This window comes from Clupea harengus, unplaced genomic scaffold (assembly GCF_900700415.2).
Source record: "Clupea harengus unplaced genomic scaffold, Ch_v2.0.2, whole genome shotgun sequence".
In the NCBI taxonomy this organism is placed as follows: Eukaryota; Metazoa; Chordata; class Actinopteri; order Clupeiformes; family Clupeidae; genus Clupea; species Clupea harengus.
Genome location: NW_024879847.1, coordinates 1 through 61,912, shown reverse-complemented (window position 1 = coordinate 61,912; position 61,912 = coordinate 1). Strand labels below are relative to the sequence as shown.

The 61,912-nt window shown below is 41.3% G+C and overlaps 4 protein-coding genes across 6 annotated transcripts; 2 read left to right on the top strand and 2 right to left on the bottom strand.

The window, feature by feature from the left end:
* Positions 1-31,439: 31,439 nt before the first annotated feature.
* On the bottom strand, positions 31,440-34,625 carry LOC105910893 (CDK5 and ABL1 enzyme substrate 1-like). The gene is made up of 9 exons (XM_042705223.1): positions 34,204-34,625; positions 33,996-34,052; positions 33,774-33,863; positions 33,485-33,562; positions 33,149-33,342; positions 32,617-32,775; positions 32,089-32,195; positions 31,886-31,992; positions 31,440-31,782 (listed from the first exon to the last, which is right to left on the bottom strand). The coding sequence occupies exons 1-9, from the start codon at positions 34,623-34,625 to the stop codon at positions 31,491-31,493; spliced, it is 1,506 nt and encodes a 501-aa protein (XP_042561157.1). The 3' UTR covers positions 31,440-31,490.
* Positions 34,626-37,829: 3,204 nt separating this feature from the next.
* Positions 37,830-45,473, top strand: LOC105894502 (protein-glutamine gamma-glutamyltransferase 2-like). 3 transcript variants are annotated; one of them, XM_042705224.1, is made up of 13 exons: positions 37,830-38,133; positions 39,210-39,380; positions 39,729-39,968; positions 40,187-40,305; positions 40,406-40,534; positions 40,777-40,954; positions 41,254-41,389; positions 41,952-42,061; positions 42,160-42,402; positions 43,067-43,348; positions 43,661-43,824; positions 44,241-44,374; positions 44,865-45,473. In XM_042705224.1, exons 1-13 carry the CDS (start codon positions 38,124-38,126, stop codon positions 45,064-45,066), a joined length of 2,118 nt encoding a protein of 705 aa, XP_042561158.1. In that variant the 5' UTR covers positions 37,830-38,123; the 3' UTR covers positions 45,067-45,473. The 3 variants fall into 3 exon arrangements, with proteins under 3 accessions (XP_042561158.1, XP_042561159.1, XP_042561160.1); XM_042705225.1 differs by lacking the exon at positions 37,830-38,133 and adding an exon at positions 38,421-38,801; XM_042705226.1 differs by lacking the exon at positions 37,830-38,133 and adding an exon at positions 38,421-38,811.
* Positions 45,474-50,019: 4,546 nt separating this feature from the next.
* LOC122130508 (CDK5 and ABL1 enzyme substrate 1-like) lies at positions 50,020-56,310 on the bottom strand. The gene is made up of 10 exons (XM_042705222.1): positions 56,135-56,310; positions 55,801-55,857; positions 55,579-55,668; positions 55,290-55,367; positions 54,954-55,147; positions 54,450-54,580; positions 53,894-54,034; positions 53,691-53,797; positions 53,380-53,587; positions 50,020-50,271 (listed from the first exon to the last, which is right to left on the bottom strand). Exons 1-10 carry the CDS (start codon positions 56,308-56,310, stop codon positions 50,131-50,133), a joined length of 1,323 nt encoding a protein of 440 aa, XP_042561156.1. The 3' UTR covers positions 50,020-50,130.
* Positions 56,311-59,623: 3,313 nt separating this feature from the next.
* Positions 59,624-61,905, top strand: LOC122130509 (protein-glutamine gamma-glutamyltransferase 5-like; the record flags this gene model as incomplete). The annotated part of the gene is made up of 3 exons (XM_042705227.1): positions 59,624-59,939; positions 61,017-61,187; positions 61,537-61,905. Coding segments are annotated over exons 1-3 (550 nt in total), but the record flags the coding sequence as incomplete, so codon positions are not given.
* Between the last annotated feature and the right edge of the window lie 7 nt (positions 61,906-61,912).

Below are 61,912 nucleotides of genomic sequence, written 5' to 3'. Positions count from 1 at the left end.
CTGTGATTATGGGGCGTGTTTCAACCGAACCAGGAAAAAAAATGCCTCTTCGCTCAATTGGATATATCTAGAACCAATCAGAGCAACGTAGTATGACCATAACGTAGACCATGGGGCCAGCTGATACATTCAACTTTTACCGGATCCCGTAGGAAGGACGGCAAAAACATCTTTTCGATCGACAAATGCCTTGATCGCGTTTCTCTGTTCCTCTTTCAAAATTAATGTGCTGTCAATGTCTTCTAAAACAGACTCGAATTTCCACATTTCAGCTCTCCAACGGCAGCCATGTTTGTTGAAAACGAATTCACCCCAAAAGCTCTTTGGTGACGTGGTTGATTACGTTAGGGTTGATCATCTGTCCATCATCGTATAAAGCCCGCCCTGACAATTTGATTGGTCTATCTATCTCCTCACAGATTTTTTGTGAGGAGATAATTTCTCCCCAACTGACCCACCAGACCGAACTTCCCGACCAAAAAAATTGTGGGCGTGGCTAAATTCGTCTGGCATCCAGGCTACGTATTTTCCGTACTACACATGGTAAAGAAGTCTCGGTACACATATAACAGGTTTGCATTAAGTTTTAATATCTCTATGGCTTGCTAAATAATACATTATGTTAAATACCGAACATCGTCTGCCAGTGGGGGAAAGTACTGAAAGAACTGCGTTAAAAGCTTGTAATAATTCTGAATTACCTGCCCACGAAATTCTCCAACACAGAGCTTTTGCCAGCGGTCTGTCCACCGACCACAGCGATCTGTGGCAGGTCCAAGCTGCAACTCTGTCCAATTGAGCTGAAAGCATCTTGAAGTTTATTGACGAGGGGAATGAGATCCTCCATTCCCCGGTTCCCCATGGCTAGACCGAGGCGACACGGTGGCACACGTCGAAACGCTGACTGGGTGAGGCAGAGTAGCGCATAAGTAGTCCTTAGTTGATCGGGAAATGCAAAAATCACCCTGTAGAAACCTCGCGAGTGCCTCGTAGACTATTGTGAGAGTTTGGTCAAATAATAGAGTGACATAAATGCAAGACGAGCGAGCGAGACAAGACAACAAAAGCAGTTTGAGTTCCTCAAAACAGGGTCGAACTCGACTGAATAACAGAAAACTTATGCTATACAGTCGGGGCCGAAACACACCAAACGCGTTTTTAAAAACAGGACGCTAGCAAATGCATTGTTTCCTATGGTACGGCGCGCCTTGCGTGTGCGCCTTTTCTCCGCCACGCGTTGCGTCTTTCTAGCGTTTTTTAGATGCGCTTAAAAGTTGAACTATTCTCAACTTTCCAGCGCAAGGCGCGGAGGCTCATCAATGTCACACTCGGCCCAGGCAGGCTGCGCACGCAGGTCCGCTTCCTAGTCGCCGGGCAAAACAGCCTGGTGATCCTGCGAATGTTTTGCCCGCCGCACTTTGCCAAGGCGTTTTTGAAGCGTCTGCCGTTTTAAAAACACGTTTGGTGTGTTTCAGCCCTCAGAGGAACTCGAACCTCCGGCGTATGATAGTGATCACGCTCGTTTTTGTTGGACTCTTCTTCCCATTGGTCATATCCACTGCCTGTCAATACACTTTGTGTTATCATTGGAACGGAGTTTACAAAAAAGGAAGAGGGTGGTCCAAAGGTTCTGATAGAGCGTTTGAATAAACGAGTGCAAGGACTCCGCGTATAACGCGGAAGTGCCTCGGCATTCTTGGTCGAAAGTTTTTTTTCTATAGGCTACAAACTCTCACCAAAGCCTGGGACTGTGGTTCCTGCCCTAATTTGTGCTGTTGTTAGTGGTAGGACTAATTTTTATGTATTTCTCAGCTATTTCTATCATCTTTAGATTACACCGAAGTCCCTTTGTTGACTTACTAGCTTTGAAGGGCTGTCATTTATTTTACAATTTACAGTTTACCGCTTCAAAGTAAGGGCTTTGTGTTGTAAATACGCACATAACACAGAAAAACGCTTAATTACATCGGTCGTATACATTATGATCGCTCTTTGTTCTTTGATTTATTTATTTTGATTTCTGATGAGTTATGATTGCAGTTCTTCAACATGTTATGTGTGTGGGGATGTGTATGTCATTATTTGCTATTTATCCCATTGGTAAGTGTCGCCGTCAGCAGGTGGACTAGTTCACACGACTTGCAACAAATTACGACCAATCTCATAAATATTTCCCTCATGGTAAGAAGAAACGAATAAATAGATCACTACTAATTCAATTATTATCTTTTGTCAGATTCAAATTTCAGGGTTAAGGGTACGCCCACTTCTTACCCGAATACAAGTTGCAGCCGAGTAAAGGCTTAAAACGAAAGTAAAAAGACAGCAGGTAGGCTACGCGGAACTTTCTCAGGTGAGTCCACTGCTTTTATCATTGTCTCATATTTTAACTAAATATATATACAATTATATCTACAGTCATTGTGTCTTAATGGATTAATAATCGAACTGTGGTCTTGCACTGTGCAGTTGTTTACATCAAGACTGCGTTTCCCGAAAGCAACCACTGTGGGAACCCTGGAGAGAGAGTTCATTTAGATATGGTAGTTCTTCAACGACGCAACCCAGATCTGTTCTGTTGAGGTGCTGACGAAATTATATAACTTACCTAAAGATTTTGTGTTGAACTTCTCTAAGTTGCGTTAGAAGTTGCTTGGAGCCTATGTTCGCTTTAGGCAGCTGTGCAACCTGGCTACATAAGGGCTTGTTTTTGTGGTAACCTACATCACCCATTGGCAGTAGGATGATCGGATGAAGATTGGGCCGATGTATTTGTTATACAAATGAATGGTGTTTCTGCCTATGCAAATTAGGACGTATTCAATAAGTGTGGAGCTCATGTGCATATTCAAATCCATTTCAAAAGAAACTTGTAATACAAAAAAAGTTACTTTTCATGTATACTTTTACTCTGTAAAGTTTTATCGTGGTAAGAGTAAAGGAAAAAATTAAGCCTATTTGGGTGTATTTTGGGCATATTCGATTAGTGTATAGCTCATTTGCATATTAAAATTAATTTTCAAAGAAACTTGTAATACAAAATATTTTACTTTTCATGGGTAGTTTCATTGTGTAAAGTTTCATTTTGATAGGAGTAAAGGAAAAAAATAGCCCCATTGGGGTGTAATGTTGCCTGGCCTTATTGGCACACATCTCGGATTGATGAGAATTTAACATATTTCCTCAACTAGGATTTCTTAGGACTTTTAGTATGTTGTTCTGGACACCTCAGAGAAATGATCTAAGCTGCAAAAAATTCTTTTACAATTTGTCTGTCGAAAAACGCTACTTTGCCTGGCCTATACGCCTACACTACTGCACGACTAATTGTTCAGCCTATTGCGTCATGTGAGGTATAAAGTTTTCTTGATTTCACAAACTGGTTGGGTAGCCTTCATCTATTACTGTTTTAGAATATACCACATGACACCTGTTGTGGAACAGTCCTAGGCTCGTTAGCGTCGACACAGAGTAGACTCCAGGACTCGTCAATGTATCATTTAAACCTAACCATGTAATTTTAAATAATATGATAATATGTAGTGCAATTGTAAATGCAAAACTGCGTACAATATAATATACATATTTTATTGTAATTTCAATACTCTTATTTAGTAATGTACAGGAAGTCTCGCAATGTCTGTAAGGGGTGTGAGTAATAATGATACCGGTAAGCACGAGATTGGCTCTAATTTTGTTATATTTATGCTATATTTGTTTCTTTTCAGTTAAACTAGAAGAGGCATAGTTCCAGAAACATCTTAGTGTTGTCCTTAAAGAGAAGGTATTATGCTTTTTTGGGGGTAATAAATAGATTACAGTAACATGCTTCATATTATTTTTCTCATACTGTACATCTTCATCTTATTCACCCTCTGTCTGAAACTGGTGTTAAATGTATGTTTTGTTAATCTGAAGTCAGCCTTTGACCACTGGACAGTCAGTCCAAAACAAAAACCAGCCTCAGGAGTCATATTTTTTCATATTTTTTATTTATTTTGACAGACGCATCACACATCGCAATGGATTCAGTACCTAAATTGCTTCGAGACACATTGGACAATCTTTCTAAAAATAAGTTCAAAAGGTTCAAGCATGTTTTGAGGGAGGAAACTGCAATCCGGTGGAGGAACCTGGAGAATGCTGATACAGATGAAGTTGTGGACCAAATGGTGCAAACATGCGGAGCGGAAAAATGTGGGAAGGTCATGATGTCCATCCTAACGAGCATGGGACAGGAGCAGCTGACCACAGAACTGCAGAGGAACCTCATGAAAAGTAACGGAAAGTTTATGAAATATACAGTAAATAATAATTATGACCGTGATAGGTGTAACATGTTTTCTTCTGAAAGGTACATTGTGTAGTTTTTAGTGGCATCTATTAGTAGAAATGGAATGAATTGTTTGCTTAGAATGAGGCCTTCGTATCTGCATAGGGAGCGGGTCCTCTTCCATACAGTCTGCCACGTTGCGCTACCATGTTTATACAGTAGAAGAAACAAACCAAAACACTGGATCGAGATAGGCCTTCTTATGGCATTTGATGGCCACCGTAGGTACTCACACATGCTTATAAAGAGACGGGTATTCAGCTGGTTGCAATTCAGCAACTTCACCACTAGATGCCGTTATAAACTACACACTATCGTTAATGTAAGTAAACCACCAGCCTCTGAAATATTTAGTGAAGAATAAAAGAAAAAACTCCAAACCAATGCACTCCTTAGGTTACATTTTCTTTATTATATTGACATGTCCTAGTTGGGCTGTTGAAAATGCCCACAAGTAGTGGCTTGGTGCTTCTTCAGGGCATAGTCCAAATTAGTTGAGTAAGGTATGTATACAGTAAACAAGGTATGTATACAGGTGCGTATGATCAGATAGACACGAGCTGCACCAACAACACTAAACCCCATCTCCAAAACCTCGACTAGACATTCAAACCAGTTGATTTTACATGTAAATAGATATCTCCCAAAGTACATACCCGCTCAAAAACAACAGCAACATGAACTAGGAAAAAAAAAGCGAAACAAGAAAAACATAAATGCAAGAAATATAGCATTGCCTAATAAGTCAAGTCATAAACACAAAGAGGGCCCTACTTTGAGGGGGGAAATGGCTGGCAGAAACAGCAGCACATGCTCTCTGTTGCACATAGACTGCAGAGCGAGCGGCAAAGGTGTGGTCAAAGGCACTAAGTGGGCAGAGCCAGGCCAAAGTTAATTACTGAAATGTTTGGTTAAAGCCGACCCATAGCATTGTCGAGCAATTCTTTTAAACTGAATGCGTCAGACGAGATTACAATGGAAGAAGATCTTTAAACTGACAGTTATATTGTTAATCAGGGTATGTGATTTTTAGCCTGTTAAAACAGAAAGTGTTTTGCTCACTTAGATTGCATAACACGCTAGCGCTATTTTTTTCAATATAGCCAATATAGCCCATCTCACATGTGCCCAAACACACGTAAGGTGTGATACATATTCAGTTTAATAGGCTAAATCGGTCGAATGGAACAGATTTGCAACTGTGGAGCAAGGAAACGAAAGGAGAGGTCAGCCTATATTCTATGGGAATACAAGTATTCAGATGGACACTCAAGTTTTCTGAGTAGGCTACTTACATTCCTTTTTTCGACAGCCTACGTACGGTGTGGTGATGTGAGAGAATGATCTTGAGCTTTTTCCTGCTACAGCATATTAGATTTGTCTATAACTTAGTCCAATTAGACTACTATATGTGAATATAAATAACAAGAAATATCTTTATTGTGTACGTAGGTCCTGGATGACATTCGTTTAGTACTGACAGAGCATTTATTCAACATGGACAAATTAGACTAGTCTTTCAAGGGTTGTTACCTTTTAAATGGACGGTGCCTTTCTGATGATTGTCATTGGTAGATAAGGGAATATTTATTTTAATATCAGATCACCCTGCATTATTTCCCAGTTGAATTCAATAATTTGTTTCATTTCAAGGGCACGGTGACTATGTTGTGTTCTGAAAAGCAAGGTCTTGAGCTTTTTTTGGCAGCACAGTCCTTCTCCTAAAAAGGCCAGAGCATGTAAGTGAACGTGCTTTGGCTATCACACCCTCAATCAATGCTGGTGGATTTCATTTCTTGAGCCTGCTTCTCAAAGTCTGACTCATCACAAATGTACCGTGGCCGAGAGGCCACAACACTTCCAAATTAGGACAACACTCGCAAATGCAGAAAACACTTGCAAATACAGAAAGCACATGCACCAGTTTGGAAGTGTTGTGGCCCCTCTTAATTAGCTACCACACAAATGCATCTTAAATGCTTGAACTGTCCAAAAGGGATGTTGTTTTTAAGTCCCTTTGGATGAAAACTGGATGAAAGTGTTCCTGTCTGTGGTTCTGAGCTATGTTTTAGTGTGAAAAAGACCATTTCTAGTGTTTCCATTTCTGGCCAGTCCAATTGACTACTGTAAGATACGTAAGTGCATTACATACATACGTGTAATGAGAGTATTCAATTGATGATTTTATATTTGGGTTGATGGTGTTGATATAGCTATAGAATTCTAGTAGTTCATTGCCCGACCAAAATCATGAGGATGTCCTTAATGCATTGGCTGCAAAATTGATCTTTTTATTTTCACAATTTCTTTATTAGATTTGTATTAAATTAAATTAAATTAAATTAAATTAAATTACATTACATTACATTAAATTAAATTAAATTACTTAATGTACTATATTACTTAATGTACCTCTTATTTAGCTGATTATAGTTTCCCCAATGACTCAAGAAGAGGTTTGCACAGTTGGATGCATAGCAGGCACACATTGCTGTTCCCTTGTGCTACCTTTAGAGCAGCTTTTCTCAAAGTGTGGGGCGCGCCGAGAGAGGCCCGCAGAGACGTGACAGGTGGGGCCCGAATGGACGCGATGAACGACGATTTTCCCGTTGCAATGCCTTCCTTTATAGACAATAACGATCATACACCCCCATCGCACTAAATAACCACACTCAAACAAAGAAATATTGTATTGTTAGCCTATTAAGTATTGTATTGTATTAATTAGCCTGTTGTTAACCTTTCCTGCTAGTCGTAGTCTGAGATTACAGGGGAGACTTTTGTTTACTGCTCCAGAGCCGAAGTGTCTAAACTCGGGCGTTAACTCCCTTTCCCTTCTGTCTGCGGTTGATGAGCAAATTAATGGCATCTTGATTTGGCCCGAGGATTTATTCTCCACACTGTTTGTACAGAGTTCAACGTTACAGCAACACAACTTTGCTCTGGTCGCTACATCTGATCTATCCGTGTGCATCACCGTTCTCTCTCGCTCGCTCACTCTCTCTCTCCCTCGCTCTACCACACCCACCCTGTAGCCTACGTGTTGCTCCATTATAAATTATACATTATAGGAGCCGCACAATTATACAACACTGTATTAACATTAGATGGGGGACTGGGATGAAAATGTGAACTGGAAACATAGTGCAACATTTTGATTGACGTCAGCGTATTAATTGCAGCGGGACAATGGAAAAAAACTTTTACCGGAGCATGAAAGTGTAGTGGGCGAAAGGCTAGTATTGACGTTATGGATACATTTGTGACACGAAATACAAAGGTTGGCGATTCAGTACCAGTGGCGAAAAAGACAACTGATCCACCAAAAAATCAACCTAAAAGAAAATTGAAAATTTCAATAAATTTGACAAATGTAAGTTACATTAAATGTAGTCATTTAGCAGACGCTTTTATCCAAAGCGACATACAAGGGAGATATTGGCCTACCATTTTATTGGAGCGATGAGAATTTAGAATAATAATACTAAGAAGTTATTTATTAAATGATACAGATGTACAGTATATGATATTATATTTGAAGCAAAACGTGTGGTTAATGTCAGTGTTGTGAATAGAAACCAAAGATGTAATGTAAAATCAGTTCAAGGGTAATTCAAAACAAACGACGACGATGATAATCCAAAATCCAACGACAATCCCAAAATCCAATCACTATCCAAATCCAACGAGTATCCAACGACCAACGATAACCAAATGCCGGGAAGACCAAAGCTCTCCCGACTGCCGGCTGGCCAGGGCTTTTGTAGCCCATCCAATCAATGATACCCCTGTCCCCAATCACCTGCTGTAGAGACAGAACAGGCATGCAAATATCACAGGGCGGGGCCTAGGTCTAGGTCGTAACACCATTCTGTGAGAGAAACTAGAAAATGGCTAGGTGGAAGTACCAGACCTTAGTGACAGATAGTGTTGTAAGGCTATTAGGCCTTCATAGTGTTCTATGTTGGTGTATAAAGACACCACATTTAGAGTCACCATGTAACTGTAGTGTTCTATGTTGGTGTATAAAGACACCACATTTAGAGTCACCATGTAACTGTAGTGTTCTATGTTGGTGTATAAAGACACCACATTTAGAGTCTCCATGTAACTGTAGCGCAGCTAGTGCCCTAATTTGAAAGCGCACCAATCGCTGCGTACGGGCTTCCTGCATCAGCAACTTCGCAGTGAGATTAGGTGGGGATACCTACAACTGCTAATTTCATTGATACAAAGCATTTTCAACAGTTGGAGACATTGTAAACTAAGGGCATATCAATTTATATAAAGACGTTGTAAACTAAGGAGTGCCTTGGTTTTGAGAGTTTTCTTTCTCTCTGTTTTCTTCACTGATTCCCCCCACCCCCCTCAACACCAAAGAGCATCCAACTCAGACAGCATTTAAAATAAAGACTTTAAAAATATATATACAGCACGCCTCCAACTATATCGCTAGAACAAAATATTTCTTTTAGAGGCTACATTTATGCAGGTGGTTTTAGATACAATGTGAGAAGAATGTTGATATTTTGTCATTGGCCTGTTCCTACGATAGAACATTCACCTCATTGGCTCGTTCCTATAATAGAACATTCACCTCATTGTCTGTTCCTACGATAAAACATTCTTACCAGGTAGTAGGGCCTCTTCACTTCAACAGGCTTCTGGGGCCCAAAACAGTCAACTTAGTCTAATATATAGTCAACTTAGTCTAATGTGTCTCATGTTACTGTTTTAACTCATGTCATATTATTGGTCTGTTAGCCTATATTAAGTCATTGAACATAATATTTATTATCTTTTATTTATTATGTCTGTACAAGTTTCAACAATATCCCATGGGTCACATGAGCTAGAGGCCCCAGAAAACTCCATGCCCAGATCAGTCGCACTCCCAAAAGGTACATTTTTATTACATTAGGTCTAAGTTTAGGCATTTTGCAGACACTTTCATCCAAAGTAACTTACAAATCATGTAAAAAAGTTATTGAAACATATTTGACTGGGTAGTGTTTAAATGCGTTGTGTCGAATATGTGGTTTTATTGTTAAACATATTGAATAACCTAAAAATGAATTACATCTTTACATTTTAAACTGTAGATAAAGAAGTGATACAAAAACTGAAAGACAGGATGAAGGAAAAGTTTGAAAACATACTACAAGGTGTTGGACTACATGGAGAAGATAAACTTTTATGTGATATGTACACAAAGCTTCACATCGTGAAAAATTACACCGGAGGAGCTATACACGACCATGAAGTCCTCCTGACTCAGAACACAAACGCCCAGGGAGCTGGAAAAGAAGAGACGATTGAATTCACGGATATATTTCCCTCCAGGACAAAGGTGCTGACATTGGGGGTTGCAGGTGTGGGGAAGACCATTTCTGTGCAGAAGTTCATTCTTGACTGGGCTAAGGGAGAACACAATCAGCACTACGATTTTGTGTTTCCTCTGTCTTTCCGTGAGCTGAATAAAAAGACAAAAGACAAATACAGTCTCATGGAACTGCTCCAAAGCCAGTTCCCAGAGATAAAAGCCCTGAACGCTCAAGGCTTGAATCAACATGAGGTCTTGTTCATCTTCGATGGGCTTGATGAATGTGTGCTCCAGTTGGATTTTGACAAAGACAAAGAGAGTAATGTGGGAAACCCAGCTATCTTGGACACCCTCATTGTATCAATTATCTCCAGATCCATGCTCTCCTCTGCCTCTGTCTGGATAACATCGCGACCAGCCGCCGCCTCACGAATTCCTCGAGAGCCCAAAATGCAAGTGACAGAAATAAGAGGCTTCAGTGATGAACAGAAGCTTCAGTACTTTGAGAGAAACTGTGAAAAGAACATTACTGAGCATATCAAGAAAAGCATCACAAAATCAAGAACGCTAAATATCATGTGCCAGATACCACTCTTCTGCTGGATTTTGCTAACTGTCACCAAGCTGCACCTGCATACTGACAAGTGCGATTTCACAAATGAGGAAACCGTGACTCTCACCGTCTTGTACCTGCGCTTCCTTCACAACCAGATGAGAACAAAGGAGAACCAGAATGAGATGCAGAATAGGGGCCAGCAGAACACAGAAGTGAATACTCAAAACCTGCTGAAACTGGCCAAGCTTGCATTTCATCAACTTGAAAAAGGGCGGCTGATTTTCTATCAGGAGGACCTACAGAAGTACGGCATCAACAGCAGGAATGCTGAGTTTTTGACCGTATGTACACAGATCTTTAAAAGAGAGAGCACTGATTCGGGGATCGATGTGTATGAGTTCGTACACTTGAGCATTCAGGAATTTCTTGCAGCATTTTTTGCTTTTTACTCACTCCGAAATGACAGAAAGGATGTTCTCACAAAGAGAGGAATTCTTGAATGGCTTTACTGGCTTCTCTTTTCCGACAAAATGTTGGACCTCCACAAGACAGCAATAGACAGGGCTTTGCAAAGTACAGATGGACACTTAGACCTTTTTGTCCGTTTCCTCCTTGGCTTTACACTGGACACCAACCAGCAACTCATGAGAAGAATTGTTCCCGAACTGAAGTGCAAAGAAGAGAATGTACAAACAATTGTTGAGTACATACATCAAAAGATTGAAGCAAGTCCACCAGAAAAGACCATCAACCTCTTTTACTGTCTTAGTGAAATGAAGACAGAGTCCCTCGTGAAGGAAATTCAAAACAACCTGACTTCAGGAACGCTGTCTAGAAAGGATCTGTCTCCAGCACAGTGGTCCGCACTAGTGTTTGTGCTACTAACTTCAGACGAAACGAAAATCCACTTTGACCTGAAGAAATATCGGAAATCTCAAGGCCTAGATAAACTCCTTCCAGTAATCAGGAACACAAGAAAGGCTCTGTAAGTGTCACATGACTTTTCAGTAGTGTTTACCACAAACTTATTCTTTACCGTTGTGTGGGACAGTTACATTTTCATGACAGTGTCAGGAATTATATTTCACTGAATGTCAACATATTGAGAACTCACTCTGTCATGTAAAAAATTATACCCATTTTTTATTTTATTTTAGTTATACGAATATGAAAAGATGTTAAATTCCTTTTGCTAATAGCTAGGGACTTTCCACATTGGCCAATCCTCTCACTGTGTCATGCAACAGTGGTGTCTGACATCCTAGAGACATCCCCCTCATGCAACTACCAGAGACAACAACAGATATACCTCAAGACAGACCTTGACAAGATTTCACGTATCTTGGTTTTAGTTAATTTACATTTACATTACATTTACATTTAGTCATTTAGCAGACGCTTTTGTCCAAAGCGACGTACAAGGGAGAGAATATTCAAGCTACGAGCAATAGAATCTGGTGTAACAATAAATAAATACTACTTTACATAAGAAATATAACAAAATGAAATAAAAAGAAAGAAAGAAGTGCAGAAATGTAACTGCTGTAATTGCAAGTTACGCACTAGTCGAAGTGCCAGTTAGGACGGGAAGTGCTCTCTGAAGTTCAGGTTAATTCATTACCCCAAGTAGTCTGCATGTGCCTCAGCCACAACTACTAGCTTGCTGTTTCAGCAGCCTCAGACAACTCCTTTAAAGCTCCTTTGAGTGACCATCCTCGAAAAACCAAATCCAACAGAAGTGTTGTGGTTGATTTAGCAACAAAGCCTCTAACACCTATATCCACTGGCCTTGTGTGTGCTTGCCAACCTTGTTGCCTTGCTTCCGCTACCAATCCAACATACTTTAGCTTCTTCCTTTCAAGTCTTTCCTCAATCACATCTTCAAAGGGAATTGGTAACTCAATAAAATAAATAATGCCCTCACAAGGTACATTTGTTGTGATGTATTCAGAAAGCAAGACCTTTTTGCCAGAATTACAAAGGCACAATCATTGCAACATTACAACAAGCATAAACCACCATGTTCACCAAATATATTATTTATCCTATACATAGGTTGGACAATTGTCAGCTCAGTGCAAGAAGCTGGAGTCTTTTGGCTCCAGTAATCAAGTCATCACAGCTAAATGAATTGGACCTTAGCCGCAATGACTTGCAAGATTCAGGAGTTCAAGAGCTTTTTGGAGGGCCGCAAACCAAGTGTGGCCTGCAGACGCTGCGGTTAGTTCATATGTGGCAATATGTTGAGCCTATTCACTAATGTTCTGTATTTAAAGGCATTTTATTATTGCAGGTGAGCTGTGGGCTATTTGGCATGGCAACTGCTCTGCAGGGTCTCTATTGATGTAAAAGTTTTTCACTCTCATAATTGTATTTTGCCTTATTTAAAAGTGTTGCCTTATTTAAATGTTTTGCTTCGTTCTTGCAGCTGTTGTCAGCTTCTACGCCAGAGATGCTTTTTCCTACTAGTCAATAGTTATGCAAATAGCTCTGTCTTTAATCCAAAAATGGATCTACTCAGAATGCAAGAAAATATGCCTTCATTTCTGCTATAGGTTGGCCAGATGTCGACTCAGTAAAAACAGCTGTGATACGCTGTCCTCAGCACTGAGGGAAAATACTCTTCAACTCACAACACTTGACTTGAGCCACAATGGATTACAAGATGATGGAGTAGATCTGCTGTCCCGTGGGATTGGTAAATTGGAGACTCTGGTGTAAGTTTTGTATCATCACATCCATGCAAACAACTATATTGTGAAAGAAGTGTAACAATCAATGGGACACTTGAGGAGCTGTTTGCAGCTATATGCTTTAATGTTCTAGTATGCCATCTGTTGCAGCAAAATGGCATGTAGTTAAGGTGAGATTGTGAGATGGTGGAGGAGAAGGTACAAACAGTACAGTCACACTTTATTCGAATGGTCCCCTATAGGCTATCTACAGATGCTCTGATTATAAACAAACTATCCGTTAAAACTCTGGTAACAACAATTTATGGTTAAGGTTAGTCTTAGTTTATTCTTTGTGATGAATATATGCACTGCAAAACAGACAGTGTATGTAGGATGAAGATTATACCAGAACTATTTTCTCATGCAAAACATATCTCATAAAGGGTTGGTCTATCTGAGCAATTCAAACTGTTTCTCACGCAGGCTGCAGAAATGTCAGCTCACAGTGCAAAGCTGTAAGTTGCTGGCATCATCTTTAAAAACTTCAAACCTGAAAGACCTGGATATGAGCAACAACAATTTGAAAAGTGATCCCCGTGACCCAAATGATGGAATGGAGGTTTTCTTCAACGCCTTGATGAGTTCACATTGCAAACTGGAAGTATTGCGGTGATTTATATTTTTAATTTGTATTATATATATATATAATGTCATCTCTAATTATTCAGTATTATCTCATGTTTTAAAATAAAAAATAATTTTTCCTGACTTATTTCTGAAGTACTTTCCAGGCCAAACAGCAGGGAAACATTAGAAAAGACAATGGGACACTTATTTTTGAGGAATTGTCTTGCAGCTATTTGCTTTAATGTCTGTTCCAGCAAAATGGCTATAGTTATTGTAAGGCAGCAGTAAGGAGTTTTTGTTGTAAAATGAAAGGCATCCAAAAAACCTTACAAACACCAACAACAGTACAGCTGGGTCAACTGAGCTGGTATGGATAAAAAGGCTTGGTAGTATGATAATCTAATGCCCATAAAACTACATAGTCCACATCCCGGGCAGCAAGTGGGGCTGACGGTTTTCCATCTAAATTAATTTTGTAGATTATACCAAAAACTGTTTTGGTTGGTCTATCTGAGCATTTCAAACTGTTTCTCACACAGGCTGCAGGAATGTCACCTAACAGTGCAAAGCTGTAAGTTGCTGGCGTCATCAAACCTGAAAGAGTCTTCAAACCTGAAAGACCTGGATATGAGCAACAACAATTTTGAATATGATCCCCTTGACCCAAATGGTGGAATGAAGATTTTCTTCAAGGCCTTGATGAGTTCACATCGTAATCTGGAAGTGTTGCGGTGATAAGATTTTATATGTTTTATTATTTAGTATTATCTAATGTTCTAAAATAATTTTCCTGACTTAACCTTAGTACTTTCCAGGCTTGATATCAGGGGGAAATAAAAAAAAGATGTAAGGTAATGAAGTGATGGTTTATTTCTAGGCTACGAAAGTGTAACCTCAGCGCGATGAGCTGTAAGGGACTATCTGAAACCCTTATTTCATCACAACTGAAAAAGTTAGACCTGAGTAACAACGATTTGCAGAACAAAGGCATTATGGTTATCTGTTCCAAAATGCTGGAAATCCAGAGACAAATCCAGAAAAGGTAGGCAGTCGATTCATAACTGTAAAAGCATTTACATATTCTTATGACATTTTGTTTTGTATATATATTGTTATTTCATTTTTTTTTATATATATATTGTTATTTCATATGTAAATCAATATTACATATTACAAATACATCATATTTTACTTAATTTAATTTTCTTTATTTCATGTTGTCATTGTAGTCAACAATCATTTGTTGGACCCAAGACACCACACTGCAAACTGAAGACATTAGTGTTAGTAAATATGCTTAATCTTTTGGCATCTTTTGTGTTATCTCTCAGCACCTCAGTTTTAGCATAATTATATTTCGCAATGTCTTTTGTGTAGACTGAGTCAGTGCAATTTGACTGGAAAAAGCTGCAAAGTTCTGGTGGCATCTCTACTCAGAGGAAGCGCATGTCTAACAGAGCTGGACCTAAGCAGGAATGACTTGCAAATGGAAGGAGTGCACGAGCTGTCCACAGTACTCTCAGATCCTACCTGCAGTCTAAACACACTGAGGTTAGTCATATGCTACATTTTTCCCAATTGTAGGCAAAGCACTAAATCAGTATACGAAATACAGAGAACGTAATGTTGGTTCATCCAGTGTGAAAACCACACAGATTTTCAACAGTTTCCCTATTGATTGATTCAATCTCAATTGCAAATTGACATCCTTAAATTTGGTTTTCATATAGTAGTTTACATTTTTAGTCTTGACTGGCAATCTCACCCACCTTTCGGCTCAATTTCAATAACATTGAAATAGTTTTTCAGGTTTTTTTTATGTAAGGTTTTCAGTTTTAGAAATCAAATTTCTGCTGGTAACACAAAAAGGTGACATTTGTAACCACATTTTATCTACGTCTAATCAGTCATCCCTCTTTCTCCAGACTCTCAGGTTGCTTAATACCAAAAGGGGGTTTTTCAGATCTGTACTCAGCCATGCAGTCAAATAAAAACTTGAGAGATCTTGACCTTAGACTCAACCTCCCGGACTCACACAGGTAAGTCATCAGTGTTTTGATGAACCCCACCACATAGTTCTTTCTGCATGAAAATATGTGTATATATATGTATATATACACTGATAGATAGATACATTCACATTATAGTTATGGGGGATTTATTTTGGAGATCAGAGTTTGCTCATGGTGACAGATTACATTTAAATATTTGGTTGTGAATCTGTTTTGATGAAGCCATGTGATTACAACTGACTTGTTCATTTCACATAACCAGTGGAGACGTTGATCTGCTAAACACACCAAAACTGTCAGATCTCCACGATAAACTGGAAAGGCTACAGTAAGTTTTCAGACAGATCAGATTCAGTACATGAAATACTGTATACTGAAGGTCACTTTAATGCCCACATTATATAAACACATTGTTTGGACACAAGCAAAATCATCAATAACGAAAATGAATAACAATATCAAGAGATTCAAGTTCTCAACAATTATGTTCTAATGTGACTGTTGTCTGCTTTGGCAACGCACATTAGAGCATAATTGTTGAGAACTTGAATCTCCTGATATTGTTATTGATTTTAGTTATTGATGATTTGTGGACGAATGGACGAGTGATGAAAGATAAATATTTGCATCTTCACTTTTGCTATCAACACTAATGCTATTTAGAAACGATACATTCCTCTGACAAAATGAGTCTGCTTCTTGATACAGACATTTGATATACTTTGATTCAAACTTGAGACATGACACACTTAATACATACTGTACATTTGTGAACATGACACAAAGTTCCCTTTCGTTTTTAGAATATTTCCTGTGTTGGAATTGGAGCCTTCCCTTCTGACAGTGTTAGGGGAATTATCTAGAGAAGACATGGACATGTTCAAGAATTATCTAATTGAAAGACTCTCAGGTGACACTCCTGGCCTTCTGAAGGCTCAGCTGACAAATGCTAATGTTGAAGACACTGTGCGAATGGTGACACAGAGTTATGGTCCAGAAAGTGCTCTGCAGACATCTCAAGAGATCCTGAAAAGAATGAAGCAAGATGAACAGATCAGGTTGCAGCGTCTCTTTTTGTATTTGAAAGACTTGACAGGTATGCTTTACTGAAGTTGTTTACTTTTCTACAAGTGTTTTCCAAACCATCTCTTAAAGCAGCAATACGGAGTTCTGTTCCAAAACTAGTAAGCTAACTACTTAAAAGGCATACAAAAACCTGGCAAACACCACCAACAGCCCAGCTGACACTGATAGAAGCTTGCCAACACACTAACTGGTGTCTTTTGGCAGTATAGCTGCCAATGTCATCCGTGTGAAAGCTTTTCTTCCATTTTTGCAGGGTTTTCCAGCCCGGTACACAGAACTATATAGGGCATATCCTGAACTATATAGGGAATATCCTGGATGGCTAGTGGGGAAGACACAGGTCCTTCACATGACCATATGCTATTAAAACCATACCTCAAAAAGTGTCAAATTGTTGCAAAGTGTTACTTCAAAGTGGCATTATGCAGTAATTGTACTTCAGGGTTAGGGTTACCTTAAAATAACAGCTTAATGGGGCGCTACAATTACTTTTAATACGGAGAATCGCGTCCGTGCCGTTGCCATACCAGGGTCCGTAGGCATATTACTGGGTTATGTAGGTTTGGCTGAAGCCGCCCGGTTTCTACTGTCTGCCGAACTAGTAAGTAGCTTATTTGCCGTCTTGCTTTGTCTTGTGTTGCACTTGCTTGATGTTTGACTGTGTTAGGACAGTTGTTGACTAACTAGTTTGTCAAAGTAAGCACATTTCAAGAGGTTTCGCTAGTTTTAGCCGCTAGCATCTAGTTAGCGATTAGCAATTGTTGTGTTATGCTGCTTTAAGAGTTCTCCAAAGAGAAACTTTTCTAACTATACCGTAGACAAGATGGAGGTTCCTGGTGGTGTTTGCAATGCATGTTAGCTGTTAGCTAATTAACTTGATAGTTGTAGACAAACTACAGACCTACTAGCTATTTAAGCTACAACCGGTTAGCAAAATTAAAAGAAACTAGTCATTGCCACTAACTTCTTCCAAATGACTTCACAGATGCAAATACAAAAATCGAGGTGAGACTGGACCGAAGATACCCCAGTGATAAATTAGAGGAGTATCTCAAAGAAGGTAAGATCTATACAGATCTATAGATCTAAAGATTCTGCACATACTCTCAAAGTTAAATAAAATAATAATTAAAAAATATAATGAATATATAACAATAAATGTTAATTAATGTCAATATCACTTGACAGTCAAAACAACATTGTTGTACGCATTGAGAACAACAAGCATTTTTAGTGTTGAGAACATAATTAAATATAGTCTTTTTTTCCTTCCCTCCTCCCCCAAACATATTTATATTAATGTCATATCACATGTATGTCCCAAAAACATCATTGCAACATCAATCACGTACCCACCCATACCGACACTCACACCAAAAATGTCTCCTGTCAGTTCAGGTTCCAGTTCAAAGACACCCAACATTAACACAGAAGGTTTACACATAGACTGTTGCATGTGACAAGGCTAAGAAGGGTAAATACGTACATAATGACATATTCTGCAAATCCACGGTACTAGCATTCTGTTACACAAGCAGTTTCAGTTGCATATGCACAACCTAGAAATGTAGGTGTCTGAATGTAGAGGGTTGGCATTTGAATATATACAGTATGTCCCAAAAACTTCATAGCAACATCACCTACCCACCCATACCCACCCACACACACACACACCAAAACAGGCCCCTTTGGGTACACTGGTTACAGTTCTCTATGGTTGGACTTCAATAGCATGGTTTTGCTCTGCACATGTTGAAATGGATATCGAAATTTCTACTTCTGCTCAGCTGAAGTTGCTTGCTGTAACTCTCAAAGCAAATAGAATATGTGTATAATTGGCCATCATGATCATCTTTAGCTTATATTCCTTGTTTATCATTTGCAGTCATCTTCTTCTTATCCTATAGGTACAGAATTTCTTAACATGAACAGAGAACTGCTGTACACCAAACTTGGCAACCTGGAGAGTATTCTGAAAGAACTGGCGCAACGGGATATTTTGACAGTCAATGAGAAAATGGAAGTGGAAAGTAAAACCAAAGGATTTGAACAGAATCACACCTTGGTTGATATCTTACAGAAAAAGCAGGAATGGGCCCATTTGAAGTTCTATCAAGCTTTGCAGAGATGTAACCCAAACTTAGTGAATTATCTAAGAAGACGCGTAGACATTGACAGGAATACTGAAGAGTTCCAAAGAAGATATGGGTGCCGCCATCCAGAAATGTCTCTTGGACAGAGGCAAACAAGACTTCTACTTTTTAATGTTTGACGTTTAAGTCATTCTCAGGGGTAATTTTCACCCCCAGACAGGGTTCCTGTGATCAGGCAGGGCTCCTGTGGTTAGACAGGGTTCCTGTGATCAGAGAGGGCTTCTCTCACACATGGCAGAGGTGGGTTGGTATAAAAGGGGAGGTCGTGATGCACAAAAATTCCTTGCCTCCACTGTCAAGAACCGTTGATGTGATGGAGCCGTTTTTTCTCCAGAGATGACTTTATTACTTAACAGCCTTTTCACGGGGGCATTGGACTGGATGTTTTCTTGTTTGTGTGTTAGATTTCAAATTCACAATTCTTTTCACAAGCTGCATCTCGATAAAAGGTAATAAACAAAAGACTGTGCCAGTTTAGGATTCAGCACTTGCTTCTTTTCTGAAACCAAGTGTAACTATCTGTGTTGGAACTTAAAAATACATACTTTTGAAATAATCTCTTGTATTTCCTTTGATATAGTTTTTTTGACTGATCTGAATTGGAGATTTTTTTCAGTGAGTTATCAGTGTATAGCGAAGGCAGAGCGTGGTCACCCCACCGGGACTTGAACTCGGGTCTGCAGGGTGCCAAACCTGCACTCTGACCGTAACGCCAAAGAGCCAGGCTTGATGGCATGGCAGTCAGAGCACATACTCGTCTGTAGTGACGATCACATCGTCACACTGCCTTTACCCTCGGGAAGCACACCATTGCGCTTCACGCACACTGGCATTCCTCGCGCATTCACCAACTTTACTTCTTCCATCCAGAGCACCCCACACACAAGTGCTTCACCCATCTATGGGGTCCCTCACATAGGGGTCAACCTACCTGGGGGTCCCTCACACAGTTTTACAGGCACGCCTCCGATGACCTCACAACGAGCCATCCAACTTCTGACACCAGTTGTAGCGAAGGGAGAGTGTGGTCACCCCACTCAGACTTGAACCCGGGTCTACATGGTGCCAAACATGCACTCTGACTGCAACACCAAAGAGCCAGGCTCGAGGGCATGGCAGTCAGAGCACATACTCGTCTGTAGTGACGATCACATCACCACACTGTGATTTTATTATTAACTACAGTGCCTTGCATAAGTATTCACCCCATTGGATGTTTTAGCCTTTTATGAGTCAATATAAGTTGACAAAAAAATTACAAAAAAATCCTCTTTCATGTCAAAGTGAAAACAGATTTCTACACAGTAATGTCAATTAAATAAAAATATGTAATGTAAAAAAGTGATTGCATAAGTATTCACCCCCTTTAAAGTGAATGACCTAATTCAACAGGTCCAGCCAATTGCTGCTAGTACTCTCACTCGCTCTCCCTTCGCTACAAATTGTGTACAGGGTTGATTTTAAGGTGCTCCTGTTTGTTTTTAAAGCCATTAGTGGGCAGGCTCCATCTTATATCACAGACCTCTTAACCTCCTATTCTACCACCAGGCCCCTCAGATCGTCCAACTTAGGGCTCCTGGCAGTCCCCCAATCTAAACTTAAATCCAGGGGTGACCCCGCCTTGGCTGTTGCAGCCCCTAGACTGTGGAACATCATCCCCCTGTCTATAAGATCAGCCCCCTCCATTGACTCCTTCAAGTCCAGGCTCAAAACCTACTTTTATTCCTTAGCATTTGGATCCCCCTAATTTTAGTTGATCATTTGTATATTTGCTTTCTGCTAGAGGTGTTTCTGTTCTTTTGATGTGTATATAGATGCTTAGTTGAGTGTGTTGCTTCTGTTTTTCTATTTTATTTTTTACTAAATAATTTGTATTATGATAGCCGTATGTGTAGCCCCACACTTATATGTAGCTCTTTTTCTCTCTGTGTATGAAAATATGCACATGTATACAGACAGAGTTAGTGCACCAAAGATTTGAATTGAGAGTAATCACACCATCAAACACAACCATCTATCACCGTGGGATATTTATGTTATATGAATGTTGTCTGAATTGACTGAAATGTATGTGTTTCACTATATGTGCCTTATAAATTATTGAATTTGGAAACACTTTATATGAGAAATGTGTATTCCTCCAGAGAACTGTACCAGCTTTTATAATGGAATAAATGGATGAAATGGAATTACTTTTCGTGGCATTGTAATGTATTACTGTCAGCCTATGCATTTGAGTATCAAGAGCCTAAAATTAGAAATGTAAAAAGAAAACTACTGTTCTTAAGTAAGCAAGTAAGTAAGACTTTATTTATATAGGACATTTCGTACAAGAGTTGCAGTTCAAAGTGCTTTACATAAAATCAATAAAAGCAAGCTTCAGCCGCTGAGATGGGGGAGACTGCATACAACAACTGTTGCCCGGGTTCTTCACCAATCAAAGCTTTATGGAAGAGAGTGAAGGGACCGGCATAGGTCATAAGAATATGCCATAGTCAATAAGTTCAATGATATTATACCTAGTCATAATTGTTACTTTTATTTGGATTTAACTAGCCATGAGTGGACTTTGCTTGGTGAATATTCTTTGTCTCTGACCTGGGTAGGGAGGTGTGATACTAGAATCTCCCCCCCCCCCCCCAGGTCGAGACAAAGAACCCTGCATGCATGGCCCATTTGAATAGACGGTGACACCCCTTAGATATAGTGTATTTACCAGACTGTTCCCCAAGGAACAATCAGATATGCTGAGGTGAAGTTCTGTGAGGGAGGATGGATCTGATAGTCTCTGTCTCACAAATGGTCGGCCGTCATTCTTCAAGAATAAACCTGAATCCTGACTGATCAAACCTAAGACTGAATCTTCAATATATGGTATAAAACTAATTACCATCAATTGGAGGTCCACCACCGAGATATTAATTCTTGGAATTTTGCTGAGATTTCAGTTCTGCTGTAAAGATCCCCTGTACCCCGGCTGACACAAACGCTTTGGTAAGTACACTTACCTAAATCTTGGGAAATATAGGAAGTAGAGTCCTGTCTAAAAACAGAAATCTTATTTTATTTTACTTTTATTTTTATTGTGATGTCTTAGAAGTTGACACACACGGTGCTTGTCTTAGAAGTTGACACATCTAGTTTTTTCGGGTATTGGTCCGAGGCAGTCTGAGCTGTGCTTGTGACATACTCTATTGTTTTACTTACCGCTCAGATAGATTTCCCAAGAGGATAAAAAAGGTTGTGATCAATAAACGGGTGTTTGGAAAGGGATCTACAGCATTTTAATATTTTAATTTAGAAATTGTTCTAAGTTAATTTGTAAATTATTTACATTAGATTGTGGAGATTCAGTTCTTGGATTTGACCAGTCATGATTCAAGACATAAGATTCTTTTAAGTCCAGATTTCACAATGCTTTTGATAAAGTCAGATGTTAGACTGCTAAATGTTAAACTGTGTCTGTTCACACAATAGTTAGACAGCTCTCACGCATACCACTTAATTCACACTTTAGGCACAGCCGCTCTGTGACCCTGAATGGCCCATTACGCTGAAGTGATCAGACCCTAGCCTGGTAGCAGGAGTGGAGACTTTAAACATTTTTGTGTCTACACATTGATTTTCTTAACCCAAGTTAAAATCAGTGTATGAAGTGTTACAATTACGAATAATTGTAAGCATATATATATAACGGAACAAAGTCTTCATCCTTAGTGTATGGGTTTAAGGTACATGGAAAATAAGATGTTTTTTTTTTTTTTTTTTTTTTCCGGAAACCGTACGTGATCTTACAGCAGCAGACGACTGCTGTTAGATCAAAAGGGGGAGGTGTTGAGCTTCAGAGAGAATTGACCTTAATAAGATGATAACTGCAAAATGTGTTTTTTCTCAAAACAGGTTTAGCTGCTGAATTTCTGACTTCATCAAATGATCCAGGAGCAATTAATGAATTAAGGAATGCCTTAAATGGTTTGGCATTCAAGTGCCATTGGAATCTGGATAAAATGGATTTTATGAGATACTTTTGTAACTAACTAACTAACTGTAACTCTGTAAACAGATTGATTCATTTCTCTTAGGGATGGACACACCTGTCTCCTGAACAAGCGAATTAATGTGTGTGTATGCCTGTAGGCTGGCCAGCCGTCGTATGAATGAATGAATGAACTTACAGGACTGTTTAACCTACATTTGACCACTGACTTTGTCTTTAAGTGAAATTGTTTGAATTGAAGGAGATTTAAAAACGTTTTCTTTCTTTCAATCATTCCATTTCTTTCAAACATTCAACTTCTTTCAAAATCCCCACTCTCAGTTCTTTATTTGGTTAGTATGGGTCTGTGGTTTTTAAATGCCCCAAACCTTGCAGATAACAGGATGATGTGATGTCTCTTGTGAGATTAAAGGAAACCTGCTTTTGTCTGAGATTAAGCTGTCTGCCGTCTTTCACACCCAATACCAAATGTCTATTGTCTGATGTGTTGAGTATGCTAACAGGCTTCCTGCCTCATGGAGGTGTTGGCCGGTATTATCTTTTCTGAGATCTCGTTACAGACAGTTTTTAGGAATATGGAGAATAGCGATGACAAAAAAGGAAGCAGCTTCTCGCCAAGGTGTCGAAAGGGGGACCATTCCAGAAAATCAACAGATGAAGGAACAGCAGAATCGTTTGAACTTCAAACAAACGCCATGCAGCATCTGGCCAGGACGTCGAAATGAGGACAAACTCAGACCACAGCCATCAACCCAGATCAACACCTCTGGAATCCACAGGACCACGGCAACACCTGAACCGATGACCACCACTCCCCAAGAAGAGATGACGGGGACACCTCAAAGAAATGGCAATCTCCTGATATGCTAAGAGATGCATAGGTGGAATGACCCCATAAGGAGCAAAGACCACAGGAGGGGAACAACTGAGACAAGACAAGCGTCACAGACACACACACACACACTAACACGCACAAACACACACACATGTCCTACCCCCTCCCAAGGAAAGTCAACCCTTGCTTTTAAACAAAGGCAAGACACAATACACAGAGTGTCAAGACACACACACCTTCAACCATCATAGACGATCAACTCCAAGGGACCACGGAAAAATCGGAAACGATTACCATCACCATCAAAGACACACACATTCTGGAGTCACACACACGAACACACACACACAGAGACACACACTTAACCGTATTACCGTCAACCCACATTACAATAAAGTAATGCTCCATGTCATGTACCCCTCAGTAACCAGAAAGGAAATGTTTTAAAATGTTGTGACACTATAATGTATCTCCCATAATCCGTTATCTTCTGTACTATTGTTTAATCCTAACCTTTCATTTTAGCTTAGTTTACCTTAGAGTTAACATGTGTAATTAAGTTTGTTCTGTGTTCTCACCGCTTGTAAACTGCATTTTCCGAATGGGTACCATGTACATATATGTATTACTTCTGTTATATTTCTCTGCTCTCACGGCTAAAATAGGATGGTTATGTTGATATAACATCGGGAAGGAATTTGTCCCTAAATCAGAGGTCCACACAATTGGCGAAAAAGCGTGGGGCACTCTGTAACATGGGTTTCGCCTTCCCTTGTGAGAGAATGCCACATTTATGAGACAGAGACTGAACAAAGCCACTCACTCAAGAAAAAGAAAATAGTTAAATGATCTGATGTTTAAGACATACAGTCTTAAAAAGGGGGAATGAAGGGACCAGCATAGGTCATAAGAATATGCCATAGTCAATAAGTCAATGATATTATACCTAGTTCTAATTGTTACTTTTATTTGGACTTAACTAGCATGTAAACAGTTCCAGGGTGAATATACTTGATTTTGACCAGGGGAGTGAGGTGCGACATTGGTCTCACCTCCCCCCCCCCAGGTCGAGACAAAGAACCCTGCATGCATGGCCCATTTGAATAGACGGTAACACCCCTTAATGTCAGTGTATTTAACAGACTGTTCCCCAAGGAACAAGTCAGATATGCTGAGGTGAAGTTCTGTGAGGGAGGATGGATCTGAAAGTCTCTGTCTCACAAATGGTCGGCCGCCATTCTTCAAGAATAAACCTGAATCCTGACTGGTCAAACCTAAGACTGAATCTTCAATATATGGTATAAAACTAATTACCATCAAGTCTAGGTCAGTAATGATGGAAAAATATACAAGACCTAGAGCACAACATGAAAAACTTAACAGGTGTTCACCATGTTAGACTGTCAACTCTTGTTACGTCCAGTGTTGATTTGAAGGTACATTACGAAGTAAAGTAAGGCCGTTTCAGTGTAAATAATTGTTGCCCAATTTGTTATTTTAGTTGCTATAGTTTTAGCTATGAGGTAAACTACAGGCAACCTGGCACTATTGAACACTGATGCCGTCCTCAGTCGCTGCTGTCATTTTGTTGAAAAATAATTCACGGACTCATCTCCTTTTCTGCCCCCCATTAGATGATTTATCTTAGATTGGGCTGAATATATATTGAAAGATACAGTGCAGGTTAAAAAAAATATTGTAAGATACACCTTTATAATAAGTATTCAAAAAGTATCCATTCTATTCATTCTGATTGATTAAAAACAGACGAAGGTCAAAGCTTAATAACGCATATTTGTTGTTGCCTCAGCTGTTTGTATAACCGAGTGGTTCCCAAAGTTCGAGAAACCTTAACAACTAGGCCTACAGGTCAAATTCTGTGTCACGGTGCTCGTACAACATAGTAGTGTAATACAAACCACTTATAGAGCCTTATATGGTCAGTGCCTACCGTTTAGCCGATTTGCCAGAAGGGGATACCCTAGCTAGCTTAACAATGGACATGCGCCTAACATCAACGTTCTATGCTCACCCAGTGAGAAGTTAAAAATGTTTAAATGTTTTAAACACAGTTCTTATCAAATAATGTAAGGACGGATAACATGTTTTAGTTAACTGATTGATTAAATTAAAATTCCTGTAGACTTAATTGATCATAATGTCGGGGGCTAAGAAATATCCTGGTCACAAATGAAACACTAACTCTGTGACATTCACTGTAGATTATCTGAACTGCATCCTGGGAGGTGTCTCGTTTGTTTATTGATTTTTATTGAATGACCGCTAGACGGTGCGTATTAATTTAATTATTAATTTATTGTTCATTTTATAATTAGCGTGCATTCTGAAGTGGCTCATGCCGGTGAGGTAATGACGTGACACAAGGCAATTGTGCGGTCATGTTCTATGACGACGACAGCGTTTCACAAAGTCTATAAAAGTGTGGTTATTGTTTGTTTGTCATTTACTTTACCAAAATGGATCATCTGAGTGAGAGTGTGAGATCTGCGATGAGTCAGACAATAAGGGTGCAATTGGAAGCAGTTTTCAATGACATTGCAGCAGAAAATGAGCAGAATGAACAGACAAAGAGAGCAACTATGCAGTCCCTCCTGCAGGACATAGTAGAGATGGAGGCTGTATTGAATGCCGAACGGGAGGAATGGGGAAAAAAGAAAAAAACACTACTGAAAGGAATAGAAGTAGCAAGAAGGGACAAACAATTGAAATGCCAGCTTGAGAAAGACCTGAACTTCTTTTGCATCAATAACGAGAAGGAAGAGTTGGAGCAGGAGAAAGAAAAATGTAAAAAACTTGAATTCGAGAACAATACGCTTCAGGAACTCCTGGAAAAGCAGGACGATGACCATGATGATGCCATGGCTGAAAGGCTGAAAGAGCAAATGAATAAAGACTTGGAGAACTTTGAAAGGATGACGACTGAGAGGGTAGACTTGGTGTTATCAGGAGTCCTGGTTGTTGCCCCTCTGAAACATAAACTACTGACAGAGCTGAAGGTGCAGGCAGAAAAAGAGGTAAATAAATAATTTTGTTTTGCCGTTTGAGGTAAATAAACAAACATTTACACCATCTCTTCCCAGACATTCAGTCCCACTAGATGCTGCCTTCTCGTTCCCCACTTAATTGCTTCCATCTGTACGTGTTCTGTGTTTGTGTCCTTCAGGTGTCTTCTCTTCAGGCGGTCTGTGACACAGAGGTGATACTAAACCCAATCGCAGCCCTGATAGAGCAAGAGATTGAACAAAGTATGAAAGAACTTCGCACCAAAATGTATACGAAGGAGGAGAAACTAAGGGATACACAATTGACGGAGAGATGGAAACTGGACAAAAAGATGAGCAAACAACTGGAGAAAATCCAGGCAAAGGAGAGGAAGCTGGAAAAGGAAAGAGAGAAGAAAGCAAAGAAAGAGGAATTAGCCAGAGAAAAGAAGGAGCGCAAAGCCATGCAACCAGTGCCAGAGAGCAGAAGAACATGGTTCAATTTCTGTGGAATCATTTTCTGAAGGAAATATGAATTCCTCCTGAGTAGCCTAAAGAAAACGATCCTTGTGTTTGATGAGGATTAAATGGGGGAGACTGAAAGGGATTGAGAAACATACTGAAAACACTCCACTTCAATAAATAATAAGGAAGTGGAAGCATTGACTCTTTTAATCTCAGTCTCAATAACTTGAGGGCAATAAATGTCATTTTTATTCCCTCCACTACCAAGCCAATTGTTGTTTGTTATTTAAGTTATTTTGAAGTGTCTAACTTGGGTGAAGGATAGAAGAAGGTAGTTTATTGTATAACATTTAAACTACAAGGCCATCTCCAGTGTTCAGTCCATAGAGTGGCGGGTGGTCTGTAGTTGTTTCTGATGCCATCCAGTCTCTAAAGTCAAGCACCCCTGCCTATGTAGTGGTTGGTAGTGTGATGTTCCTTCCTGGGTCAGGTGGTCTGCAGCAGGCGTCTGCAGTGTGGCAGCAGCTCATGGTCGGGCAGGTGCAGGTTAAATTCCAGCGCCACCAGCACAGGAAACTCAAATGCCAGCAACTCCCTCCTGCTCAGCCTCAAACGCTCCTCTAGCCTCTAGGGCACATACAGTATGAGGGATACTCAGCATTATAAACACACAAACACACACACACACACACACACACACACACAAAGTCATACACACATACAAAACATACACATTCCGATTACTTTCAATCTTGATGAGTAAGAAATCAGAGAGGTTGCGAAGACTGTGTCTTCTACCATGCTCTTGAATGTTCTACCATGCTCTTGAAAGGAACCTCCTGATCAGAAATGCCTGAAGTGCGTGCTGAATTTGACCATCCAAATTGACAGCCCTTTTAATGGTTTGAATGTTTTATGTAATTACCTACAGATTTGCATTACACCCACACAAACATAACTGTTCATTATAATTATTCAATTCCCATGGCTCTTGACAAGGACTCTTCCTTCTACTGCTCAATTAAATCCACTATCACTACTGCCATCACAGTTTGTGCAATTCTTTGGGATTTGTCATTAGGGATTTTTATGGGATCTCTACAACAGGGGTTCTCAAACTTTTTGGGGCCAGGGACCCCTCAAAGGGTAGAACATTTTTCGAGGACCCCCTCATAATCGCATCCCAAATTAAACCATATAGGCTTATAGCTATTTGTAATGTTTTATGCTTTTGGACTCTTTTACTCTAAAATCATATAGTACTAATATTACAAGAGTTTTAGATTGTATTACCATTGTATTACAATTGGCATTACTTGACAGTATGTAGGATATATTTGTAAATATTTTTTTGGAAAATGTGCTGAGAAGCTAAATAATGTTTACCTTACATAAAAACCAAATATTGATGGAATACATTTTTTTATCAAAGCAGATTGTAGGGTTTTCCAATACAACTCAGATTGTAGGGTTTTCCAACGGAGATGATTCTGAAGATTTATTTTTAACAAAGACATTAACAAACATGAAATATTCACCTAATGTTATCAAAAACTGGTATCCCAGACTGACACTCCGTACAAATCTCTGTACAAAAAATATGATAAACTCTTTTCAGTGGTGGTGTTGTGTGTGTGTGTGTGTGTCATCAATGAGAAGGGTGTTCCTGTCTCTCAGCACATAGTTTGTCCAGTGCAGTTTATTTACCCGGTCTTGTTGTCACTGAACGATGGCAACCTTTGGAAACCAGAAATCTGCAGTTGTTTTATGGCTGATGTGATGGGCACTTGTCTGTATTAGCGTTGTCACGAACACTTAACAAATGGCATTTATATTAGTATTAGCCTCCAGCAAGATACTAATGAAAACAACATGGTGACATCACTGCATTGATTATACACGTATAGCGTTTTCTTTCTAGAGGTTAATTTTGACAATGAACTGGGCTACGTTCTTGCAGCCAAATTGAAAGCTAGATCAACGTCTCAGGGCTCTCAAGTGTCACGCATTGAGCGTGACAGTCACTCATTTCGGTCTTTACTCACGCACTCCCGCCACACATCGTATTTCTCACGCTGAAAAAAACCTCTAGGCTATTTAATGTGCCGCAGCGCGCAAACATGACCTGGTCGCGCTGCCCTCACCATGGAGGAATCAAGCACGTCTCCCCGAATCCCCTGGAGTTCTGCCGTGAGGTGCCACTTATCAGCCAATCAAAAAAAAAATGGCCTACACAATAGCCAATCCGAGAAAATACATCTGTTGTATCTGGGTAAGATTTAATCCAGCAACCAATGAAAATAAAGCATCCTGAAATTGCGCGCGATTGATCTTTCGAAAGTTTCGTTCGTTCACCTGAGGAAACCACTGGAGCTCCGAGCATCAGTCTTCTACAAAGAGTAAGTCGTCTCCTGTTTTAATGTTACAACAAATTCACAATGGTTTGACACAAGCAATGACAACTTGACTGCAGTTAGAGAATATTTCCCAGATGATTAGCATCAGTTTTTAATGAGTGTTTGTAGCCAACACAGTTTGCCTTTTCACTATAGCTTTGACTCCGAACTTCGTTAATAGGCTATAATAAATTCGAGCAGGCCTATTAAATATATATATATATAGCCTATAATTCGAACGAATATTAGGCAGCCCTTAATATTCAATTATGTTATGGGCATTATTTTTTGTAAATGTGTTTGCTTGAACATTCTATTCAGATTCCGAGGCTTTTTCACGCCTGGTGAAGTTGTGAATCGCGAGCTCATTAGGCATACTAGCATGTTATAAATATCCTGGCCATGGATGCATTAATCATTGCATCTGTCTTTCAAAGATGTCAGGTAAAAAACAAATAAGCATCCTGTCCTTCGCCCAACGGGAAAGTCCCCTAAAAAGGCCAGATAAGGCCCAGAGAAGGTTGTAAACACATTAGAGGAGGAGATGGTGGAAGTGGAAGAGACAGTGCAGGTGGAAGAGGAAGAGACAGTACAGGTAGAGGAGGGAGAGACAGTGCAGGTGGAGGAGGAGGAGACGGTGCAGGTGGAGGAGGAGGAGACGGTGGAAGAAACAGTGGAGGAGATGGCTAGAACAAAAGGGAGAAAAGTCCCAGGAGCAGCCACATACAAGACCTCTTTTAATAGTGAATGGACCTCTAAATGGCCATGTATTACTGTAGGAAGCACCAGCTCATATTACTGGTGCTCTATCTGCCGCCAAGAGACTTCCTGTGCCCATCCAGGTGTGCGGGATGTGACAAGGCACATAGTAAGGGGCATCAGGCCAAACAGCAGGCACTGAAGTCAACCAGCACAATTAATGCATCCAATTCTACGACTATGGCATATATAATGGGAACCAACACCAAAAATGATAAAAGAGTCCAAAAAGGCAACAAACACCTACAATAAACAACACAAGTCATAATTCTCTCTCTCTCTCTCCCAAATTGAATAAATACTTTGTAATTGGTTGAATTGTCAGTGCCATTTGTCAAATCTTTTCTGCAAGTCTGAGCAATTATTAACAACAACAAAACACTAATAATAATATGGGGGGGGGGGGGCTGGTCTGTGGGCATACGGCAGGGGCGGGGCGGGCGGAATGGGGGTGGGCCGGGGCGTCGCCGGGGGGGGGGGGGGGGGGGGGATATGTCACTCTTGCCTGTCTTCAAAACTTGAGAGCCCTGACGTCTTAAACGAGAATAGCTACATGCAATAGGGCTAACCTATCTTTAAAAAAGGGCCTTCTGCAACGATAAACACGACCCGTACTGATGGAAGATTAAATGCATCACTTGCAGATTATGGCAGTTAACATTACTAGCATGAAAAGTGCGGTTTAGTTACGTTAACCACACTGCATTATGATCATTGTACTACGCATAGTCAAAATTCTGTGATGGGGAAAATCGCTTGTCGCTAAACTACTACTACTACTAAGGCTACTCGTGTTAGGCTGTAGGCTATATGGGTGACCTTGGGGGTGTTCATGTTTTTAATCACATTTGCTAACCTGTCGTTCTTTGAACTCTCTAAAAAGTTCGGGGTGTCTGTCTGAGAGGTCCTTAGCCATATTTGACGTGTTACCTCCCTTTGCCTGAGTGGCTTTGAAGCATGTTTTACAGACGGGTCTCTGTGTCGATGGGCTTTCCTTCACAGTCTGCTTCGTTTCCGAAGTACTTCCAGATCTCACTTATTTTTTTAAAACAAGCCGAGGACGGTCGGCCAGAGCTCCTGCACATGAGGCCATGTCTCCCCTGAGATCACTCGCTGTGAGTGAAGGCTGTCTGTTGCATGTGTGAGAGTTGGGCAGCCCCGCCCTTGCAGTCAATGCGTGCAGGCAGCATGACAGGGAGCGGAACAGTGAGTGCGCTCTGATTGCGTGCTATTTTAATGAAGTAACTATACTTATACCTTTCAAAACTTGTCTAGTATCCGTACATAAGTACCGCGGACCCCAGTTTGAGAACCACTGCTCTACAACAGTCACACACTATCACATGGGTACTCACATCGAGCAGCTGTCTGACCTCGAACCTTTTGAGGTCACTGCCCATCTTGGCAGCCAGGAGGATGCAGGCACCTGCACAGAGTTTGCGGTTCTGCTTGTGCACCTTGCCTCTGAGGGCCAGCTTTTCAAAGTACACGAAGGCCATGGCCACTGTAGGCTCCTCATATCCACAGTCCTCTTGAGCCACCTTACGGATCTCTTTCTTCAGACTGTGAATGTTAGAAGGCAGAGAGAAAAACAATATTCTGACCGATCAGAAATGAGGCAGTTCAATTGTCAACATTCTAACAACATTATAGCAAATTCAAGCACCTCCGGATTTTGCTGAGGGTCAGTCGAATGTGTGGAAACTTCTCCCTGAAAGTCTTATTCATATCTCTCTTCAGATCACTGGGTTTGGTATACTCAATGACAGTAGTCTGAGAGAAGAGGGGGAAAGACAGATTGGCATTGTTTGATTGCTGTGCTTCCTTCATCATTTTCAGTCTAGGCTCATTGTACAACAAACAACATACCATGTCAGAACGGAAGACAAGCACACGTTTGTGTTTGCCACATGGCCAAAGGGGATCATCCAAGAGGTTTGGGTCATAGTTCCTGCAGTCTCTACTATCAGCTCCTGCTAAATGAATGAGCACAACATAAACAGAAGGCTCCTGGTCATTGGAGATGAGCACAAGAGTCATATGCATCTGCTTCCATTGTGTATTTTGATCCAGTTAATGGTGTACACACATTTAGAAAATAAAATGTTTGTCTCCATTTAAGACTAATATGCTAAAATATGCCAGAACGCTAGATAATATGCCAAAAGCCATGTCCTTAAAATCAGACTGCTCTTAACAGGACTTTGTAAGGCTCCTGAGGCCAGGTAATGCTTCTCTCACCTGTGTGTGTGAATACTCATGTCATTCTGACCGTACTGAGTAAGCTCCTCACCTGTGTGTGTGAATACTCATGTAATTCTGACCGTACTGAGTAAGCTCCTCACCTGTGTGTGTGAATACTCATGTAATTCTGACTGTACTGAGTAAGCTCCTCACCTGTCTTCCCCTTACGGTGGGCGCTGACACTCTTGATTGGGTGGAAACCATGGAAACCACAGGGAGCAGGAGGGTAGACGGGCCCTGAGGAGCTCTGCTGCTTGACGGGACAGTGTCTGCTCAGGGCATGAGTGGGATACAACAGCTGGGTGTATGAAACTGTCTGGAGGGATACATCAAACACAAGCACTCAGCATTCAGTAGTCAGGACTCTAATGGACTGGTCTGCTGATGATGCTGTTTGGTTTAAGAGTTTACGTCTGAAACTAGCAAGTTAACTTGAAAAAAAAGCCAACAAACTTACTCTGCAAACAAACATCTCAAGTGGAAATAATGAAAGATAGCCAACTTGCTAACTGATGTGTTTGTGATGTATTTGCTGTTACATTTTCACAGGGTTTCTGACCCAGCTCACAAAACTATATAGTGAATAACATAGGCAGCTAAATGTAACAAATGTGTTTATCTCTCCTTCACATGACCATATACAGTACAACCCAAATACAACCTACAACCTAACATAAAAACCTACCTACAAAAACATACCTTAAAATGGTACAAAAAACCCTACATAATGTGGCTTGAACTACAATGAACAGAGATGAACAGGTCTTTAGACTGACCTTTCCTTTAGTACCAAGCTCAACACCTTCCAGGCCGATCACCATCTCTTTTGTGGCCATAGCTCCAGATGGTTGCTGATGTCCACTCTCCAGTGTCACATCCCTGCACAGCACACAATGACTGATATCACATGTCACATGTAAACTGAATATAATGTCTGTATGTCTCTTTACCTACACATCGATTCACATTGGTATAAGATATACATTACAAAAAGCAGACAGTATAATGAAAGAAAACGTACCCAATATGGCTGTAGTCTCGGTAAGGTATGAGAGAAAACACCCGACAAAGAGCTCGTCTGACAGTTATCAGAATTATCCTGTGATGGAAAAACATCAGTTACAACCAAGATGTTACTATTATTGTACTGTCAATGGTATAAGACATAGATTACAAATCCTTCTTCCATCACAGCTCAGTATCCCACTGTGGATGGTAGGTGACACCTCCCTGCAAGTGCTCACATATTCTACCATCTTCACTTTGATTAGCTACTAAGAGAGTGTCCATGGTGTATGTGTGCAAAGTACCTGCCGTCACTTGTGTCATGCTGTCGCAGGTTTTTTATGAAATGGACCCTTTTACTGCTTTTTGGTCGAGGAAAGCTTGATGAATTAAATCTGAACAGAAAAAATGTTTATCTTGACATTACATTTCTCACCGCATACAAAATTCTAGCATGTGGCTTGACGGTAAGCATACAAAATATGATGAAAGTCTTTTATGTGTGTTAAATGCAGCGCCTGAATTACCTGCGGAGGGGAGCATTCTCCTCAATGTCCGGCAGGGTCTCAAACCGGATTTTGCGCCTGAGAAAGATGCTTTGATTAGTTCCATATTGGTGTCATTCAGACGACAAACACAATAAGTAATGATTCCTTTTTTAAGACTTAACTCTGATGATGAATTACATGAATTCTATAATCAGTTATGTATGATATGTGTCTATCTAAAGGTTACCTTGTCCGCTGTAACTCCTGGGAGGCGTTGCCCTGGCTGTCTGAGGAACTATGTGTTTGCTTTTTGGGGGAGCCAGAAAGTTCTCTCTGAGGTGCTGGGGTGAGTCTCCCTATGGCAGCATCAGACGGAGGATGACGATGAAGAAGACTGCTTATGTCAGATGCAGCCTGTGCTTCAGAGTCCATAGACTCCTGATCTACTGGCAGGCTTGTTGGTACACTATCACTCCAAGTCTGGTCCTCTGCTCCAGAACTGTGGACTATTGCAGTTGTAATGCTGCTGTACTGCTGGTGTGTCGTCATGGCAACTTCACTCCCCGCCTCAGCACCCAAAAAGCCCTCCCTAAAACCCTGTGGTGGTTGGCCATCCAGAGAGATGTTCCTCAGGAAGTAAAGAGCAGCCTGTCTTGTGCGCTGGTCCATAGCTGGTGCAAACGAGTCCCTTTATCTGTGTAGCGGGGTGTCTGGCAGGGCTGCTAGAGGGTATTTGTATAGCGGGGTGTCTAGTGTGCATGGCTGTGAATGGCAGGTCTTGAACGCCTCAAGTGGTCCTGATACACAGCTGACAGGACTAGGCTGTTTAAGCTCTCTGTTACTTTCTAGATCTAAGGGGCACCATCAATAGAGAGCTTGTCTGACTGTTCAACACTTTACTTAATGCTGTCCTATACTGGGACTTTATTCAATTACCTTAGCTGCTAAGATATTTCTAGGATTGTGAAATAAATCTCTAGTTTTGTCCAATGCACTTGGTGGAACTGTCATTGTCGTGAGTGTGTTGTGCATGTGTGTTTATGTGTTTGTGTGTGTGTGTGTGTGTGTGTGTGTGTGTGTGTGTGTGCGTGTGTGTGTGTTTGTGGGTGTGTGGAACTGTCATTGTCGTGACTCGTGAGTATGTTGTGCGTGTGTGTGTGTGTGTGTGTGTGTGTATGTGTGTGTGTTGATCGCCCACCAAGCAGTTCGACTCGCAGCTGCGCACGTGGTACTGCGAGAGTCACGCCCAGAGGTGCAACGCTGAGCTAGGAGGCCGGGAGGCACGCGTCAGGGCAAAGAGCGCCTTCAACACGAGGAGCAGTACCTCTCCACACCACACGGTGTCACCACCCACACATGACACCAGCACGGCACCACAAGCAGCGGTAACTACCAGCAACAGAGGGGGGAGAGCCAGGAGAAAAGTATGGGGAGATGAGTGATTAGGACCTCTGAGGAGAACAGGTATAGTCTGTAATAAGGATAATCTTCCTGAGACAAAAAAAGTCATACAAAAAATATTTAGATTTAATTATTAAATTCAGTGTCAGATTTAGGTTTGATTTGTGTAATTATGTGAATGAGAGTCCATATATCTGGTATAAAGATGTACTACTGCAGTTTGAATTGTGATGCTTTTTATTATTTTGTAATGTATGAGTTTCATACCACTACACACTACTGCCAGGTTATATGCTCCTGAGAATCAAACACAGGCCAACACCATGTTCTACCACACAAGCTGATTTACTGATGGGTTGATAAAGTGTCTCAAGGGGGTACCAAATACCATTTAAACTAACGATGAGAGGTTACCATGTATAAATGAACATAAACCTAGAAAAATTCCTCCCCAGTTTGATCCGTGTTGTGTCACTCTTTCGATGTTTGGGGCTATGGAAGGGGCTGAGACGTAGCTCTCCAAGCTTCCTATCACCCATTCCTCTCCTCACGGCCTCCTCAAACACCAGACGCTCCTTCTTAGACTCTAAGAGGAAGAACACCAATCAGCACACGGAGGAACTAATTCAGTTCGGCCGGAGTAAAACTGATCTTTAATTTCAAGATTTCAGAAGCTTCATACCTTTTTAGAAACCCTATAGGTTAATATATGAAAATGTCACGCCTGCTCCCCGCCCAATCCCCTTAACCAGAATTGATTCAATTGTTATTGCCCTGTTTAAAATCTGTGTTTATCGTAGTGTGTGTTGTGCCCCTCTCATCCTCTGGGTATCTGTAGCTGGCTGTGATGTTCTCCTGTCTGCCTCTGCCCACGGTCTCAGTGCTGATGTTCTGGCTAATCTGAGCCGTGTCAGTAGAGCCTCTGCTTTAAGCCGTCTTTCGTGAGCATCCAGAACACATGATCTGCATTCAGTGCAGCGATGACAAATGGCATTTCATTCTTCAGGTTGGTGTGTCCCTCCAGAACAGCCTTCAGAGAGTACGGTGGGTCACAGCATGTGTATCTATAACCAACATTTCTATTAAATTCTTTATGTTTATAATATAATACAGAACGGAAGTGCAGCAGTCCTCCAGCACAAACCCTTTCACCTTATCGTAACAATCTCATTCCGAGTGGTTGCTGAGATACTCATGAACTGTCAGTCATGAACACACAGGTCAAGTTGAGAGAGGTAGAGGAGAAGTTACTCAAGCAATTCACTTCACAGATTCAACAAATAAGAAAATTAAGCTGTCTGACATTATGATTATGACTATCAGTTTACTATCAGACTACTCATCTGTAACAGTCACTGACATTGACTGAAACTGTAAGTTGTTTATATATCTGTAGTGTGGGCAGGTCCTCCACAAGTTCAGATGTGCACAGTATCACAGTATGTCGATCAATTATTACATAATCGTCTGATAGCAACTATTTTGAGCTGACCGCAATTATTTTGCATAATTGTTAGAATATTTTCCATAAATCTGTATAAAAACATGGATTTCTTCAGGAGGGACTGCTGAGGATGAAGTGATGCAATGGTTGACTGGACAGTCACACAGGCACCTACTTCTGTCAGAGAGAGAAACTGTAATGATCACTATTCAGTTCGATCACACACGTGTGTGTAACGCATGCCAAACCAGCTATTTTCTTCGTAAGAAAAGTTGAAAAATAAAGTAGTGTTATATTTGGATGACATTTGATCGCTTTTATTGAATATATGTTTATTTTTTACACAAATCAGTAAACAGATGAGCTTAATGAGGTAATATTGACTTAATGATGAATTAACAATTACTATATGAAGAACTTTGTGTGACTTTACATACCGTACTTCAACTCATCAGGTACAGGTAACGATAATTAGCAAAGACTTTTACACTGGAAACAGGGAGTGATGTTTAAAACACTTATGTGGAAATGCCAAAGTTGACTTTCATCCAACCCTGTGTCAAAACTGAGAAAGTATTCATACTAACTGAGAAAAAAGGGCCCATCCCAACCCTGGGCTGCGCTCCTTCTAGAACGCACTGCCCTTAAGCAGGAACAGGATCAGCCTAATGAGGTCATAGTGATGATAGTGATGAATTAACAATTACTATATGAAGAACTTTGTGTGTACATATTTTTCTTGAAATCATCATTGATGAGCTCGATAATTAGCAAAGACTTGCATTTACACTGGACCATGGAGTAATGTTAAAACACTTTTATTGGCTTTCATCCAACCCTGAGTCAAAAGTGAGAAAGTACTGTATTCATACTATCTGAGAAAAAAGGGCCCATCCCAACCCTGGGCTGAGCTCCTCCTAGAATACACTGCCCTAAAGCAGATTAAGATCTATGGGAGGAGAGTTTGTGTGGGTTCTCACTCTCTCTTTCTCTCTATCTGTCTATCTCTGTCTTTCTCTCTGTCTGTCTGTCTGTCTCTCTCTCTCTCTCATAGTCTAGTGTGTGCTATGCAACAGGATGTCACAATAATGTGTATATGTAAATGATGAAATCATGTTTGATTTCCTCAGCAGGGCTGGGCGAGGGGTGTGTACTCTTGTCGGGAAGAAAACCCCTCTGGCATTCCTGGGAACTGAAATACAGGGCATGACAGGGTTTAAATAGGCGACACACACTCTCTCCCTGCAGATTCACACTTGCTGGGACGACTATCTAAACTCCATCACTAGGAGAAGAGAATACTCATCCTCTCAACAGCAACTATGGCGCTTGGTAAGTCCCTTACTTCAGTGGTTCTCAACCAGGGGGCCGGGGCCCACATGGGGGCGCCAGGGAGCTGCAAGGGGGCATTAAGGGGCAAGGGGGCATTAAGATGATGGGAAACTAATTAAAACAGTGAGCCTTAATTATCAAGTGAAATATGCTAACATTTGTATGGAGAACTTTCCTAAATATAAACTCAAAGTCATTTCTATTTAAAATTAGATTAGAATGAGTCTTAAAACATTTGGCATTCATATTTTGTGTTATAAGTGAATTGTGGCACCTATCAACTTTCAAACTCTAGGAAGTATGGAAGCCTGGAAGTATTGATACATTAGTCCTATTACAGAATGTCTCAATTATAAAGTGTTAAACTAACATAAATAATACAAACAAGTTAATATTATACAACAAGCCTTTTACTACCTGTGGATGTATGGGAAAGGGGAAATGGAAATGGAAATTAAGGATTCCGCTTATGATATTTCGGGAAAAGTTGTTTTTTAAAGTTTTTATGGGGTCAAATTAAATAAGCTTGACTAACTGCATTGGACTTTGGAGTGTCTAGGTATCAGTGAAAAATACGAGTTGAATAAAAGTTTATGCGTTAAGAGATGATAGCTTCCTGATTAACAGAAACTAGTGGGGCCGTAACGTTAGCCTATTACTACAGCTAAGTATGTGAAGGTAACTTCTTTATTTAGCCTAACATCAACATCTGAAGGTATTTTAAGATTAAATCTAGGTTAAAGAAGTTGTTCATTCTTGTAGGTTTTAATTTTTTTGATTGAGGTCCTTACTCGTAAATGTGTAACGCGAATGCACACATTTGACATGCCATTGCATCTTACATTGGAACCTGATGTTGTTTTCATTGGGCTAGATCTTAACTGTCGTTCGAAAGGTGGTGGCAGCGGGTAGACATGTACGGGTAAAGGTCTAGGACACCTAAACGGGTCCAGCAGCAGCACTGCTTTTCACCAAAGATTTCAAGGAACGTAGCGCGCTGTCTTTCGTTGTTGTCTAGACGCAAACTTGAATGGTTAAATTCACTTTGATGTATGTTTTGGTATGATTTCTGGTAGAGATAAGCAAGGTCCTGCTCCACGTCAAGGAAAACAATAAGGAGCACCGCACTGATGACGTAAGCGTAAAACGTTTGATGGTGCGCCGTGGCCAGAGCTTCAAAATCACTCTCCACACCAATCGGCAGTTCCAGCCTGATACCGACACGCTCCTTTTTACTGCGGAGACAGGTATGTTTATGTATCATCATTCTTTATGTATCATCATTCTGATCAGTATTGGTATCAGTCACACAAGGAATACAGTGCATTCAGCTTGATCTACATGTGTTGATAGCAATGCCAATTACAATTTCCTCATTCATGTTTTTATCAGTCTTTATGCATCAACATTCAAACTGCCATTGCATAATACAAGTCACACAAATGAGAAATGCAATGTGTATGACTGGACAAAGTGTGATCTTAAAGGCCAAGTCATCCTCTATTTAAAAACCCTACCTACATCATGAATAAACTCTGTCATGAACAGGCAGTAACATCACATTGGCGTTAACAGCAAATATGCTTTCCCTGCAGGACCCAAGCCATCAGAGGAAAAGGGCACGCGTTGCGTGTTTGGTTACCCGAAGTCGACGGGTGCAAAGAAAGCATGGACAGCACTGGTACAGGAGAGTGGCCGATCTTCCATGACCTTGGCCATAAGCAGCCCAGCTGATGCCAGTGTGGGCTCTTACAATCTGTATATGAGGGAAGGGTCACACGCCTCCCCTCAGTCCATCACAAACATGGTGCTCCTCTTTAACCCCTGGTGCACAGGTATGCAATTCCTGAAACACACAAGCACAAACAGACATGCAAGGCTCATATGTAAACAAATGTATGCTGATGTGAGGTGGCCTATACACACAGACAAATGTTACACTTATGCATGCCTACCATTCCCCTGTCGCATTTGTCTGAAAACTTACCGGCCTTGTCTGTATATGTTTGTGCTCTCTGTTTGTATGGATGTGTGTGTGTGTTGATGGATAAAGAGGACTGGGTGCACCTCCCAGAGGAAGCTAAGAGGCAGGAGTATGTGATGGCTGAGCAGGGCATCATCTACAGAGGATCTGCTGACCGCATCGGCCCCCTGGCCTGGAACTTTGGACAGGTACGCTAACAGCACATGTGTGTTTTATGATTTTTGCGAACTAGCCAGTGGGATGCGGTTGTTCATGTGTTTGTGGATGCTGTCTTTGCTGCTCTTTCAGTTTGAGGAGGATATGGTGGACATCTGCATGAAGCTGCTGGACATGAACCCCAAGTGTCTGAGGGACCCTGCTGAGGATTTCTCTGCCCGCTGCAACCCCATCTATGTAGGGAGGGTGGTCAGTGCTATGGTATGCCCTGTTGTTCTCTCCCTCTCTCTCACCCTCTCTCTCTCTCTCTTTGTGAGTTTGGGACATTGTTGTATTGTATTCGTAAAAACGTCTGTGTGGTATTTGTTTCCTTATTTCCTTTAATTCTTGTTTAGTTTGATCAATCTATTTAATTTGACCGGAAAGCACTTTGGTACAACTCCTGTTGTTTTAAAATTTCCTAGACAAAGTTGACTTAACTTGACTTGATTTATTCGCAACAGATCAACGCTAATGATGACCGTGGTATCCTGGCGGGCCGCTGGCAAACACCGTACTCCGGTGGCGTGGCCCCCACCCACTGGAGCAGCAGCGTGGACATCCTGCGGCGCTGGTACAAGAGCCATTACTCGCCCGTGAAGTACGGACAGTGCTGGGTGTTCGCTGGGGTCATGTGCACAGGTGAGAACTGGAACTGTTGTAAACATATTATTTCTATTGTCTAATTTCATGTCTGTGGTACCACTGATGCTGTAATGGTTTGGAAACATTTATTTATCTGCAAGAACTCTAGGGTCACCGTGTAATATCTGATTACTGTTCTTCCTGATGTAAAACAAAGGTTTCTGTATATCACAAGATGAAACAATCTCTTCAATCATAGATCAGTCAGGCTATGATTTAGGCTGTTTCATACTGCTTGGCTACACAGTCAACAGTAAAAATATCGAGGTCTCACTATGTTTCTGTGTGTGTGTCAGTTTTGAGGTGTCTGGGAATCCCATGTCGTGTAGTCAGCAACTTCCAGTCTGCTCACGACACTGATAAAAACCTGACCATCGATGAGTACTACACAGACCACGGGGTTCAGCCTAAGGAGAGCGATGACAGTGTGTGGTGAGTGTCTTACTAGAAATGAATCAGACGAGCTTGTTAATATGTATAGTATATGTAGGTGTTTATGGAGTCTCCTGTTAGTCCCTTTTCGACACTCGGTCGGCCTACCGCCTATTTCTGAAAGACTGCTGCTCAGTTAGATAAGACTGGTGTCCCTTTTACCACTGTTGTCAGACTTACAGAATTGTTCTATATTTCCATTCCATAGCATTAGGGAACATGGTGTTTGTCAGTGCAGAGGGTCAAATGAACGGTTGCTTAGTCGTTACGGGGGCAATAGGGCACTATCACAGGGCCTACCGTTACATGGAACACAGGACACCCCCCCTCCACCCCTCCACCCCCCCGCCTTACTCACAGGGCCCAATGGCCCCCTGTTGGCACACCTCCATGACATTAAAATGATTGACCATAATCCCCTTTTCTCGCAGTTTCTGTCTGTGCCAGTTAGTCACCCCGAGTGTCTGTGCCAGTTAGTATTACCTCAAACTCACTATGTGGAGGAAACCTTTTACTTGCCTGATACAGATGAACTTACTTATGTGTGTGTTTGTGTGTTCAGGAACTTCCACGTGTGGGTAGAGGGATGGATGAAGCGGCCAGACCTCTCTGGGGATTCAACATACGATGGCTGGCAGGTGCTGGACCCCACCCCACAGGAGCAGAGTTCAGGTAACACACACACACACACACACACACACACACACACACACACACACACACACACACACACACACGTACAAGTTACTGAAATCCCTCTTGTCTCTTAGGAGTGTTCTGCTGTGGTCCGTGCCCTGTGAAGGCTGTTCTGGAGGGACACAGCGACCTGAAGTACGACGTGCCGTTCGTCTTCGCTGAAGTCAACGCCGATCAAGTCACCTGGATGCTCATGAGAGACGGCTCAAAGCACAGGCTCCGCACTGTAACTAGTAATGTTGGCCAGAACATCAGCACTAAAGCTGTAGGCGCATACAGACGGGAGGACATCACAGCCAGTTACAAATACCCAGAGGGTGAGGGGAACATCACATACACTGGCTTACACACACCTCACCATCACACACACACTGGCTTACAAAGACCTCACCATCACACACACACTGGCTTACACACACCTCACCATCACACACACACTGGCTTACACAGACCTCACCATCACACACACTGGCTTACACAAGCCTCACCATCACACACACTGGCTTACACAGACCTCACTAGAGGCTGTGGGATATTTTCATATGAATAAGGAATGGATTTACCAGATAACTATGTTACTATATGTGTATTATATGTTATATGTATATATGTTAGTATTATATGTATAGGTTGTTATATGTTTAGCATATTGTATTGTATATTTATCTTGTATATTTAGTAAGGTTATTATATGTTATTACATGTAAATTATGTTCAGAGTACTTGTACAGAGTGTATGTCATGTTATGTTATGTTATATTATGTTTGCTATGTTATGCTATGGTAGGTTGTTGTGTGGTGCCTTGTCCTAAGAATTTCAGTGCCCAGTCTGACCCTGTGTCATTCTGTGCATCTGACAATAAAAGACTTGTAACTTGTAACTTGTAAGAGGCGATAGTGAGTCACTGTAGTGAAAACAGCAAGCAGTGGCCAAAATTATTCCCCTGCCCCGTGCGCTGATCCTGGTGCTCTTCCTCTTAGGTTCTAAGAAGGAGCGTCTGGTGTTTGAGGAAGCCGTGAGGAGAGGAAACGGACACAAGCCCCGCCCTGAGCTGCCACTGAAGCCTACCGTGGTGAAGCTGGAGATCACAGAGGAGAAGGAGCCAATCACGGGACAGGATCTGGAGCTGAGTCTGCTCCTCCATAGTGAGCACTTGCGGGAGTTCAGCGTGCAAATTAACGCTCAGGCCATGAGGTACACAGGTGTGCCCGACAGCCTGGTGTACAGGGCAGAGAAGGATGTCCTGCTGCAGCCCAAGCAGGGTGGGTGTACCGGTGCTCTGGAGAGACCCCAAACTGGAGTTTCTACTGTTTTTTGTTTTTTTTCAAATATAGTAATATATTGTTTACATTTCTGACTCTGAATTACATTTTCCACCTTGGTTTGATACTCATTTTACTTAGTCTTATCGACAGAAATGGCACCTCTTCAGTGTAATAATCTATAATTGAACTATCTATTTAATCTAATCTATTTTACTGTTTATATCTGTGTGTGTGTGTGTGTGTGTGTGTGTGTGTGTGTGTGTGTGTGTGTGTGTGTGTGTGTGTGTGTGTTTGTGCATGTGTGTACAGACCTCAAGATTTCCATCCGGATCCCATTCTCCTTATATGGGACCAAGATGCTGGACAACAGCAGTCTGAAGGTCTCGGCACTGGTGCACGACAAGCAGCACCCAGGAGATGGCTACCTAGCTGTGAAGAACATCGTACCGCAGGAGCCTACAATCACCATCCAGGTTTGTCCACAGTGGTGTTTGCATAGTTCATACTTGAACCAACATCATATTATTATATTTACATGTAATAGACACTAGACGTAATTGACACTTTAGTACTTCATACTGATATACATATATATATATATACAGACACACAGTTGATCTACAGGAACCATCAGTATTGGTGTTGGTAGAAGTATTCAGAGGCTAACTGAATGAGTCACCATCACACTTATACTGACACGATCATAGATCCAGTTCTTAGAGTAGTATACTGCTAGAGAGTATACTATTATATATTCTGTGGATTGTTTTTAATGAATCCTGTCAATGGCCAATAAAGACCTAAAGAGAGATTTGGGAACGTATTGACCCTGAATCCCTTGTATTGTAATGGTGAAAGTATTGATCTAATGAAGTTTGCTTGTTCTTAGGCACCCAGCACATGTCAGCAGTTTACAGAGGTGACGGCGGAGGTCATCTTTGAAAACCCCATATCCAGCACACTCAGAGATGGCGTCCTTACAATAACAGGCAGTGGGCTGTTGAGTCATACCGTGGTGGCCAGGTAACACACACACACACACCCACACACACACAAGTGGAGAAAGAAGTGTCCTTTGGGGAACTTATCCCATTTGAAAAGAGCTCTTGCATTTGAACTGACAGAGAGTGAATGTTCCCTGATGGCATATTTGACCTCTAAGACTGCTCTTTTGTGAGCTGTCTGTCTGTCTGTCTGTCTGTCTGTCTGTCTGTCTGTCTGTCTGTCTGTCTGTCTGTCTGTCTGTCTGTGTGTGTGTGTGTTGTGTGTGTGTGTGTGTGTGTGTGTGTGTGTGTGTGTGTGTGTGTGTGTGTGTGTGTGTGTGTGTGTGTGTGTGTGTGTGTGTGTGAGATGGAGTACAGTTTGTCTTCAGGAAAGCACAGCACAGCTTCTGACAGCTTCTGACATTTAATTTCAGTCATATATCCTTCCCAGTGAAATACTTCAACGAAAACACCTGCATCTCCCACCTTATTGATTGGACATTACAATGTTTGTATTTGTGTGTTCGTAGAATTCCGGTGCTTGAGGCTGATCAGCGCGTGCGTTTTCGGATCCCTTTCACGCCCTACCGAGCCGGTTGCAGGAAGCTGATGGCAGATTTTGACTGCGACACCTTCAGGGACATGAAGGGCAGCTGTAATGTGGAGGTCAAACCCAACCTGGTGGTTAGCCCACCCTACACAACCTTCAACGGGTCCATCTATGGAGCATAAATGGGCAATGGGGGGCTGATAGAACCACATATTGCCCTTTTCCTAAGTGCTTATATTATTTTGTATCGTCTGTATTTTGTATCATGTAACTCACACCCCTGGATTTGCACTCTGTGTTTGTCTCAGTAAGAGCATATAGCTGATTAGATTCTCATTAGCTCATTAGATTCTATCAGTTTACACTGTCCAACACACACACTTACACATACACACACACACACACACACACACACAAACACATACAAACACTCACACATACATTCACAGTGTTAAGTATTCTACAGATTAAAGTGTTAAATAACTTACAGATCTAAGTGTTCAATAGATTTTTCTACCTACGATAGTTTGTTTTGATTTCAAATGATTGTGTCATAAAATCCTGTTCTAATAAACTCGTTCAAACTGTGGCTCACCATGGCTCTGAGGTTTGATGTAAAAAATGTATGTTCTTGTTCTAATACATATATTTAATATCTTGACACCTCTTAGTGTATGAATCTTGGGTTGTTCTCAACACACACACACACACACACACACACACTAGTGTCTCTCAGACAACACACACATACCTGCACAAGTGTTTGGTCTACTACACATTTTTGGAACAGATGCCACTTTAGAAGCTTCTGATGACAACAGAGCTGGTATTACTAATGCAACACTGAAATACACAAACACACACACACACACAGACGTCCTCAAAACGATTCTAATATAAACTCTCCACGTACTACTGCCTTTCTTCAGTCACTCACACACACACTGTCACCATGAATAACCATTAGGTCAGAGAGTTACATTACATTACATTTGGTCATTTAGCAGACGCTTTTATCCAAAGCGACGCACAAAGGAGAAAACAATCAAGCTACGAGCAATAGAGAACTAGTGTAACAATAAATACTACTTTACATAAGTAATAAAAAGCGCAGGAATGTAACTACTGTAAGTGCGAGTGAAGTACTAGTTAGAGGAGATAGCATTAGAGGAAGGATAAGGAGAGGTAGAGGAAGGAAGAGGAAGGGGGAGGCAGTGCAAGTTAGGAAAGGAGGTGCTCTCTGAAGAGTTGGGCCATCAGCACTAAAACTGACTTAGACAGACTTACACACCAGCACACACACTGGCTAACACATACCTCACCAGCACACACACTGGCTAACACATACCTTACCAGCACACACACACTGGCTTACACAGACCTCACCATCACACACACTGGCTAACACAGACCTCACCAGCACACACACTGGTTTAAATAGACTACTGGTTTTAGCACACTTCACGCATACCATTTAATTCTGTTAACTTGATATAATCTAATTGTAAGTGTCCTGAGAAAAGTGTTTTTCTTTTTTTTTCACAAGGGAGAACAATGGCATTCACTCTTCCCCTATGAAGATACACTCTTAACCGCCTGCAATTTACCTAAACAAACAGCATCTTACCAAGTGACCCTTTCTGTGAAGGGCCAGCACTGCCTATGTCTCTAATGTCAATCCATCAGCCATTGCCACACATGCTGTTAGCAAGCTTGTTTGAGGGGTTGAGGAATAAACATACAGTAGTTTCAACTGGCAGATATTCTTGCTACACAAACTGATTGTAGTGCCTCTCCTCCTAGGCTCTCAAAAGGAGAGGCGTGTGTATGAGGAGGCTGTCAGGCGAGGCAAGATGACCATGTGGTGTGGTGTCCTCCTGGCATCGCAGATACCCCAAATGCCTCAGAAGCCTTGCGGGGTGACACTGCAGATCCCAGATACGGGCCTGGCCATCGACGGGAAGGACCTGGAGCTGCGCCTGTCCCTGTCCAGCAAACACTCGGCTCCGCGAGAGCTCAGCGTGCACCTGATCACCCAGGCCATGAGGTACACAGGTGTTCCTGACTGCCAGGTGTGGAGTGATGTGGAGAACGTCAGACTGCAGCCCAGGCAATGTGGGTCTTTACTTACGAGTTACAAAAGTTATGAAAATTGTATATTTTATACACTGGGGTTAAATAAACACACATATGATTCAAAGCACAAATGCCCTCTAATGCCCCAAATCCACTGCCTTCTATATTTGTGCCCACCGTGCCAACCCTACGCTTCCTCTTATTTTAATTTTATTTATTTTTTTACTCTGATCTTCATCATGATATAACGTGATATTAAGAGGTTAGATAAACTATATCTCTGCATAGTTTTATTTTCTATCTTATGTTATGCATTTTATGTATGCTATTTTTATCTTAAATCTTTATGCACTCTATCCCTGTTTTCGTGTTTTTATGTGTTATGTTTATTTGATGTCTATTGTTTTTGTGGATTACTGTGCATATCATTTCTTTGTGCACGTAATTTCTTAGCTGTTAAGCACTTTGAGCTGCATTGTTTTGTATGAAAGGTGCTATACACCAAAAGTCTGTCATCGTAAAAATATTTCTCTTTTAAAATGTTTAACAGTACAGTTTTAAAGGTTTTAAACCAACAAAAAGGATCACTCGTTGATGTTTTGGAACCTGAGATTCTAAAAGTAGTTGTGAGGGTTTCCTCTCTCGACCAGAAGGCGTCGCCCACAGCTAGCGTATCGAACCGTCGGTGCAAAGGCTCACGACTGAGCTTTGGAGAGAGGAAACCAGTTTGGGGTTGCTGATGTGCTTGGGGATAAATTACACCTTTGGGAGGTCCAAACGAAGTTCACGATCCACTCAAAAACTTGAACCTGAGCGAACATCCATCAGACTCGCTCACGGAGCAAGTGATAATATAACGTGAAATGCTCTTTGCTTGGTTCGCTCAGTTCAAACCAGTGACAGCGTCCCACATATGTGAGAGTTGCGTGTGCCGTGATTTGCTGTGCCGTAATTTATGGCACAAAATGGAACACTAAACAGGTGTTGTAATCACCACATTCGTTTATTCATCAATTAGGCCTAAGTAAGATACGTTTAATGTTTAGCCTAAACATCCACATCTGTCATGTTGATGTATTTGTAATGTTCTGTAACTCGCTTTGGACAAAAGTGACTTCCAAACCATAACCATACACAATTCATCATCATCATCATCATCATTATTGTTTAGTGTAGATGATCAGAACTGCATCCTTGGAGGTGTCTCGTTTGTTTAGAAAACTCAAACTGACATTAATGGAACGAGATTGTACGATTTTTATCAGATGACCGCTAGACAATGCGTATTTTATAATTCATTGAATTATTAATTTAGATTTAGTCATTTAGCAGACGCTTTTATCCAAAGCGACTTACATATGTGTGACTTACAATGTATACACATTTTACATTTACACTGATAGCACACTACACATCAGGAGCAATTAGGGGTTCAGTGTCTTGCTCAAGGACGCTTCGACAGGGAATTGAACTAGCGACCTTCTGATTACTAAACGACTTCTCTACCACTGTACCACTGTCGCCCATTTATTGTTCATTTTATAATTAGCGTGCATTCTGAAGTGTTTCATGCCGGTGAGGTAATGACGTGATACAAGGCAATTGTGCCGTCATGTTCTATGACGACGACATAGCGTTCCACAAAGTCTATAAAAGTGTGGTTATTGTTTGTTTGTCATTTACTTTACCAAAATGGATCATCTGAGTGAGAGTGTGAGATCTGAGATGAGTCAGACAATAAGGGTGCAATTGGAAGCAGTTTTCAATGACATGGCAGCAGAAAATGAGCAGAATGAACGGGCAAAGAGAGCAACTATGCAGTCCCTCCTGCAGGACATAGTAGAGATGGAGGCTGTATTGAATGCCGAACGGGAGGAATGGGGAAAAAAGAAAGAAACACTACTGAAAGGAATAGAAGTAGCAAGAAGGGACGAACAATGGAAATGCCAGCTTGAGAAAGACCTAAACTTCTATTGCATCAATAGCGAGAAGGAAGAGTTGGAGCAGGAGAAAGAAAAATGTAAAAAACTTGAATTCGAGAACAATACGCTTCAGGAACTCCTGGAAAAGCAGGACGATGACCATGATGATGCCATGGCTGAAAGGCTGAAAGAGCAAATGAATAAAGACTTGGAGAACTTTGAAAGGATGACGACTGAGAGGGTAGACTTGGTGTTATCAGGAGCCCTGGTTGTTGCCCCTCTGAAACACAAACTACTGACAGAGCTGAAGGTGCAGGCAGAAAAAGAGGTAAATAAATAATTTAGTTTTGCCGTTTGAGGTAAATAAATAAACAAACATTTACACCATCTCTACCCAGACATTCAGTCACACTAGATGCTGCCTACTCGTTCCCCACTTAATTGCTTCCATCTGTACATGTTCTGTGTTTGTGTCCTTCAGGTGTCTTCTCTTCAGGCGGTCTGTGACACAGAGGTGATACTAAACCCAATCACGGCCATGATAGAGCAAGAGATTGAACAAAGTATGAAAGAACTTCGCACCAAAATGTATACGAAGGAGGAGAAACTAAGGGATACACAATTGACGGAGAGATGGAAACTGGACAAAAAGATGAGCAAACAACTGGAGAAAATCCAGGCAAAGGAGAGAAAGCTGGAAAAGGAAAGAGAGAAGAAAGCAAATAAAGAGGAATTAGCCAGAGAAAAGAAGGAGCGCAAAGCCATGCAACCAGTGCCAGAAAGCAGAAGAACATGGTTCAATTTCTATGGAATCATTTTCTGAAGGAAATATGAATTCCTCCTGAGTAGCCTAAAGAAAACGATCCTTGTGTTTGATGAGGATTAAATGGGGGAGACTGAAAGGGATTGAGAAACATACTGAAAACACTCCACTTCAATAAATAATAAGGAAGTGGAAGCATTGACTTTTAATCTCAGTCTCAATAACTTGACGGCAATAAATGTAATTTTTATTCCCTCCACTACCAAGCCAATTGTTGTTTGTTATTTAAGTTATTTTGAAGTGTCTAACTTGTGTGAAGGATAGGAGAAGGTAGTTTATTGTATAACATTTAAACTACAAGGCCATCTCCAGTGTTAAGTCCATAGATTGCCGGGTGGTCTGTAGTGGTTTCTGATGCCATCCAGTCTCTAAAGTCAAGCACCCCTGCCTATGTAGTGGTTGGTAGTGTGATGTTCCTTCCTGGGTCAGGTGGTCTGCAGCAGGCGTCTGCAGTGTGGCAGCAGCTCATGGTCGGGCAGGTGCAGGTTAAATTCCAGCGCCACCAGCACAGGAAACTCAAATGCCAGCAACTCCCTCCTGCTCAGCCTCAAACGCTCCTCTAGCCTCTAGGGCACATACAGTGTGAGGGATACTCAGCATTATAAACACACACACACACACACACACACACAAACACACACACACACACACACACACACACACAAAGTCATACACACATACAAAACATACACATTCCGATTACTTTAAATCTTGATGAGTAAGAAATCAGAGAGGTTGCGAAGACTGTGTCTTCTACCATGCTCTTGAATGTTCTACCATGCTCTTGAAAGGAACCTCCTGATCAGAAATGCCTGAAGTGCGTGCTGAATTTGACCATCCAAATTGACAGCCCTTTTAATGGTTTGAATGTTTTATGTAATTACCTACAGATTTGCATTACACCCACACAAACATAACTGTTCATTATAATTATTCAATTCCCATGGCTCTTGACAAGGACTCTTCCTTCTACTGCTCAATTAAATCCACTATCACTACTGCCATCACAGTTGGTGCAATTCTTTGGGATTTGTCATTAGGGATTTTTATGGGATCTCTACAACAGGGGTTCTCAAACTTTTTGGGGCCAGGGACCCCTCAAAGGGTAGAACATTTTTCGAGGACCCCCTCATAATCGCATCCCAAATTAAACCATATAGGCTTATAGCTATTTGTAATGTTTTACTCTAAAATCATATAGTACTAATATTACAAGAGTTTTAGATTGTATTACCATTGTATTACAATTGGCATTACTTGACAGTATGTAGGATATATTTGTAAATATTTTTTTGGAAAATGTGCTGAGAAGCTAAATAATGTTTACCTTACATAAAAACCAAATATTGATGGAATACATTTTTTTATCAAAGCAGATTGTAGGGTTTTCCAATACAACTCAGATTGTAGGGTTTTCCAACGGAGATGATTCTGAAGATTTATTTTTAACAAAGACATTAACAAACATGAAATATTCACCTAATGTTATCAAAAACTGGTATCCCAGACTGACACTCCGTACAAATCTCTGTACAAAAAATATGATAAACTCTTTTCAGTGGTGGTGTTGTGTGTGTGTGTGTGTGTCATCAATGAGAAGGGTGTTCCTGTCTCTCAGCACATAGTTTGTCCAGTGCAGTTTATTTACCCGGTCTTGTTGTCACTGAACGATGGCAACCTTTGGAAACCAGAAATCTGCAGTTGTTTTATGGCTGATGTGATGGGCACTTGTCTGTATTAGCGTTGTCACGAACACTTAACAAATGGCATTTATATTAGTATTAGCCTCCAGCAAGATACTAATGAAAACAACATGGTGACATCACTGCATTGATTATACACGTATAGCGTTTTCTTTCTAGAGGTTAATTTTGACAATGAACTGGGCTACGTTCTTGCAGCCAAATTGAAAGCTAGATCAACGTCTCAGGGCTCTCAAGTGTCACGCATTGAGCGTGACAGTCACTCATTTCGGTCTTTACTCACGCACTCCCGCCACACATCGTATTTCTCACGCTGAAAAAAACCTCTAGGCTATTTAATGTGCCGCAGCGCGCAAACATGACCTGGTCGCGCTGCCCTCACCATGGAGGAATCAAGCACGTCTCCCCGAATCCCCTGGAGTTCTGCCGTGAGGTGCCACTTATCAGCCAATCAAAAAAAAAAATGGGCTACACAATAGCCAATCCGAGAAAATACATCTGTTGTATCTGGGTAAGATTTAATCCAGCAACCAATGAAAATAAAGCATCCTGAAATTGCGCGCGATTGATCTTTCGAAAGTTTCGTTCGTTCACCTGAGGAAACCACTGGAGCTCCGAGCATCAGTCTTCTACAAAGAGTAAGTCGTCTCCTGTTTTAATGTTACAACAAATTCACAATGGTTTGACACAAGCAATGACAACTTGACTGCAGTTAGAGAATATTTCCCAGATGATTAGCATCAGTTTTTAATGAGTGTTTGTAGCCAACACAGTTTGCCTTTTCACTATAGCTTTGACTCCGAACTTCGTTAATAGGCTATAATAAATTCGAGCAGGCCTATTAAATATATATATATAGCCTATAATTCGAACGAATATTAGGCAGCCCTTAATATTCAATTATGTTATGGGCATTATTTTTTGTAAATGTGTTTGCTTGCTTGAACATTCTATTCAGATTCCGAGGCTTTTTCACGCCTGGTGAAGTTGTGAATCGCGAGCTCATTAGACATACTAGCATGTTATAAATATCCTGGCCATGGATGCATTAATCATTGCATCTGTCTTTCAAAGATGTCAGGTAAAAAACAAATAAGCAAATAAGCATATGTCACTCTTGCCTGTCTTCAAAACTTGAGAGCCCTGACGTCTTAAACGAGAATAGCTACATGCAATAGGGCTAACCTATCTTTAAAAAAGGGCCTTCTGCAACGATAAACACGACCCGTACTGATGGAAGATTAAATGCATCACTTGCAGATTATGGCAGTTAACATTACTAGCATGAAAAGTGCGGTTTAGTTACGTTAACCACACTGCATTATGATCATTGTACTACGCATAGTCAAAATTCTGTGATGGGGAAAATCGCTTGTCGCTAAACTACTACTACTACTAAGGCTACTCGTGTTAGGCTGTAGGCTATATGGGTGACCTTGGGGGTGTTCATGTTTTTAATCACATTTGCTAACCTGTCGTTCTTTGAACTCTCTAAAAAGTTCGGGGTGTCTGTCTGAGAGGTCCTTAGCCATATTTGACGTGTTACCTCCCTTTGCCTGAGTGGCTTTGAAGCATGTTTTACAGACGGGTCTCTGTGTCGATGGGCTTTCCTTCACAGTCTGCTTCGTTTCCGAAGTACTTCCAGATCTCACTTATTTTTTTAAAACAAGCCGAGGACGGTCGGCCAGAGCTCCTGCACATGAGGCCATGTCTCCCCTGAGATCACTCGCTGTGAGTGAAGGCTGTCTGTTGCATGTGTGAGAGTTGGGCAGCCCCGCCCTTGCAGTCAATGCGTGCAGGCAGCATGACAGGGAGCGGAACAGTGAGTGCGCTCTGATTGCGTGCTATTTTAATGAAGTAACTATACTTATACCTTTCAAAACTTGTCTAGTATCCGTACATAAGTACCGCGGACCCCAGTTTGAGAACCACTGCTCTACAACAGTCACACACTATCACATGGGTACTCACATCGAGCAGCTGTCTGACCTCGAACCTTTTGAGGTCACTGCCCATCTTGGCAGCCAGGAGGATGCAGGCACCCGCACAGAGTTTGCGGTTCTGCTTGTCCACCTTGCCTCTGAGGGCCAGCTTTTCAAAGTACACGAAGGCCATGGCCACTGTAGGCTCCTCATATCCACAGTCCTCTTGAGCCACCTTACGGATCTCTTTCTTCAGACTGTGAATGTTAGAAGGCAGAGAGAAAAACAATATTCTGACCGATCAGAAATGAGGCAGTTCAATTGTCAACATTCTAACAACATTATAGCAAATTCAAGCACCTCCGGATTTTGCTGAGGGTCAGTCGAATGTGTGGAAACTTCTCCCTGAAAGTCTTATTCATATCTCTCTTCAGATCACTGGGTTTGGTATACTCAATGACAGTAGTCTGAGAGAAGAGGGGGAAAGACAGATTGGCATTGTTTGATTGCTGTGCTTCCTTCATCATTTTCAGTCTAGGCTCATTGTACAACAAACAACATACCATGTAAGAACGGAAGACAAGCACACGTTTGTGTTTGCCACATGGCCAAAGGGGATCATCCAAGAGGTTTGGGTCATAGTTCCTGCAGTCTCTACTATCAGCTCCTGCTAAATGAATGAGCACAACATAAACAGAAGGCTCCTGGTCATTGGAGATGAGCACAAGAGTCATATGCATCTGCTTCCATTGTGTATTTTGATCCAGTTAATGGTGTACACACATTTAGAAAATAAAATGTTTGTCTCCATTTAAGACTAATATGCTAAAATATGCCAGAACGCTAGATAATATGCCAAAAGCCATGTCCTTAAAATCAGACTGCTCTTAACAGGACTTTGTAAGACTCCTGAGGCCAGGTAATGCTTCTCTCACCTGTGTGTGTGAATACTCATGTCATTCTGACCGTACTGAGTAAGCTCCTCACCTGTGTGTGTGAATACTCATGTAATTCTGACCGTACTGAGTAAGCTCCTCACCTGTGTGTGTGAATACTCATGTAATTCTGACTGTACTGAGTAAGCTCCTCACCTGTCTTCCCCTTACGGTGGGCGCTGACACTCTTGATTGGGTGGAAACCATGGAAACCACAGGGAGCAGGAGGGTAGACGGGCCCTGAGGAGCTCTGCTGCTTGACGGGACAGTGTCTGCTCAGGGCATGAGTGGGATACAACAGCTGGGTGTATGAAACTGTCTGGAGGGATACATCAAACACAAGCACTCAGCATTCAGTAGTCAGGACTCTAATGGACTGGTCTGCTGATGATGCTGTTTGGTTTAAGAGTTTACGTCTGAAACTAGCAAGTTAACTTGAAAAAAAAGCCAACAAACTTACTCTGCAAACAAACATCTCAAGTGGAAATAATGAAAGATAGCCAACTTGCTAACTGATGTGTTTGTGATGTATTTGCTGTTACATTTTCACAGGGTTTCTGACCCAGCTCACAAAACTATATAGTGAATAACATAGGCAGCTAAATGTAACAAATGTGTTTATCTCTCCTTCACATGACCATATACAGTACAACCCAAATACAACCTACAACCTAACATAAAAACCTACCTACAAAAACATACCTTAAAATGGTACAAAAAACCCTACATAATGTGGCTTGAACTACAATGAACAGAGATGAACAGGTCTTTAGACTGACCTTTCCTTTAGTACCAAGCTCAACACCTTCCAGGCCGATCACCATCTCTTTTGTGGCCATAGCTCCAGATGGTTGCTGATGTCCACTCTCCAGTGTCACATCCCTGCACAGCACACAATGACTGATATCACATGTCACATGTAAACTGAATATAATGTCTGTATGTCTCTTTACCTACACATCGATTCACATTGGTATAAGATATACATTACAAAAAGCAGACAGTATAATGAAAGAAAACGTACCCAATATGGCTGTAGTCTCGGTAAGGTATGAGAGAAAACACCCGACAAAGAGCTCGTCTGACAGTTATCAGAATTATCCTGTGATGGAAAAACATCAGTTACAACCAAGATGTTACTATTATTGTACTGTCAATGGTATAAGACATAGATTACAAATCCTTCTTCCATCACAGCTCAGTATCCCACTGTGGATGGTAGGTGACACCTCCCTGCAAGTGCTCACATATTCTACCATCTTCACTTTGATTAGCTACTAAGAGAGTGTCCATGGTGTATGTGTGCAAAGTACCTGCCGTCACTTGTGTCATGCTGTCGCAGGTTTTTTATGAAATGGACCCTTTTACTGCTTTTTGGTCGAGGAAAGCTTGATGAATTAAATCTGAACAGAAAAAATGTTTATCTTGACATTACATTTCTCACCGCATACAAAATTCTAGCATGTGGCTTGACGGTAAGCATACAAAATATGATGAAAGTCTTTTATGTGTGTTAAATGCAGCGCCTGAATTACCTGCGGAGGGGAGCATTCTCCTCAATGTCCGGCAGGGTCTCAAACCGGATTTTGCGCCTGAGAAAGATGCTTTGATTAGTTCCATATTGGTGTCATTCAGACGACAAACACAATAAGTAATGATTCCTTTTTTAAAACTTAACTCTGATGATGAATTACATGAATTCTATAATCAGTTATGTATGATATGTGTCTATCTAAAGGTTACCTTGTCCGCTGTAACTCCTGGGAGGCGTTGCCTGGCTGTCTGAGGAACTATGTGTTTGCTTTTTGGGGGAGCCAGAAAGTTCTCTCTGAGGTGCTGGGGTGAGTCCTCCCTATGGCAGCATCAGACGGAGGATGACGATGAAGAAGACTGCTTATGTCAGATGCAGCCTGTGCTTCAGAGTCCATAGACTCCTGATCTACTGGCAGGCTTGTTGGTACACTATCACTCCAAGTCTGGTCCTCTGCTCCAGAACTGTGGACTATTGCAGTTGTAATGCTGCTGTACTGCTGATGTGTCGTCATGGCAACTTCACTCCCCGCCTCAGCACCCAAAAAGCCCTCCCTAAAACCCTGTGGTGGTTGGCCATCCAGAGAGATGTTCCTCAGGAAGTAAAGAGCAGCCTGTCTTGTGCGCTGGTCCATAGCTGGTGCAAACGAGTCCCTTTATCTGTGTAGCGGGGTGTCTGGCAGGGCTGCTAGAGGGTATTTGTATAGCGGGGTGTCTAGTGTGCATGGCTGTGAATGGCAGGTCTTGAACGCCTCAAGTGGTCCTGATACACAGCTGACAGGACTAGGCTGTTTAAGCTCTCTGTTACTTTCTAGATCTAAGGGGCACCATCAATAGAGAGCTTGTCTGACTGTTCAACACTTTACTTAATGCTGTCCTATACTGGGACTTTATTCAATTACCTTAGCTGCTAAGATATTTCTAGGATTGTGAAATAAATCTCTAGTTTTGTCCAATGCACTTGGTGGAACTGTCATTGTCGTGAGTGTGTTGTGCATGTGTGTTTATGTGTGTGTGTGTGTGTGTGTGTGTGTGTGTGTGTGTGTGTGTGTGTGTGTGTGTGTGTGTGTGTGTTTGTGGGTGTGTGGAACTGTCATTGTCGTGACTCGTGAGTATGTTGTGCGTGTGTGTGTGTGTGTGTGTATGTGTGTGTGTTGATCGCCCACCAAGCAGTTCGACTCGCAGCTGCGCACGTGGTACTGCGAGAGTCACGCCCAGAGGTGCAACGCTGAGCTAGGAGGCCGGGAGGCACGCGTCAGGGCAAAGAGCGCCTTCAACACGAGGAGCAGTACCTCTCCACACCACACGGTGTCACCACCCACACATGACACCAGCACGGCACCACAAGCAGCGGTAACTACCAGCAACAGAGGGGGGAGAGCCAGGAGAAAAGTATGGGGAGATGAGTGATTAGGACCTCTGAGGAGAACAGGTATAGTCTGTAATAAGGATAATCTTCCTGAGACAAAAAAAGTCATACAAAAAATATTTAGATTTAATTATTAAATTCAGTGTCAGATTTAGGTTTGATTTGTGTAATTATGTGAATGAGAGTCCATATATCTGGTATAAAGATGTACTACTGCAGTTTGAATTGTGATGCTTTTTATTATTTTGTAATGTATGAGTTTCATACCACTACACACTACTGCCAGGTTATATGCTCCTGAGAATCAAACACAGGCCAACACCATGTTCTACCACACAAGCTGATTTACTGATGGGTTGATAAAGTGTCTCAAGGGGGTACCAAATACCATTTAAACTAACGATGAGAGGTTACCATGTATAAATGAACATAAACCTAGAAAAATTCCTCCCCAGTTTGATCCGTGTTGTGTCACTCTTTCGATGTTTGGGGCTATGGAAGGGGCTGAGACGTAGCTCTCCAAGCTTCCTATCACCCATTCCTCTCCTCACGGCCTCCTCAAACACCAGACGCTCCTTCTTAGACTCTAAGAGGAAGAACACCAATCAGCACACGGAGGAACTAATTCAGTTCGGCCGGAGTAAAACTGATCTTTAATTTCAAGATTTCAGAAGCTTCATACCTTTTTAGAAACCCTATAGGTTAATATATGAAAATGTCACGCCTGCTCCCCGCCCAATCCCCTTAACCAGAATTGATTCAATTGTTATTGCCCTGTTTAAAATCTGTGTTTATCGTAGTGTGTGTTGTGCCCCTCTCATCCTCTGGGTATCTGTAGCTGGCTGTGATGTTCTCCTGTCTGCCTCTGCCCACGGTCTCAGTGCTGATGTTCTGGCTAATCTGAGCCGTGTCAGTAGAGCCTCTGCTTTAAGCCGTCTTTCGTGAGCATCCAGAACACATGATCTGCATTCAGTGCAGCGATGACAAATGGCATTTCATTCTTCAGGTTGGTGTGTCCCTCCAGAACAGCCTTCAGAGAGTACGGTGGGTCACAGCATGTGTATCTATAACCAACATTTCTATTAAATTCTTTATGTTTATAATATAATACAGAACGGAAGTGCAGCAGTCCTCCAGCACAAACCCTTTCACCTTATCGTAACAATCTCATTCCGAGTGGTTGCTGAGATACTCATGAACTGTCAGTCATGAACACACAGGTCAAGTTGAGAGAGGTAGAGGAGAAGTTACTCAAGCAATTCACTTCACAGATTCAACAAATAAGAAAATTAAGCTGTCTGACATTATGATTATGACTATCAGTTTACTATCAGACTACTCATCTGTAACAGTCACTGACATTGACTGAAACTGTAAGTTGTTTATATATCTGTAGTGTGGGCAGGTCCTCCACAAGTTCAGATGTGCACAGTATCACAGTATGTCGATCAATTATTACATAATCGTCTGATAGCAACTATTTTGAGCTGACCGCAATTATTTTGCATAATTGTTAGAATATTTTCCATAAATCTGTATAAAAACATGGATTTCTTCAGGAGGGACTGCTGAGGATGAAGTGATGCAATGGTTGACTGGACAGTCACACAGGCACCTACTTCTGTCAGAGAGAGAAACTGTAATGATCACTATTCAGTTCGATCACACACGTGTGTGTAACGCATGCCAAACCAGCTATTTTCTTCGTAAGAAAAGTTGAAAAATAAAGTAGTGTTATATTTGGATGACATTTGATCGCTTTTATTGAATATATGTTTATTTTTTACACAAATCAGTAAACAGATGAGCTTAATGAGGTAATATTGACTTAATGATGAATTAACAATTACTATATGAAGAACTTTGTGTGACTTTACATACCGTACTTCAACTCATCAGGTACAGGTAACGATAATTAGCAAAGACTTTTACACTGGAAACAGGGAGTGATGTTTAAAACACTTATGTGGAAATGCCAAAGTTGACTTTCATCCAACCCTGTGTCAAACTGAGAAAGTATTCATACTAACTGAGAAAAAAGGGCCCATCCCAACCCTGGGCTGCGCTCCTTCTAGAACGCACTGCCCTTAAGCAGGAACAGGATCAGCCTAATGAGGTCATAGTGATGATAGTGATGAATTAACAATTACTATATGAAGAACTTTGTGTGTACATATTTTTCTTGAAATCATCATTGATGAGCTCGATAATTAGCAAAGACTTGCATTTACACTGGACCATGGAGTAATGTTAAAACACTTTTATTGGCTTTCATCCAACCCTGAGTCAAAAGTGAGAAAGTACTGTATTCATACTATCTGAGAAAAAAGGGCCCATCCCAACCCTGGGCTGAGCTCCTCCTAGAATACACTGCCCTAAAGCAGATTAAGATCTATGGGAGGAGAGTTTGTGTGGGTTCTCACTCTCTCTTTCTCTCTATCTGTCTATCTCTGTCTTTCTCTCTGTCTGTCTGTCTGTCTCTCTCTCTCTCTCATAGTCTAGTGTGTGCTATGCAACAGGATGTCACAATAATGTGTATATGTAAATGATGAAATCATGTTTGATTTCCTCAGCAGGGCTGGGCGAGGGGTGTGTACTCTTGTCGGGAAGAAAACCCCTCTGGCATTCCTGGGAACTGAAATACAGGGCATGACAGGGTTTAAATAGGCGACACACACTCTCTCCCTGCAGATTCACACTTGCTGGGACGACTATCTAAACTCCATCACTAGGAGAAGAGAATACTCATCCTCTCAACAGCAACTATGGCGCTTGGTAAGTCCCTTACTTCAGTGGTTCTCAACCAGGGGGCCGGGGCCCACATGGGGGCGCCAGGGAGCTGCAAGGGGGCATTAAGGGGCAAGGGGGCATTAAGATGATGGGAAACTAATTAAAACAGTGAGCCTTAATTATCAAGTGAAATATGCTAACATTTGTATGGAGAACTTTCCTAAATATAAACTCAAAGTCATTTCTATTTAAAATTAGATTAGAATGAGTCTTAAAACATTTGGCATTCATATTTTGTGTTATAAGTGAATTGTGGCACCTATCAACTTTCAAACTCTAGGAAGTATGGAAGCCTGGAAGTATTGATACATTAGTCCTATTACAGAATGTCTCAATTATAAAGTGTTAAACTAACATAAATAATACAAACAAGTTAATATTATACAACAAGCCTTTTACTACCTGTGGATGTATGGGAAAGGGGAAATGGAAATGGAAATTAAGGATTCCGCTTATGATATTTCGGGAAAAGTTGTTTTTTAAAGTTTTTATGGGGTCAAATTAAATAAGCTTGACTAACTGCATTGGACTTTGGAGTGTCTAGGTATCAGTGAAAAATACGAGTTGAATAAAAGTTTATGCGTTAAGAGATGATAGCTTCCTGATTAACAGAAACTAGTGGGGCCGTAACGTTAGCCTATTACTACAGCTAAGTATGTGAAGGTAACTTCTTTATTTAGCCTAACATCAACATCTGAAGGTATTTTAAGATTAAATCTAGGTTAAAGAAGTTGTTCATTCTTGTAGGTTTTAATTTTTTTGATTGAGGTCCTTACTCGTAAATGTGTAACGCGAATGCACACATTTGACATGCCATTGCATCTTACATTGGAACCTGATGTTGTTTTCATTGGGCTAGATCTTAACTGTCGTTCGAAAGGTGGTGGCAGCGGGTAGACATGTACGGGTAAAGGTCTAGGACACCTAAACGGGTCCAGCAGCAGCCACTGCTTTTCACCAAAGATTTCAAGGAACGTAGCGCGCTGTCTTTCGTTGTTGTCTAGACGCAAACTTGAATGGTTAAATTCACTTTGATGTATGTTTTGGTATGATTTCTGGTAGAGATAAGCAAGGTCCTGCTCCACGTCAAGGAAAACAATAAGGAGCACCGCACTGATGACGTAAGCGTAAAACGTTTGATGGTGCGCCGTGGCCAGAGCTTCAAAATCACTCTCCACACCAATCGGCAGTTCCAGCCTGATACCGACACGCTCCTTTTTACTGCGGAGACAGGTATGTTTATGTATCATCATTCTTTATGTATCATCATTCTGATCAGTATTGGTATCAGTCACACAAGGAATACAGTGCATTCAGCTTGATCTACATGTGTTGATAGCAATGCCAATTACAATTTCCTCATTCATGTTTTTATCAGTCTTTATGCATCAACATTCAAACTGCCATTGCATAATACAAGTCACACAAATGAGAAATGCAATGTGTATGACTGGACAAAGTGTGATCTTAAGGCCAAGTCATCCTCTATTTAAAAACCCTACCTACATCATTGAATAAACTCTGTCCATGAACAGGCAGTAACATCACATTGGCGTTAACAGCAAATATGCTTTCCCTGCAGGACCCAAGCCATCAGAGGAAAAGGGCACGCGTTGCGTGTTTGGTTACCCGAAGTCGACGGGTGCAAAGAAAGCATGGACAGCACTGGTACAGGAGAGTGGCCGATCTTCCATGACCTTGGCCATAAGCAGCCCAGCTGATGCCAGTGTGGGCTCTTACAATCTGTATATGAGGGAAGGGTCACACGCCTCCCCTCAGTCCATCACAAACATGGTGCTCCTCTTTAACCCCTGGTGCACAGGTATGCAATTCCTGAAACACACAAGCACAAACAGACATGCAAGGCTCATATGTAAACAAATGTATGCTGATGTGAGGTGGCCTATACACACAGACAAATGTTACACTTATGCATGCCTACCATTCCCCTGTCGCAT

Excerpts from the sequence above, each read along its gene's own strand:
- LOC105894502 (XM_042705224.1), top strand. Across the intron at positions 39,381-39,728 it reads CCTTTTTACTGCGGAGACAG|GACCCAAGCCATCAGAGGAA; the intron begins GTATGTTTATGT and ends CTTTCCCTGCAG. Across the intron at positions 39,969-40,186 it reads CTTTAACCCCTGGTGCACAG|AGGACTGGGTGCACCTCCCA; the intron begins GTATGCAATTCC and ends TGATGGATAAAG.
- LOC122130508 (XM_042705222.1), bottom strand. The coding sequence starts at position 56,310 with ATGACGACACATCAGCAGTACAGCAGCATTACAACTGCAATAGTCCAC. Across the intron at positions 55,858-56,134 it reads CTTCTTCATCGTCATCCTCC|GCGCAAAATCCGGTTTGAGA; the intron begins GTCTGATGCTGC and ends CATCTTTCTCAG. Across the intron at positions 55,148-55,289 it reads CGAGACTACAGCCATATTGG|GGATGTGACACTGGAGAGTG; the intron begins GTACGTTTTCTT and ends TGTGCTGTGCAG.
- LOC105910893 (XM_042705223.1), bottom strand. The coding sequence starts at position 34,625 with ATGGACCAGCGCACAAGACAGGCTGCTCTTTACTTCCTGAGGAACATC. Across the intron at positions 33,563-33,773 it reads CATGACACAAGTGACGGCAG|GATAATTCTGATAACTGTCA; the intron begins GTACTTTGCACA and ends TTTCCATCACAG. Across the intron at positions 31,783-31,885 it reads ACCCTCAGCAAAATCCGGAG|TCTGAAGAAAGAGATCCGTA; the intron begins GTGCTTGAATTT and ends TAACATTCACAG.